Below are 72,089 nucleotides of genomic sequence, written 5' to 3'. Positions count from 1 at the left end.
GCTGGTTTTTTGTTTTGCTTTGCTTTTTAATTGCCAGTAGCTAGTTCACTGCCCTCAGTTCTGCTGACCTGTCTGCAATGCCTGGTTTGTTGTTTGTAAATTGCATTAGTTATTTGTTGTGTGTGCTATGTGTGGGTGTGCATATGGAGATCTGTGTGGATCTTAAGGACTGAACGCGGGCCACCAGGCTTGTCATCAAGTGCCTTTGCTTGATGAGTCACCTCACCAGCCCCAGATAGTGAGTTTTAGTAGCCATTGGCTACTCCACTGGCCTCCCACCCGCACCCAGATGAATCCCTAATGCTGTAGTTCTGCAGTACCCACCGCACTATTTCCCACAATCATTTAACAGCAACGTCTAATCATTGACCTCCCTAAATATACCAAACTGACTAGCCAGATTAGTCAGGCTACTGGTTCAGCTGGATCACCAGTCAGCCCTGCTTAACCAGCAAAGTAAATCCACCCACCAACCCATCTTCCAGAGATGGCTCACAGGGGGAACATCTAACCCAGGCTGGGAGCTCCTGAGGGCCGGCTCTACCAAGCGATCTGCAGGGTTAGTGGGGCCAGCATCACTCTCTAATCAGCGTCGGTTTTGATTTTCTTTTTTACTGCCTCATTTTATTTTCATGATAATTCTCCCAAGAAGTGGGCAGAGTAGACACTGAGTTCATTTTTTCTTTTCTTCCTTCCTTTCTTTCTTCCTTTCTTTCTTTCTTTCTTTCTTTCTTTCTTTCTTTCTTTCTTTCTTTCTTTCTTTTTTTTTTTTTTTTTTTTTGAGATAAGGTTCCTTGGTATTAACCCTGAATGTCCTGGAACTTATCTCGAACTCACAGAAACCCACCTGCCTCTACCTCCAATCCCTTGAGACAGAGTCTCTCCCTGAACCTGGAGCTGGGCTGGCAGCCAGCAAGCCCCAGGGATCCTCTTTTCCCAGCCCTACCCTAGAGACGGGGATTTGAGCTCAAGTCCTTATGCTTGCACAGCAGGTATTCTTATCGCTGAGTTCCCTGCCCCAAGGCCAGTTGCTCTTGCTCATGGTCCATTGTATTTCTCCCTGCACAGTCCCAGAGCATCTTCCTCAACTGAGAGGAGGTGTTCATATCAATGTGCTGGTTATTTAGTGATCAAAAGGATGGGTGGCTTTCCCAACTGTGCATCTCTTAAAAGGCAGTGTGTATCTGGAAGTTAGTGTGGTCTATCGTGTGTAAGCTCTGCCATTATGCTTCAGATGTCTGAAGAACAGAAGCTGTAGTCAAGAAAGAAACATGTAGGATGCCAATCTCATTGCAGTAGCAAAGCCCTGACCTTTGTCTGCAAGAATAGCACAATACTGTTGTGGAGGATTTATGACTTGTCTCTTACCAACCCTCTCTGACAGCAGAAAGACAGGTACCATTAGCCTGAGGTGTGACCGTGGCATTCACGGGGCTCACTTAGAAAGTGGACTCACCAAGCAGGGCCATGGTGGCGCACGCCTTCAATCCCAGCACTCAGGAGGAGGAGGCAGGCGGATCTCTGTGAGTTCGAGGCCAGCCTGGCCTACAGAGCGAGTTCCAGGACAGCCTCCAAAATAATACAGAGAAACCCTGTCTCAAAAAACAAAAAAAAAAAGACAAAAAAAAAAAGAAAGAAAGAAAGTGGTCTCACCGCCCCCAGTTTGTGGCAAGTAGACAGCTCCAGTGAGCCGGCACCCCCACTGCTTGCCTCACCGGGAAAGAGTCCCTTCAAGATTCCAGAGGGTTTATGTTCCTTCTGCCTCAAGTTGGAGTACAAATTTGTTTTTGAGGAAAAAAATGGATCTATATTCCAATCAAAGTTCTTTCCAAGGTCCTAGAATCCCATTTATTTGTAAATCCATAAATTACTGAACTGTTTTACCTTGCTTGTAAGGGATTTGTGTACAAATTAACAATAGATTCAATGGTTAATTTATTTCTGCTGCTGTTCTTGGATTGTAAAAGTGAGCATCCCTCAAGATCGTCCTACTCATAAATACTAGGGGATGTCTCAGCGCAGAACGCAGCTCCTTCCACTACCCTGAAATGACATATTCAGATATCCACGAGCAGATAAGAACTCGGGGAGCCCAGAAAGGCATCTGATTAAACCTGCCAATACAACCAAAGCACAGGCAGAGGATAGGTGCGTAGCTCTGCTGTAGGTGCACCCAGTGACAGGGCGTGGAGGGTCACCTGCCTCCTGCGTGGCATGTGTTAATATGTACTTTTCAACCTTCCTCGTGTGTTCATCGTCTGATAAGCACACTGCTGTTCTAGATTAGATCTTTAAAATCCATTGAGTGCGTGGGTTTTTCTTCCTTGAGAAAGATCAGCACAGTTAGCCGGTGGCCTCTTACAAAGACTGTTAGAGAACAGCAGAGCCCTGCATGGAAGACCCTTTCCTAAGAGAGTGACAGACAGATTGCTGAAGTTCCAGTGTCCAGATCACATTAACTGACTTGTGAAGCTTGTGTTTAAGAATCTCTGTTTGCATCTTCTAGTGTGTATCCTCCCTGCTTTTAGCAACAAGAAGTGTCCAAAGGAAAACTGACACAAACATAACTCCTCACTGATATTTCACCAAGTGGTGACAGACACAGAATGGTTACACAAGCTGTTTGAACTTCGTCTGGTTGATTTTTTTTTAAAGATAAATCTTCAATTACTGTGAAACTGTAGTATAAGAGCGTGTGACTTTACTGAAATGTTTTAGTAAAATCCAGTAGATAAATCAAGTATCATGAATTCCTTTAATAACTGTTATTATCTGTTTGACATCTTATTTTAAAGAAACTGCTAAAAAATTGGACAAAACAAGTGTGGATGGTTATAATTGAACTTGGCAATCTCTGTGTGGGGGAAGAGGTGACACCGCTGTATTGAGAATGAACGCTCTCGGCCTTATCCCTCCAGCCACGTGTTCAGAGTAAATGTGTGCACATCTCGGTGGCCGGAACATCTGTTTCTAACTCGCTGTTCCTCTTGGCTGCCTTTCAATTGGATTTCCTCGAGCAGGTCCCAGGCTTGTCACCGCAGCCAGGGTCTGTTAAGCATCACCACTGGTCCTACATTAAGTGGGAGGTTCAGGGCTAAGCTAATAACTCGCCTGCCTCTCTGACTGATCGCAGGGATGTTCTCTGGGGCCACTTATCATGCGGGCTCCTCGGGGAGGGTACTCTTTGTCTGCACCTCTGGGTGGAACCGGTTTTGTTTTTCTCCTACTCGTGGAAAAGTAGGGTTCACAGTCAATATTGTGACTGTGGTGCTTTACCTATGCCTCCCCTGACAGGGGTCAAAGGAACTGTCTATCAAACACAAAGTTTGCTGTGTCCTGTCTACATGAACTCTATGATATGCAATGATCCTCTCTCCCTCTTCTTCATTCACTCTGAAAAACAAACAAAAAGGAAGTATCTGTCTCATGCAGTTAACAGAAACTCAGTGACTTTTAGAATAAAAGTGTAACTTAATATTCTGAATCTTGGTTATAAATTCCTTTATGTAATCCAGTGACTCCTACTTTTCAAGTGTTCCGGCTATCTTTTTTTTTTTTTTTTTTTGATTTTTCGAGACAGGGTTTCTCTGTATTGTTTTGGAGGCTGTCCTGGCACTCGCTCTGTAGACCAGGCTGGCCTCGAACTCACAGAGATCCGCCTGCCTCTGCCTCCCGAGTGCTGGGATTAAAGGCGTGCGCCACCACCGCCCGGCTTGTTCCGGCTATCTTATAAAAGGAAGATGTCCAAGTCTGAATGAAGGTAGACAAAAAAAGGCATTTGGAAAGACTGACCACTGACAAGGGAGGAGATGGCTAATCCCCCCCCCCCCTTTTTTTTAATAGCTCCTAAGGTAGCAGAGAAAATTGGATTCAGTCCAGGCTCTTATAACCTGGGGTTGACTCTTCTGGGAGACTCAGAAACCTGACAAACTCTGAGGGAAGTGGGCTCATGTTGCAAAACTCGAAAGTATTCCTTTTCCTCCGGGCAGGTCAAAAATTGCCATAGTTCCTTGCAAGATACAAGATAGACATGGGATAACTAACTACGGGACACCGAGTAGCCAAGTTGGGGTATGAAACCAGGCAATAGTGCAGCATATGAGGGCTTTCTAATGCCTGTGGGGTTGTTTTGAAGGAGGCCGTAGTAGTGGGAGGGAAATAGATGCTATCAGGCCATTACTGGGTCTGACTAAGGTGACCAGGCAGACTTTTTGTTCTGTTTTTTAGCTCTGTCTTTTCCTCACCAAGTCTGCAAACACTTATGAAAAAGTGTTTGTCATTAACGTCTGCCATTGGTTTGGTTTTTAAATGGAAGGATGCCTTCGTTGAGGTGGTTCGGATGACAGAATCAAGGAGGAAGTCTAAGTTTGGGGTGAGCCTGACTTCTCTAGCCCGCAAGAAGGAAGAAAGGCAGGAGCTCTAGCCACCAGCGGTTATGGAGAGTGTGCTGGCCAGGGCTGGCAGAGATGGCATTTGCAGGTGTCACTCGAATACTTTGCTGAATACTCAGGAGAATGTCACCTGCCCCTGTCCTCTGCTGCCTCATGGTCACCAAGTCGAGAGGCCAAGGCTGTACAAGTTCATCAGTTCAGCAGACTTCCATGTCTGTGTAAGGGAAATTGGAGATACACCCGGGTCCTTCCCTCCCTCCCTCCCTTCTGTCGCTAGTTGGGGCATTCCCTTATAAACAGAGGGAAATGTATTTTCTATAATTGTAGGGCAGAGCTGAGAGGTAACTGAAAGAGGGGCTGGGGAGTACATAAGAGTGCTTGCTGTAGCTTGAGGGCTTGAGTTCAAATCCCTAGGACCCATTTTAAAAGCTGAACTTGGTTGGGTGCACCTATAAAACACCTTCCGAGGTGCTCTTGGGGTGAGGGGGCAGAAACAGGAGGATCGCTGGGTCTTGCCGGAGGACAGTATAGCTCTAGGTTCAGTGGGAGACCCAAAGAGAAAGAAAGGGCTACAGCAGGGCACTTTAGCCTTCTGTAACACCTGTGCATAAAATATTGTAACACTTGTACTTGCTGGCATTTGTGTGCACACGCACACACGTGCACACACACGTGCATACACCATTTTTTTAAAGTTAGAAAACAAAAAAGAAAAACTTTGAAGAAAGACAACACAGGATACGAGGCCGCCCAAAACTACAGTGTCAGCCCTCAGGTCTGCAGAAGTCGAGGAGCCTGGGGCTGAGGGACAAAGGCAAAGGGAGTGACCATGGTGGAAGGAATACCAAACCAAGCAACAAATGTGATCTGAATGGTTTCAAGATCAATATCGTCTGACATGGGCTGGACAGATGGCTCAGCGGTTAAGAGCCCTTACTGTTCTTGCAGAGGACCCGAGTTCAACTCCCAGCATCCACATGGTTGCTTACAACCAACTACCTGTAACTTGAGTTCCAGGGGATCTGACACCCTCTCCAACCCTCCAATGGTACCAAGCACACACATGGTGTCCTTACATAATGCTCAGGCAAAGCACCTATACACATAAAATTTAAAAAATAAAAAGTGACTCCAAGGTTTTAAAAAGAATGATTGCCCAACATCATGCTAACCTATCTGAGCCTCTGACCGGGTGACTTTTCCACTTCCACTTTGCAACAGTATGTGTGACTGTCACACAGAAATCCCATGAGCAAAGCAGGGTATTGCCAGACCTGGCAGGAGGAGGGGCTGATGGGGAAGGCGTTCATGCTAAAGTGGCAAGCTTCCCATCTCGTCTTTAAAGACATTTTGCTTTAAACGACTTAATATGATACACATGCAATTCCATTGACAGAATTCATGTTTTTATCATCGTTTTCTATTTTAGGACTTCCTTCCACACAAGTCTCCTTATTCATTAGATTCAGTTTCTACTCTGAATTTTCGTTCCCTTTCAGCATTATATCATATTATATATAGCATTTGCTGTAATCTTAAATAGAATTATATGTACATACAAGCATACATAGCGGCATATTGACCCTCAGGCCTTGTTTCTTTTTTAGTAAAGCACTTAATTATGCCACAATCCTAGATCCAAAAAAGATTGTTAAGAGCCATGTAATGTCCCATGAAAATGTTCTAGAATTGCCCTATAGTTGGATTTTTATCCATTTTTTATACGCACTTTTTAAACTAGGGATTGTTTCTGTTATGGCCTAGAGTCTGTAGGAGAAATCCAAGGTCTCCCTTCTGGACCACAGAAATAATCGGTCTCTTCTCTCTCTCTCTCTCTCTCTCTCTCTCTCTCTCTCTCTCTCTCTCTCTCTGTGTGTGTGTGTGTGTGTCTCTGCCTGTCTCTGTCACTGTCTCTGTTTTAAGATCTTGCTATGTAGCCCAGGTTGGTCTTGAACTGGTGCTGCTCCTGTTTTAACCTCCCCACAGCCAGCATCACCTCAGTCATCGCTAGGCAAAGATTGGAAAGCTTCCTTTTACAGTTCTGCTTTTGGAGAAGCTAAGCCTCTGGAAAGTTCTATGGACCTATGGAGGTGGGTGGAGGTGGCCCTGGTGTTATCTGAACTGTTAAAGTGATAACCATAAACAATGAACAAACAAACACTTTAAAACAGAAAAAAAAAAGGACACACACACACAAAAACATTGCTTCCTGTCTTGGATTAATGTAAACACAGTTTCCAAAATAAAACAAGCAAAACCTGTTTTACCACCTTCACTCATCTATAGAAAGACACTGCAGAGATGGCAGATAGAATTAGGATGATAGGGAAACAGAGAGGGCATATTAATAGGTCTGTAATGACATAAAATTTATTCTGGGGGTGAGGTAAAACTTAATGGTTCATAAATAGCAAATTCATTATATTTTTCATACTCTGGTTATATTAATGCCATATAACATCTTTATGGTACCATTAGTACCATTTAAATCCCAATTCAACACAGAGAACAAACATCTCCAAATCTTGGCCATGAACTGATTAGTCAGATAAAATGTTTTAATAAATATTATTGAATCAGAGCATGGCTGGTTGGGTCATAAACTGTCTTATAAATGCTGTATGTCATCTGTTGCACTGAACTTTAAAATGTTAGTAAATTAATTTGTTTTAAAGGCCACAGCAGAGTGAAAACAGTTTGTTCTCACTGGGGCGTCGTGCAGCAAGTGGGACAATATGTCCCCTGCCATTTCTCACCTATGTGCCAGCAACAGAAGAGACATTAAAGTACAAGAATGTGATGTTGTTTGTTAAATAGTCGCTTATAATTTGAATTAACTATCAAATTATGTGTTGGGCTGAAGTTTAGTCTGAAGAAAATACCAGGTCATTCAGCTCTCAGAATAGATAACACTTTTTTTCCCTTTTAATTATGATAACATTTAGTGGCACTTTTAACAACTGACCCAGAGTCATTTCTTTCTTTCTTTCCTTCTTTCCTTCTTCCTTCCTTCCTTCCTTCCTTCCTTCCTTCCTTTCTTTCTTTCAAGATTTAGTTATTTACTATGTATATAGTGTTCTGCCTGCACACCAGAAGAAGGCACCAGATCTCATTATAGGTGGTTCTGAGCAGCCACGTAGTTGCTGAGAGTTGAACTCAGGACCTCTGGAGGAACAGTTATTGCTTTTAACCTCTGAGCCATCTCTCCAGCCCCTAGATAACACTTCTATAACGTTGACTAGAATATGCACCAATGCTGAGGAGGCTTGGTCTGCATTGGTTTTGGGCTCAATAATTCTTTCAAACTTCAAGTCACTAAGGAAAATGTCAGTCTGGGGCACCCACTCTCCCATGGTTGATGGTCCCTCAGTTACTTGTTCCTCATGACAACACTGTTGCTTGATGCCTAAAGCCACTTCAACACCAAGAGATAACAGTGAAAGGCTTGTTTTTTAAGTGGTTTCTTAGTATTATGCAAAACATCATCTGGGGTTCAGAAGCTTGAGAGTCAAATCTCTCTGAGATTCAGACTTTTGAATGGGTTATCTCAGAACACAGCAGATTCCAGGAGAAGTTCGCATGCTCCGATAGTCAAGTACTTGATTAAGCTCCGTGGCTGTGATATTCAATTTGCATTGGTAAGCTGGAAAAGCACAGCCATCATGGGTGAGCTGGATGTGGCGGAGTGATTTGTATTATCGTAGCCTGGTAGCTGCCCAATGAACCATGTAAAAACAGTTCATTAAAATGTTTATGTGCTTGGCTGGTTAATGCAAAGAGCGCTTTATTGCGGCTTTATACAACCTTGGTAACTTCAGGCTGGTATTCGATCAATGCATTGTAATGCCTCAGACAAGCTTTCTCTCCTGCTCAGAAAGGAACCAAAACACATGCTTTTCCTCCTTGTTCCTAGGACACATATCTTCACCAATTCCAAGCTAATCTAGACTTTCTTCTTTTTGGCTCTTTTAAAAATGTCTCCAGTTCATTAGTAGCAGATTTATGATACTTTTTGCACAAAACCACAGGGTAGTTGTTGTAGAATTTAATCAGTGAATAAGTAATTACTACATTTTGTTTGGAAGTTAACTCAACTCATGTAATTTCAAGTTTATTGAACACACAAGCACACACACACACACACACACACACACACCCTTCATTGAGCTATAAAGCAAATTTCTTTGGCAACTTTTGTTTTTACCTTTTATTTTTCCAGACAGGGTTTCTCTACGGCTTTAGATGCTAGCCTGGAACTACCTCTTGTAGACCAGGCTGGTCTCGAACTCACAGAGATCCACCTGCCTCTGCCTCCCAAGTGCTGGGACTAAAGCCATGCACCACCATCGCCCGTCTGAAAGAATGATTTTAAAATCATCTTTAAAATAAGTTAAAATGCTTATTTTACTAGGAAAATTAATCTATGAAGACACCTTCACAGGATACATACAACTACAATTTCATTAAAAATGCTTTCCTTTAATATTAGTACTGTGTATGTGTGTAAGTGCAGGGGTGTGCCTGCCACAGTTCATGGGTGTTGATTCAATTTCTGGAGTTGGTTCTCTCCACTGTGGATTCTGGGAATCAAACTCATGTCATCAGGCTTGTGGGACAAGCATTTTTACCCACTGAGCCATCTCGCTGACCTGACAATTAAAATTTTACCTGGAAAGTACTATTTATTTTTGTTGTGAGCCTAGCCTTTGATGGCTGAGCTATCCCTCCATCCTGGAAAGTACTATTTATAATTCATCTATGTGGAGTCACTCAATAACAAGGTTTACTTGGGAAGATAAGATGGTTTAGTGGGTAGGGTGGCTTGCTTACAGCCAACACTGATGATGAGCTTGGTCCCCAGTAAAGAACTAATTCCTGCCTGTTATCCTTTGACCTCTGCATGCATACTGGGGCACACATGCCCACCCAAAAGCAAATGTTTAAAAAATGGTTTAGCTGGGTGTGGTGGCACAGGTCTTCAATCCTGGCACTTGGGAAGCAGAGGCAAGTGGATCTCTATGAGTTCCCAGCAGGCTAATCTACATAGTGAGCTCCTAGACAGTTTGAACCTACCTACAGAGACCCTCTCTCAAGAAGCAAAAAATAAATAAAAATAACAGCTTTCAGAGAGCTATAGGATCTGTAGGATCTGTCTCTCCTTGTTCTACATACCACTTTTTGTTTTGTTTTGTTTTGAGTCAGGGTTTCTCTGTATTGTTTTGGACTCTGTCCTGGAACTTGCTGGGTAGACCAGGCTGGTCTTGAACTCACAGAGATCCGCCTGCCTCTGCCTCCCCAGTACTGGGATTAAAGGCGTGCGCCACCAACGACAAGTCCTACATACCACTTTTTATAACCCCAAGCCAACACATGGAGGCCCCACAGTATAGCTTGTCTATTTTAGTTTTATTTTATGTGTTTGGGTGTCTTGCCTACATGTATGTCTCTGGGCCACTTGTGTGCCTGGTACCTGCAGAGGCCAAAGGAGGGTGTTGGATGCCCAGGAACTGGAGTTACAGATTGTTGTGAGCCACCATATGGGTGCTGGGAATCAAACCCATGTCCTCTGGAAGAACAGCCGTACTCTTAAGAAATAGGCCATCTCTCCAGCCCTGTGTGGTAGAAAGTTACTGGATGTGTATTGAGTAAATAAATGTTGTAGACACAGAACACAGTTTTAAATGGTGAGTAGGGGCTGTGTTGATGCCCAGTGGGTTAAGCACAGCATGAGGATGCATTATTATAGCATACATCTGTAACCCAGTTCTGGGTGTAAAGAAAAAGACTTCTCTCTCCTAAGCAGACTTGACTTCTCTTCTCCTAAGCTGACTTGGGAAGCATAAAGTTTTCTTAAAGCAACCGACTGGTCTCTGTGTCATCTATCCCGACTACCTCGCTACATTCTCGGATGCAGGCCGCACAGCAGGTGCGACACTGGGGAACAGAGATAGAGGATCCTAAGGGCTCCCTGGCCAGCCTGGCCAATCAGTGATCTTCAGATTCAGGGGAGACCTTGCTTTAAACAATAAGATAGAGTTCTCTCTTTCCTGCTGCTCCTCTGAAGAGGCAGGCAGGTCTTTGCCTATCTCTCTCTTTTTCTCTCCCCTCTTCCCCTTCTCTCCCCCTACTCCCTTCCCTTCTCCCAATAAAACTTCCCATGTAATTAAAAAAAGATGGAGAGGCAGAGAGATGGCTCAGGGTTAAGAGCATCTGTGTGTCTATATATCACAGTGTATGTGTAGAGTTCCTGGGGTTTGAACTCAGGTCATCAGACTGCAGGTACCCTTTCTTCCTGAGCCATGGTGCCTGCCCCAATTTTACTTTTTTTTTGTTTTTTTGTGACAGGGTTTCTCTGTTTAGCCCTGGCTGTCCTGGAACTTGTAGTGTAGACCAGCCTGGCCTCACACTCATAAAGGTCTGCCTGCCTCTGTCACCTGAATGCTGGGATTAAAAGCTTGCAACACTACTGCCTGGCTTCAAATTTACTTTTTTTTTTTTGATTGACATACAATAATCGTAATTTTTTTTTTCCGAGACAGGGTTTCCTCTGTATTGTTTTTGGAGGCTGTCCTGGAACTCACTCTGTAGACCAGGCTGGCCTCAAACTCACAGAGATCCACTTGCCTCTGCCTCCTGAGTGCTGGGATTAAAGGTGTGCGCCACTACTGCCCGGCTAATAATTGCAAATTCTTACGGGGTGCAGTATACTGTTCCTATGTACTACACTGTGTAAGATCAAATTGTAGTCTGCTCCTCTTATGGTATCTTCATGGCCTTCTGGAGAGTCTGAGATGCTAACTATGCCTCTCTGTAATGTCATATAGCTTCACACCCCTCCTGCCTCCCTGTGACATCATATAACCTCAGACAGGCCCCTCCTGCCTCTCTGTGACATCATAACCTCAGACACGCCCCTCCTGCCTCTCTGTGACATCATAACCTCAGACACGCCCCTCATGTCTAGCCATCTACAAAAGATCCATCTTTAGCAAACATGTGACTAAACTCTACATGTGCAGAGATGTAGTCTTCAGATTTTGGACAACAGTGGGAAAGTGTAAGTGTGTGGAGTGGGGGAAGATGCTGGTTTTGAACCTGGCTGTACCAATGACCATGCGCTCCCCTAGGATGAAAGGAGGGCTCTCCTAGTTCAATTGCGCTTCCATATCTCTTGACACTTCAAAAAAGGAGTGTGGAGAGGGGAAGCCTTGCTAACCATGTGTGTTTCCTCAAGCCCTCTCAGACTTAATTGCCAGCGTAAATGACCCCCCAGGCCTGCAGCATCTCAACTTGATGTGTATAATCGATAGACAAACATTTTTTACAGGTTGTTAAATGGTAAGACCACAATGAAATGTATATAATGTTGATTAAAGTGATTTTTGCACGAAAGGGTCAGAGACATTAACAAGTTAAAAGAAAGTGTGGGTCCCACCCCCATACCTCTAACCTTTGTTCCCTTTGTCCAGTAATTGACACCACATGTTTACTATGCCTATTCTGGTCCAATTTAAGGCTGCGGCATTCAACATATTTTGAAGTGTTTTTTAGATGAGAGTGTACCCACCAGGGTGCCCAGAAAGGTGGGCTTCAGATATGACTGTAGCACATGGTAAAAGAGAGAAATTAAAATGAACCCCTCTAGTGTGCCTCACTATAAATCGTCTGGCGCCTAAAGGTAGACTAAGAAACAGTTACTCTGAGAAGGATTAAAATGGACATCCAAATGATAATTACTGGGTAATTTTGTTTTGGTTATAATTTGGTGTTATTTTTATAACTGACATGAGACATAATATATTTTTCAGGGTTCTGCAATACCCGAGCAACAAATGGAATCTGTCAGAAGGCATTTGTAGGGACAGTTATATAGCAAAAGGCCATGTGCCTGCTTAAATGCTGTACACACTTTAAAAAAGAATTTAAGCTCATGTATCAGAATCGTATCCTAAAAGTGAAATGACTTTCAACATGTGGCATGTAGCAAGTCCTCTGCCTAGGCTCTTAAAAGTCTCTCATGAATGTGAATCCGGCAAGGGATTTTACCCCTCTCCGTGTGCCAACCCCTCATCGCTATGGTGCCTCGGGCTCTGAGCGATGGCTGTCTGAGTCCCTTCCTCCCAGGCTCTCGATTCTCATCAGCTCTTCCTTGGGTTCTGTCCATGTCTGTGATTTCAGTGGCATCACGAATAAGACAGGGCTTAGCTCTCGGTCCTTCGCTGGCAGGGCTCATATTTACCAAATGCTTTGACCTCTGCTGAGCCACGACCTGGGGACATGCAGACCACCCAAACTCCCCGCAAGCACCAGATGGCAGCTGCATTCGACCCTTCCCATGTGGCATAATTTTGTGGAATTTACCTCGCCTCATCTGGCTCTGATTACTTGCTGACTCGTAATTGTAGTTATTTGTCTGAAGGCCTTATCTTCTTTGCCAGACTGTAAGCCCGATTCTGCCTGCCCTGGCAGCACAATGTCCCGGGCGGTGCGGAAATCCTTGTGCCACCATGCCCCAGTGAGTGCGCTAGAGACCCAGAATTGCCCACCAAGAACCCAGTTACCAATATCTGGAGATGGGCTACATCCCTGGCTAAATATCCAACTATTCAAAACGAGATCCCAGTTTCTTATTTCCATAGATATGAAATCAAGAGAATATATGATTTTAAATTTCCACGCTATCTTGTGTCCAGAGATTTGAAATCACGATGCTCTGTCGTCCTCCGCGGTGCAAACATCTCCCAGGCTTGATTGTAGCTGACCAAGGCCGGAGGAGTTGGAATGAGCCTCGACTTCACCTTCCCGATAACACATTGTATTAGCTGATCAGAGACCAGCCTGAGAGCAGAATGTCCTGGAAACGGTTCTCCTCTCCAGGCGCATGTGCGCAGTGACCCTGGGGGAAAGTCTACCAATCATTTAATTTCTTTCCCCCTACATTACAGGAAAAGGGAATTTGAGGTTCAACCACGCAGACTTTTAACTCTATCAACAGTTGATGAGCTTGGGTTGCACCTGTTTACTGATATTCTTGGGAGATTATATAAATACCCACATTTCCTTTTATAGGTTTCTAACTTTTCCAGTTTTCTTCATATTTTCCTCGCTACTTAGGGATTTAAAATAATCAGCTACTGAAATAATTAAAATTGACGGTGGGGGGATCAGTACTTTTCCACTTTACTCTTTTTTAGAAAAATAACCCTTTTTCCTTTCAACTTACATTTTTCTTCAATTTCTATTCACTTCCAGTCCTTGACATCACACATAATTGAGATAAAATATTTTCCAATTCAGAAGCTCATCAATCCAGAGAAGAGTTTCTAATATAAGTTATAAGGGGAAAAAATAAAAAATACTGAAGTTAAAACATGTTTGTGTCTTTTTTTCCCATGACTAACCCATGTCTATTCTCTATGAAATTGATGTCAAAAAAGTATTATATATTTTCAGTACAAAATAGAAGGCTGCCCTCTCCTATCCTTGTCAGGACGTCGTATCCCTTTAATCATACTTTTCATTTCGGTACATTGAAATTTCCGTTACCAAGGACAACATCATAAATAAAAGTGTTTGTGAAATTTCACCTGCAGCTTCCTAACCCTGTGCATTAAGCATGAGACTAGCAGAGAGGTGGTCAAATGCGAAAATTTATAATCATTTATTACGTACGGCTGAAGCAAGAAGGGAATAAAAGCGTGAAGGCATACATCTATACACGGACGCTGCAAAGCTTAAATGAAAAGTAAAGTGAATTTCTGTGTCTTGTCATAAAGTAATGAGAAGCTAGAGCTTTTATTCATAGCATCCCAAGATGCATTTACTCTCAATCTAGCTTCAGCAGTAAACGCTTCCCTGATGTATTGCTTTGGACTCACAAAGAAATATTTGTGCTCTACATAATAGTATAGTTAGGAGAATTACTGCATGGTTGAGAAGATTCTATAAGGCTTTATAGCGGATGGTGTTGCTGTAATTTCATCACCATGTAGCTAATGTAGTACTTTAATATCACAGGTTACTGTTTTATTTACCATTTATTAGGAACTGACAGAGTCGATCATCTCTACATCATAAACAAATCATGGAAGGGTTCTTGTAGGAACCTTAAAATTCCAGATGGATGTACTGTGGCCATTTTACACGGCCGCGTCCCCTGTAATGAGCTCACCCTCAAATGATTATTTAGATCTGTGAAATGTAAATCAGGCTCCTTGTTCTCAGTCCATTGGCTAAAGAAAACGCGAGAATGTTTTGTTTCATGCATACAATTAGCACCGCATGTCATTTGTGCTCAGAAATAAGTCATCGATCTGATTTCACCAGTGACTGGAGGTGACAGCTGCAAAAAGGTGGATGAACTTAGCTGCAGATCCCTCTGGGGGTTCACTAATAAGTCTTACTATTATAATAATGTTGGATTGATATTCCCTCATAAGTTTCTGTGAAAGTGTGGTTTTTACACCTGAAGTTAACTAAATGCTGCCACCTTCACGCTTTCTGATTATGTAGGTTCTCCTAAATAAACAGAAAAATAGATGATGGACAGACAGCTTAGTTACCAGGTAGCTCAAGTCGTGTTAGCATGGCCAATGCAAGGGAGTTAGAAAAGATTAGGATGGGCAGGCCTTTGTGCCGAGGCTGTGACTGTGGCGGAGACCGATGGCAAACCTCGAGCTAGGTCCTCTGACCTTGGGCACCTCGCAGCCTCTCTAAATCTCAGTGTTTCCATCTGTAAAATAGGAGTGATGCTGTTTGTCCTGCTAATCCTTCAGGGTTGGTGTAAGGATGGCGCAACAAACAAATCAGGACTAGAGAGAAGGCTCAGGGTTAACAGCGTGTTTTCTTGGAGAAGCTTCCGGCTGACTCCAGTTCAGTTCCGGCATCCACTTCAGGCAGCTCACAAATTCTATGACTCTAGCTCCAGGGGACCCAATGCCCCTGGCCTCTGAGGACAACTGCATTTAAATGAACAAACTCACCCTCCCCCCCACATAGACACATTAAATAAATCTTTAAAAGTAATATACAGAAAATACATGTGCACAGAATACCAGGCTTTCAGAATGTAAAAGGCATTCAATAAATGTGGGGTTCAAGGTGCAAAGCAGGCATTTTTATATGGTAGTTTTTTATTACATTTTATGCTCTAGGCATGTGTTTTAGAAATGCAGGCTAGCCGGGCGTTGGTGGTGCGCGCCTTTAATCCCAGCACTCGGGAGGCAGAGGCAGGCGGATCTCTGTGAGTTTGAGGCCAGCCTGGTCTACAGAGCGAATTCCAGGACAGCCTCCAAAGCCACAGAGAAACCCTGTCTCGAACCCCCCCCCCCAAAAAAGAAAGAAATGCAGGCTAAAGTGATTTTAGATATTATAAAATAATGATGTATTTGGTTTTACTTTTTGTTTGTTTGAGACAGGGTTGTTCTGTGTAGCTTTGGAGCCTGCCCTGGAACTTGCTCTGTAGAACAGGCTGGCCTCAAACTCACAGAGATCCTCCTGCCTCTGCTTCCCAAGTGCTAGGATTAAAAGCACACACCACTATTTATTTATTTGTTTATTTATTTATTTATTTATTGCATTACAGGCTGGTCTACAGAGTGGGTTCCAGAACAGCCAGGGCTACATAGAGAAACCCTGTCCTAAAAAACAAGAACAAAAACAAAGATTTATTTTATTTATGTGTATGTGTCTGTGGATGCCCAAAAAGTCCAGAAGAGGCTATCAGAGTCATTGGAGTTACAGGTGGTTATAAGCAGCTTGTTGTGGGTGTTGGGAACTGAACTCTGGTCCTTTGCAAGGGAGCATTCGTGTCTAACTACTGAGCTATCTCTCCGACTCCAACATTCAATTGTTTTGTCTAGACACATCTTGCCTGTGAACCTGTAACAGTGGCCATGCACTTTGTGTGTTTGTTTTTATTTCTCTGAGCAGCCCTGGTTGTCCTGGAACTTACTCTATAGTCCAGGCTGTGAGTTCAAGGCCTGACTCTGCCTCCCAAGTGCTGAGATTAAAGATGTGTACCATCACTACCCAACTTTATTATGGAATATTATTTTAACTGGGCAAAGATATGTTACATTTGCTTATGTTGTGTAATATTACTTTAACTATGTGAAGGTATGTTACTTTTGTTTATGCTGCATGTGTTTAATCATGAGAAGATGTGTTACATGTTTCACCTGCCTGCTCAAGGCACCTGATTGGTCTAACGAAGAACTGAATGGCCTTTACCCACAACTGCTCCATTCCCTGCTGTCCTCCCTGGCTAGGAGTTTTTCCCTTCACCCCCCCTTAAAATCACCACATTTCATATCTCATACTCAATGAGGATTTACTTAGGTTTTTCCTTTGGAGGCCAGGGTGAATGTCTTAGTTTTCTGTTGCTGTAATAAAACATTATGACCAAGGCAACTTCTGAAAAGAAAGCATTTAATTTGGCTTCTGGTTTCAGAGGGCTAGAGTCCATGATGACAGAGCAAAGGATCAGCTGAAAGCTCACACTCTTTTGTGGGCTTCGTTTTTGTTTTCTGAAACAGGGTTTCTCTGTGTAGCAGCCCTGGCTGTCCTGGAACTCACTCTGTAGACCAGGCTGGCCTTGAACTTGCAGATCTACCTGCCTCTGCCTCCCGAGTGCTGGGGTTAAGGGTGTGCGCCACCAACGCCTGGCTAGAGCTCAAACATACTGATCTACAACCAAAAGCAAAAAGAGAGAACACTGGGAATCACACGAGAGTCTTTTGAAACCTCAAAGCCCACTGCCAGTGACATGACTCCTCCAAGGCCACACCTCCTCATCCTTCCCAAACAGGTCCACCAACTGGGGACCAAGTATAGAAATACATGAGCCTATGGGGGCCTTTCTCATTCAAATTGCTACAGTGAAGATTGGGTGTCTCCCTCTATCACTCTCTACCTTTTTTTTTTTTTTGAGACAATGCCTTTTACTAAACCTGGAAACCTGGGGATCACTAGCCATCTGAAATCCCCTATCATTGCCTCCCCAAACTGGGATTACAGGCACACCATTGCACTGGTTCTCTTCTCTGTCTGTCTGTCTGTCTATATAGTGTGTGATATGTATACAATGTGTGCGTGTGCCATACCACTCCTTGTTTGAGAGAGTCTTGTGTTTACCACCGAGTTTGCCAGACTAGCTGGCCCTCAAGCTTCTGGACAGTCTCCTGTCTCTGGCTTCTATCATGCTGTAGCAACCCTGGGGTTACTGAAGTTCACTGCTTGGGTTCTGGGAATCAAAATTCGAACTCGCGTGCTTGCATGGCAAGCATTTTACCCGCAGGAGCCATCTCCCAGTCTCTGTAGTTATGGCTTAAAAAAATATTTGCCCTCTTCTTCCACCCTTCCTTTTCCATGTTTGGGATGGAATTCCAGGCGTCCTCTCTGCTAAGCAACCACTATGCTGTTGAGCTCCACTCAGCCCCGTGGTTAATTTTAAGTGTTCTACTTGTCTTTCCCTCTGTACATTCACCAGACCCTCTTAGGTAAGACCAATGATGGCTGTGGCCTAGCCATCCGTAGCACTGGCTAGACAGGGTGATGGGAGATGGGAGAAGTAGCTTCCAGGAGCTTGGCTGTCTAGGACATCTGCCCTCTGTGGAGTAAGGGGTTGTGAGGACCCCAGCAGGCTGGATGGCGCATAGCATGACCTGATGGAAAAGTCAGTGAGGGGAGCATGGTAAGGGATGATTTGCAGGTAGATACCATGACTGACTGAGCAAGAGAGCCAGGCTAGTCCTACCATGTCAGTCTCCCTGCCAGCTCGTTCTTTCCATCATGAATGTGAGACATTTCATCTTAGAGACAGAAAAGACAGGACTGTAGCAAATGAGGATTGGTTAGATATGCCCAAAGCTTTCTTATTTGAGATCATTCCATTAATACATTTACATATTCATTATTACAAGGTGTAGAAATCCACTTAATTTGTGTAAGAATAGAGAATTACATTGAATGAAAAATAAAAATCACACCGGGCGGTGGTGGCGCATGCCTTTGATCCCAGCACTTGGGAGACAGAGGCAGGTGGATCTCTGTGAGTTTGAGAACAGCTTGGGCTACAAGAGCTAGTTCCAGGACAGCCTCCAAAGCCACAGAGAAACCCTGTCTCAAATCACCCCCCCCAAAAAAAAGGAGAAAGAAAAATCACAGCCAGTTGGGAAATTTTGTGTGTTTCATTGGCTCTAATTCCAAACGAGTGTGCGAGCTAATGCACATTCCTTTACCATCTGAATATGGGTCTGTTTTCTGTTACTGTCACTGACACCAGAGACTGGGTGTTTTATTAAGAAGAGAGGTTTATGCAGCTCACAGTTGTGGAGACCCAAGGGCTTTGCAGTGGTTTATCACCTTAGCTCTGGTGAAGGCTGCGTGGATTCAGTGTGGATTGGAGGGTGAGATCATCGCAAGACAGGAAGCCAGAGAGTGCCTGGGATCCCACGAGAGCCACAGATCACTTTGGAGGGCACACACCCCAAGACGAAGGACCTTTTTACTAGACACCACCTATTAAAGATACCACCGCTTCATTAGGGACTGAGTTCCATGCATGAAACTTTAGGGGTGGCGGTGGCACACTGTACTCAGACCTAGCCACTCTCCAGACAAAGTACGTTTCATTTGTTCATAATTAATTTCATGGGGAATAACTGCACCTTTTAAAATGAAAGATTCAAGTAATTTTGGTCAGCATAATGAATGTTTTGAAAATTATTGTATGCATGTATGAAATTCTCAAAGAAAAAATTAAAAGTGTATATTAGAAAAGATAGACTATTGTGATATAGAATATCATAGTATATATACATATGTGTGTGTGTGTGTGTATGTGCGTATTTAGAACAAAATTAAATCTTAGGAAGATAACAGAAGACACTAAAAATGATGCTAAAGGGAAGAAAATCAGGTTGATTTTTAGGAAGATCTAGTTTAGAAAGTTTTGCCCACTCTGAAGAGACACAACACAGAGAAGAAAAATAGCACAGGAGAAACAGTGAGCACTGGAGTCTTAGGAAAGAAGCTTCAAGCTCATAGGGTAAAGGAAGGGAACAATGAGGACGAGAAGGGCCTGTGGAAATCCATGGCGCAAAGCATCCTTTCTCTGGATGTAGCTCTAAGATGTATGGCTACTGCCTCAGTGTATCAGCTAATGCTATTACTGTTCATGTTTAACCACACTATTTAATGAAAATGCCATGACAACGCTAGCATTTAGTTGAGCATTTTGCTGTTCTGAGCATTCCCCATAGCCAAGTGGGAAACTATGCCAAGCTTTACTTGGTTAATTATATTTATTCACTCAATATTATTTACTGAATATCTTCTTTGTGCCAGGTACCATGGATACAGCCAATAGCTGCTAATGGAGCTTAGTTCTGGGAGAGACAGATATTAAACAACTAAATGCAAAATAAGTATTTAATTAAATAATATGGATGAGGACTTAAAAGGGCACATGTTCTAGATGGCCAAGGTGGGAGGCTGTCTTACACTTGTTTGTTTTGTTGTTGTTTTGATGGGGTATTGGGGTAATTTTACTTTGAGATCAGGTCATGCATCCCAGACTGGCTAGGTAGCTGTGGTGGTTAGAATAGGAATGGCCCCAATAGACTCATATGTTTGAATACTTGGTCCATAGGGAGTGCCGCTATTAGGAGGTATGGCTTTGTTGGAGCTGGGCTTGAGGTCTCAAAAGCTCAAGCCAGTTCATTTCCTGATGCCTGCTAATAGAAGTGGAACTCTCAGCCCCTTCTCCAGCACCGTGTCAGCCTGCACTCTGCCACGCTTCCCACCGTGATGACAATGGACTAAACCTCTGAACTGTAAGCCAATCTCAGTTAAATGCTTTCCTTTATACGAGTTGCCATGGTTGCTAGTATTTAGGCATTTGTACTGGCCTGCCTTTGGAGTTCTGACAAGATGCGCTCTCCGTTGCTGCCATGAAGAACACCACCTGTGCATATTCACTATGTTCCCTTTTAAAAGGGGCCTGCCGCTCTCTCTCTCTCTCTCTCTCTCTCTCTCTCTCTCTCTCTCTCTCTCTCTCTCTCTCTCTCTCTCTCTCTCTCTCTCTACCTGTATGTCTGTCCCCACCCACACCACTGCTGTCCTGCTGCTCCTGTCCCCAGAGACTAACCTCCCCTCTCCTCTTTTTACAATCATTTTTCTTTAGTTAAAAACCCCTGTGCTTGAACTCTGTTGCATGGCGTCTTTCTCTCTTGAGCTGCTTTTTAAAAATTACAACAGTGGTCATGGTGTCTCTTCACAGCAATAGAAACCATAACTAAGACAGTAGCCCAGGATAACTTTGAACTTCTGATCTTTTATCTCCAACTCTCACATGCTAGAATTACAGATGTGTGCCACAAACCACACATCTGGCTTACGTGGTCCTGGGAATAAGAGCTAGGGCATTTGGAGTGCTGGGCAAGGTCTCTGTCATCTAAACCACATCGATAGAGAATTTCCAACACTGAGATATGCTAGTGCAGCAGACCCAGGATCTCCCTAAGGAGTGAAACCATTCTGCAGAGAAGGAGCCCTCTATGTGGCAACCCTATGGAATTATTCCTGTTTCCATAGAGTTGTTTTATTTTTTGGATGGGGTCTCATGTAGCCCAGGCCCGCACTGAACATGCTATGTAGCCAGGGATGACCTTGAGCTTCTGATCCTCCGGTCTCTATCTTTTCTGAGTGTTGCGATTACAGTCATGTGCTACTATTCCTCTGTGTGTGGTGCTGGGGCTCAAACCCTGGGCTTCATTCATCCTTGGCTACTCTACCAACTGAGCTATATCCCTAGTACTTTCATAGACTTTACTGTCTGATAAATCATAAAATCAGACAAATCAGAAGGGGAAAAAATTGAAAAAGTAGGCTAAGGAACATTCCCAAAGGAAGAAATAGAGAGGCTGGAAGGATGGCTCAGCAGTTAAAATCACTGGGTGCTCTTTCAGAGGACATGAGTACAATTCCCAACATCCGCATGGTGGTTGACAACCATCTGTAACCCCAGGTCCAGAAGTTCTGTCCTCTTCCAGCTTTTGTAGGGACCAGGCACATGTGGTACATGTGTACACACATGCAGGCAAAACAGCCAAGCACATAAACTAAATAAAGAACTTTTAAACAGAAAGTGCACAAGTAGCTAGCTAATATATTTTTAAGAGTGTTCAACATTTCAACATCATTAACCATTATGGAAATGCAAAATAAAACTAGAAATTCCAAAACACCCCCATCAGAATGACTATCATTAAAAAAAAACCAAAAAAACAAAAAACAAGTGAAAGCTGGGCATTGTGGCACACTTTGGAGGCAGAGGCAGGCAGATCTCTATGAGTTTGAGGCCAGTTTGAGGTCTATGGAGCGAGTTCCAGGACAGCCAGAGAAACCCTGTCTCAAAAAACAAAGAAGAAGAAAAGGTGGAAAAAGAAGAGGATGATGAAGAAGAAGATGAAGACAAAACAACTGACAATAATGCTGGCAAGAACACAGGAAAATTCCAGCCCTTATTCACTGTTGACGGGAGGTTAAACTGATGACTGATGCAGCCATTATGGAAATCAGCTACAAGAAGATGTACCGTATGATACAAGTATACCACTCCAGGGCTATATACCCAAAGGACTCCATATCCTACTACAGACATACTTGCTCAGCCATGTCCATCGCCTCTCTATTCACAATAGCCAGGAAATGGAAATAGCTTATCTGCCCTTCAACTGGTGACTAGACAATGAAAATGTGGTACATATATACAATGAAACTTTATTCAGCTGTAGAAAATATGAAATTTGCAAAAAAAATGGGTGGAACTAGCCAATATTATATATAAAATAAATAAATGTAATTTTAAATATAATATGTAATATACTGAAGGCCCAATATGACAAATGCATCATGTTCTCTCTTATATGTGGATACTAGCTTCAGATTTTTGGATTTATGTGTTTGAAATGTGAGAAGAATCCAGAAAGCTAGAAAATTGGCCAAGGGGAGGGGGATAGAAGAGGCTGTGTGTTGGGGGCCCGGTAGAATGCATAGAAGAGTAGAAGTATGCTAGTTACTTTTTGTCAACTTGAGGCAAACCTAGACACACTTGGGAAGAGACTCTCAGTTGAGGAATTGCCTCCATCAGATTGGCCTGGGGACATGTGTCTTAGTTAGGCTTTCTACTGCTGTAATGAAACACCATGACCAAAAGCAACTTGAAATGAAAGGGTTTATTTCACTCACAGTTACATGTAACAGTTCATCATCAAAAGTAGTGAGGGTGTCTGGTGGTGATGGCACACGCCTTTAATCCCAGTATGCCAGAGACAGAGGCTGGTGACTCCCTGAGTTTGAGGCCAGCCTGGTCTACAGAGCTAGGACAGCCAGAGCAATACAGAGAAACCACCCCGTCTTGAAAAACAAAACAAAAAAGCAGAAAGGCAAGGAACATGGAGGCAGGAACTGATGCAGAGGCCATGGAGAAGTGCTGCTTACTATCTTGCTCCCCATGGTTTGTTAAACCTGCTTTCTTTCAGAACCCAGGTCCACCAGGCCAGGGGTGGCCCCGCCCACATTGGGCTGGGCCCTTCCCTTATGAGTCATGAATCAAGAAATGCCCTACTGGCTTGCTTACAGACTACTCTTATGGAGACATTTTCTCAATTGAGGCTCGTGCTCTATGATGACTCTAACTTGTATCAAGTTGATGTGAAACTAGTCAGCACAGCATGTCTTTGGGCATTTACTTGACTGCTAATTGATGTAAAAGGGCCCAGCCCATTGTGGGTGGTGCCAACCCTCAGCAGGTAAACCTGGGCTACATAAGAAATGTAGCTGAGCAAGCAGGAAGCAGTACTCCTGATTCAGTTCCTGCCTCCAGGTTCCTGTCTTGAGTTCCCTCCTACCTTAGGTCCCTTCAATGATGGACTGTAAGTCAAATAAACCCTTTCCTCCCCAAGTTGCTTTTGGTTAGCATTTTATCACAGCACCAGAAAAACAAGCTAGGATGGAAGTTGGACTGAGAGTGGGGGATTGCTGTGCCAACTGACTATGTTTGGGGGAGGACTGTGAACGTCCTGGACTTTGTTCACAGCTAAGGAATCAGAGTTGGTGCACAATGTGAGAAGATCCTGAAGGACTAGCAGGAGGAATTCTAGCCTTTGGAGTTGCTGGTGGGGGACAGAGAAGGTTACCTCCAGCTTTTCGAATTCTGGGATTCCTGTGCCAAGGCACTATTTCCTTTGGTGAGGGTGGTGGGAAGAGACCCAATCAAACTCAACAAGTTCCTGTAGCCCTGGAATTTTAAATACTAGTCATGTGTACCTCCAGGCAAATCTAGATGGTGACAGACAGGTCACTTCAAAGCTCTCAGGCAAACAATGGTGTGCTGATGTAAAAAACATTAGGTCCTCCGGGCTCCTGGATCACTCTTTTAATTCCTATTTCTTGAGGTCTGGTGGAGTTGAGCACTGTTGCCCTCCTGTGTAAGTAATGGAAGCACCAGGAATCGGGGAGGCTGCAGAGAAAAGAGGAAAGTGTCAGAACCTCTTCTGTCTTCCTGTCCCCTCCCCTCTCCTCCCCTCCTCTTCCTCTCGCTTCCGCCTTTTCCCCCTCTTCTTCTCTCTCCTCTTTCTCTCTCTTCACTGGGAGAGACTGTCAAACTTCCAGGACAGTCTAGACTCAAGGCTTTAGTATGGAAGCGAATTAGCAGGAGGAGTGTGGACCACGGCCACTCACTGTTGATGAGTGTTGACTGTTGGTGAGTCAACTCTTAGGTGGGGAGGAAAGGAAGCCAATGAAGATATTTCGAGGAGAAGGGCAAAATGGCTTTGGTCTCTGCCACGTATGTGCAGTTTGTAAGGTTTTAGTGATGGGTGAAGGAGTGGGGGCCGGCTGTGTCACACAGAGTTAAGAGTGGGAGGTGAGGAGACAGATAAGGAAGTGCAGATAAGTCTTTAGAAACTTGGCTGCAAAGAGGAAGAGAGATAAGGCTGAAGGTGAATGCAAGGTCTAAGGAAGGCTTTGAGTGTTTGGTTTTGTTTTTTAGATTTATTTATTTATTTTATGTACCTGAGTACTCTATCTGCATCACATATGACTTGATGTCAGAATCAGATCCTACTCTAGATGGTTTTGAGCCATGTGGTTACTGGGAATTGAACTCAGGACCTCTGGAAGAGCAGCCAGTTCTCTAAACAGCCCAAGGTTTCATTTTTATTGAGAGCAAAATCTTTTCTTAAAAACAAACAAACAAAAAACTCACCCACGATTTTTATTTATTTTATGTGTGTGGGTGTTTGGCCTGCATGTATGTCTGTGTACCACATGCCTGGTGCCTGCAGAGGCCAGAAGAGGGCACTGGCTCCATCCCCTGGGACTGGAGTTACAGACAGCTGTGAGCCATCATGTGGGTGCTGGGAACTGAACCCTGGTTCTCTGGAAGAACAGCCAGTGTTCCTAACTGCTGAGCCGTATTATGAGGAAAGAGTTGGAAGCCTGTTTAAATGTCTTTGGGAAGAGTCCAGTTGAGGGAGTGAGGCTGAGAACGGTGGTAAGAAGGAGTAGCAGGGACTGGGGTATGGACCAGTGATGGAGGGCTCGTTTTTCCCAGCCGAGAGGCCCCAGGCTTGAGCCCCAGGGGAGCAGGATTTGACCTTAAGTGTCAGAAGTCAGGAGGGCAGGAGGAGCAAGCTTCCAGAATAAAACTAGGCTTCCCAGTGAGGAGCCTAACTCACAAGTGACCAGTGGGTGGGATGTGGATCTAGCTCTCCTCAATTTCTGTTAGTTTGTTTGTTTGGTTTTTTTGTTTGTTTGTTTGTTGAGACAGGGCTTTTCTGTATTGCTTTGGAGGCTGTCCTGGAACTTGCTCTGTAGACCAGGCTGGCCTTGAACTCACAGAGATCTGCCTGCCCATGCCTCCAGAGTGCTGGGATCAAAGGCATGTGCCACCAACGCCCAGTGTCACCTCAGTCTCTCACACTGCCAACAGGCCACAGAAGCGTAGAGACCTTTGTTAAAGGAATGTGTGACATCATGGTTCTAACTAGTCCTGTTGACGTTTAGCCTTTCCCTAGTTTCTGTTCTTAGTTTTGGTTCTTTCTTTCTTGCCTTTCCCTATGCATTTTGGGCACAAGTTCTTTGATGTTTACCTCTTCAGCGGATGCTGGCATTGGTCCCTTTGAACTCTTTTGCCTGAAGAGAACAGATGGGGGAGCCAGTCTCTTCTGTTGTAAAGACCTATAGTACCAACAATATTAACAAATCTGTCAGCTGATGTGACGTCAGTGTGTGTGTGTGTTTTGTTTACAATTCTTCCCCATGGTAGACATTAGAAGCAGCAACAGCTGCAATTTTCCATTTTTGTATAGCTGCTGATCCCTCTTTCTCATGCATTATCAAAGATGCTGCTACCATTCATCAGTTCCCAGGCCATAGCTCTGTGATCCTCCAGTGTGAGAAACTTCAAGTGATATTTAACCACCCTCGAAAAGTCCTTCATTATATCCTTTTACTTCACTGTCAGCAACATTACTCCTTTAAGTGTATTTAGATTTAACGCACTAGATCATTTAATTTTGAAGAACAAAGTGATTTTTTTTTTTTAGCATGGGGAAACCAATACTCAGATTTTTATGTGAACATTTATTTAGGTGGCATTTTAAGGTGGGCTCAAGGAATAAATTAGACTTTAGTAATTTATTTTGTATCTTAATAAACTATATTGCTGAGGCTAGTAATAATCACTGTGGGACATGTACACATTAAGGTGAGGGGGAATTTTTCCCCCGAGACAGGGTTTCTCTTTGACTTTGGAGGCTGTCCTAGAACTAGCTAGCTCTTGTAGACCAGGCTAGCCTCTGACTCACAGAGATCCAACTGCACCTGCCTCCCAAGTGCTCGGATTAACAGGCGTGCACCACCACTGCCTGGTGGCAGCAGTGAGGGATTTTAATTTGTAATGAGAGCCAAAAGCCTGGAGATGATTGCTAAGGCAGAAAACTGGATGGAAGGATGTGGCAATGTGAAGTTCTTGACTTACGTTTAAAAATTTACTAGTGGCACTAAAAATAATAAATAAAAAAGAAGCAAAAAATGGTATTTTAAGAAAAAAAAGAAGGAAGGAATGAAAGAAAATAAACTTAGGAAAGTGCAAATAAGATGTTTTTTAGATACTCAGAAAATGGAAGCAGGAACATCACAAGTTCAAGGCCCATGTAGCCTACAGAGTGCCTTCAAGGCTAGCCTGGGCAGCTAATCAAGATCCTGTATTAAAATGAGAAAATGGAGAAAAAAAAAAAAGAATGAAAATCAGAGAAAACTAGGGAACCAGGGAAAGCCCCCATTGCTATTTTGGTGATTTCCTTCCTGTTTTTTGTAGCAGGCAAATAAATCCCAACTTATATGATTGAGGTCATGCTCTGTACTTGGTGGTCCTGAATTTTACCTACCATGAGCAACTTTTCAAGGTAAAAGTCTTTGGAAGCTGGGTGCGGTGGTGCTGGTGTATGCCAGTTATCCCTGTATCTCCCATGCCCAGAATACCATATAGAGCTTTATTTTATTGTTACTTAGTGTGTACTCATACTAAGTTAAACAGCCTTCTTCTTATGCTTCCTCATGGGAAATCCAGGCAAGTTTTACTGCAGAGGTTTTGAAAATGAGACATTGAAGGCCTTTCTTAGAGTTCTGCATTCTGAGATGCGTATTCATCTGGGCCCAAGGGAATGGATTTCTCCAGATATACAACAAGGTTTGGGGCAACAAGTTTGGCTTAGAAACCTGTTGGCAGAAAGTATTCATGAAAGAGTTATCTTAATAAAATGGCAACTGGGGGATTTTGCTGAAGCTGCTTTGAAAACATGAGTTCTTTGTACTGACGTAAGGAAGGAATAAATATTACAAGGTTTGGTTTCTGTATGAGTGTTCTGGGGGCTTTCCGGTTAAAAAGTGTTATTCATTCGTACTGTGCAGAGTATGCCAAAAATATGCTTGCAGAATCAGAAGGGACCATTATGCTTCACTGTCCCATGCAAGCCCTAAAACTTAGGCCACCTGTGTAGTATTTTTTCAGTTTCACACTTTGAAATGACTTCCAGGCAACTTGGTTCTGCATCAGTACCAAAGTTAAAAGCTGCTAGAACAGCCTTTCCCTCCCATTCCCAATGCAAACCAGGCATCTTAACTCCAGGTCTGTGGGGCTTGTGTCCTGTTCCTTACAGTTGTAACTGTGCCTTATCACAAACTTACAACTCATGGGACTTAAAATGGATGCCATCTCACCCGAGTCTCATGCTTTTAACATTTCAACCAGGTTGTGAATGTTTCTCCAAATCTCAAACCCGAGTCATGGTTTGGAAAGCAAAATGTGTCTTGAAATATTTTTGTATTACTATTTTGGGGGTCCTGACATATTTTCCCACATGCTAACCATTGGAAATGGGTCATAATTATAAGTCCCCGAAAACCATATAACACGTTCCTCCTTCCAAATGTTATCATTTCAAGGCAAAATTGCTCAAACTTTAGTATACTGAATGGACTGGGGCCCTTGAGAAAATACAATTCCTGGGCACAAGAGTTCAATCTGTCTTCGACTAGTCAAATGTGTTTTTCTAACTACTTCATCAACTCTATCATTTCATATATACATTTTTATAACTCTTGAGGGAATTCTCCTATTCTGGTTGGAACCCAAGAAGTAAGTTTGGGTAACTCTGCTTGATCTTATGCTGCAGGCAATGAAGAGCTGCTTGGATTTGGATCCTGTACTAGAGGAGCAAGCTCATTTGGGGGCATTAGATACACTACCCATGGGCAACAGTTGAATTCTTTTAGCAGTTTTTCATTCTTTGTTTTTCTTTTCCTTCTCTTTCTTTTCCTTCTTGTTGTTTTCTTGTTTTTTTCTTTTTTTAAGATTTATTTATTATGTATACAGTGTTCTGTATACATGTATACATATATTATGTATAGTGTATTCTGTCTGCGTGTATCCCTGCAGGCCAGAACAGGGCACCAGCTCTCATTATAGATGGTAGTGAGCCATCATGTGGTTGTTGGGAATTGAACTCAAGACCTCTGAAAGACCAGCTAGTGCTCTTAACCACTGAGTCATTTCTCCAACCTTTTTTTGTTTTTGAGGCAGGGTCTCATTATGTGGCCCTGACTGTCCTAGAACTCACTATGTAGACCAAGCTAGCCTCAAACACACAGAGATCCAACTGCCTCTGCCTCTTTAATGGTAGGATTAAAGATGCCATAACATCTGATTGGTTGAATTCTCAAATTAAATGTTGGGCTTTTGTTGCACCTAAAATGGAATCAAGGGAGGTGATGTTTTTGTCATAGGTGGTGGTTGAACCGAGGGTCTTATGCATCCTAGACAAGTGCTCTGCCACTGAGCTGTATCTACAGATGGGCTTCCTTCCTTCCTTCCTTCCTTCCTTCCTTCCTTCCTTCCTTCCTTCCTTCCTTCCTCTCTCTCTCTCTTTCTTTCATTCTTTCTTTCTTTCTTTGTCTATCTTACTTTGTAGCTTAGGCTGACTTTGAAATCATGATGATCTTGCCGTCTCAACCTCTCACTTGCTGAGATTACAGATATGAGCCACCATGACTGGCTGGCTACAAGAGTTCAATCTGCCTTCAACTAGCCAAATGTATCTTTCCTACTACTTGATCAACTCAGTCTATCATTTCGTAAATACATTTTTTTGTTTGTTTGTCTGTCTGTCTGTTTGTTTGTTTTGGTGAATACATCGTAAATACTCTTGAGGGAATTACACCTAGACAAGGGCTTCCTATTTGCTCACAAATCCCAGTATGGTATTTGATATGTTAAAGAACTACAGACAAATCTCAAGGAATGGTAGCTTTCACCTTTAATCCCAGAATTCAGGAGGCAGAGGCAGGCAGATCTCAGTGAGTTTGAGGTATCCTGGTCTACAGAGTGAGTTCAAGAATGACCAGTACTGTTACACGGAGAAACCCTGTCTCAAAAAACAAAACAAACAAAAAAGAAAAGCCAGAGATTCTGCTCATAGATTTATAACCAAGAGAAATAAAAGCATATGCTCACCTAAGAGCCCATCATGAATGTTCGTAGCCACAGCATAGATTATATATGTGTATATGTGCATATATGCACATATATACATACATATCTACATATATGTATGTATATCCGTAGTATATAGAGACACTTATATGCCCAACAAATGCATTCAAACAAAATGTGGTACAATGGAACCAGATAATGCAATGTTCTCTGACTACAGAAAGGAATAATTACTGATAGGTGCCACATGGATTTAAAAATAATATTTAATTGTATTAGTTACTTTTTCACTGCTGTGACAAATGAGCAGAAAAAAGCGACTAAAGGAAGGAAGGGTGCGTTTTGGTTCATGGAGTGAGAATACAGTCCATCAAGACAGGGAAGGCATGGCTGCAGGACATGAGGGACAGGCCACCTTGCATCTGCACTCAGGAGGCACAGAGAGCTGGTGGCTGGGTTTCATTTGCTTAGTGTTTTTCATTTAGCCTGGGATTTCTGCATATGGAATGATGGTGCCTATAAGCAGGGTGGATCATTTCACCCAGGTTAAAACCATCTCTAGAAACCTTTCATGGACATCACAGAGATGTGCCTCCTAGGTAATTCTAAATCCCTGCAAGGCAATAGTCAAGATAAATCATCACAAGAGTGAAAGATGCCAGTCACAGAAGGACATGCTTCTTCTTCTTCTTCTCCTTCTTCTTCTTCTTCTTCTTCTTCTTCTTCTTCTTCTTCTTCTTCTTCTTCTTCTTCTTCTTCTTCTTCTTCTTCTTCTTCTTTTTTGAGACAGGGTTTCTCTGTGGCTTTGGAGCCTGGCCTGGAACTCGCTCTTATAGACCAGGCTGGTCTCGAACTCACAGAGATCCGCCTGCCTCAGCCTTCCAAGTGCTGGGATTAAAGGCGTGCGACACCACTGCCCGGCTCTATGATTCCTTCTATTCATAAAGTGTCCAGAACAAGAAAACCCGAAGAGACAGAAGGTAGATTAGTTATTACTTAGGACTGGCATCCCAGTGTGGAGATGTGATAGTGAGAGGAGGGAGGCTATGGGGAGGTGACAGATGAAGGGTACAGAATAACATATTTCTGGGGCTGGAGAGATGGCTCAGTGGTTAAGAACCCTGGCTGTGCGTCCAGAGGTACTGAGTTCAATTCCCATCAACCACATGGTGACTCACAACCAACTATAATAAAGGTGGGCAGACATATATACTGGCAGAACAAACACCGTATACAAAAATTTTTCAAAAATCTTAATAAAAAAAAAAGAGTAACATATTTCGAGGCTGGAGAGATGATTCAGTGGTTAAGAGCACTGACTACTCTTCCAGAGGATCCAAGTTCAATTCCCAACACCCACATGGCAGCTCACACCTGTCTGTCATTCCAGTTCCAGGGGCACCTGACACCCATGGCAAAACACCAATACACATAAAAATAAATAAACAAATAAATAAGTGAAAATTAAGAACAAGAATAACATAATTCTAAATACAATGGAAGTGTTTGTAGATTAATAAATGTGCTACAAAAATAAATCTAAAGTAGTAAACAAACAAACAAACAAAACATTACAACTAAGCAAATGGGCCTGGCTTAGTCTCAAAATGGAGACTATCTGGAAACAGAGAGGATATGAATCTTTCTGGAAATCATCTATCAATATCAGGTTTCATAAGGAGACTTCCATAAGCAGGGAGTTCAAGGTTATATTTTTCCCAGCAAGATCCTGCAATGTAATATCTGATATTAAGGTTGAGTTTGTGTACTATGGCAGGAAGAAATGGTATTCATGAAACTGGCTCTATTTTGAAGGAAGGTGGGATGACTTAATGAGCAGTCTGAGTTTGATCCCAGGACCCAATGGTGGAAAGATAAAACCAATTTTTGCATGCTGTCTTCTTATTTCCATGTGTCCATGGCCCACACCCCTCCACCCCAACAAAACAATAAATAAATGAACAGATGAATAAGTAACTGTATTTTTAATTTTTTAAATGTGCATTGGTGTTCTAGGTGCATTTTTGTCAGTGTGAGGTTTTTGGAAACCCTTGATCTGGAGTTACAGACAATTGTGAGCTGCCATGTGGGTGCTGGGAATTGAACTTGGTTCTTCGGGAAAAGCAGCCAATGCTCTTAACTATTGAGCCATCTCTCCAGCCCCAATAACTGTTTGTTTTTGAGACAGGGCTTCTCTGAATAGTCCTGGCTGTCTTAGAACTCACTCTGTAGACCAGTCTGGCCTCTAACTCAGAGATCTGCCTGTCTCTGCCTCCCAAATGATAGCATTAAAGGTGTGCACTACCGTGACCCAAATTATAACTATTTTTCAAAAGCCAAGCAAATTTTAAAATTTCAATGTAAAGGCAAATATCTGATCAGAAAATTTTGACATAAAATTCTTAGTCAGTAAGCGCTGGGTAGAAGCTTCTTGTTCAATGCATGATTATCTGAGGAGTCTGCATGGACTTCCCTCCACTCATTAGAACTATTGTATCACAGAGGGACCAGCCAGAGCCCATCTTGATTGAAGTCCTACATCCAATAGTTAATTGCTCGGGAATCCTCCTTCTGGAAGGGGGTAAGGGAGATGGCAGCATCTAGTTGACAAGCTGTCACAGCCCTGTTCCTAAAGTTGGCGTTGGCAGACTGTGCATTCCAGTAATCCCAGCACCCGGAGGCAGAAGCTGGATCTCAGAGGTTGAGAGCGTGCCTAGCACGCAGGGGGCCCTGGGTTTGATCACATGTACACATGTATACATGCCGAGAGAGTTACAAAGCTAATGGGTTGTAATGAGTGGCAGTTCTATACAGAGTGGTGGCTTTTCTAATGTAGTGAAGTGTCCATCCACCCCCATTGTCCTCAGTGACCAGCCGCTGACTCTCCCCAGCCTGGTGTTCTTCCTCTGCCTGGCGAAAGGGTTGAGCTATTTTATAGTCACCAGGAGACTATTTCAGGCATTGCCACTTTAACTGTCTTAACTAATTCTATTTATCAGACGTAGGGAGAAACAGGAATTTTCCACTAACTTTATTTTGTTTCCATCTTTTTTTTTTTCTCTTCCCCAAGGAAATGTCCTTTTTACAGGGAAGGTGTTAAGTAGGATCTGATGCTTTTGAGGTGTTAAAGCCTCATAAGAAAATGTAATTTTAAACCCTGACTCAGACCTTGGAGATACACCTCTGAAATAGGAAGAGCCCACCCGTGATGCCTGCTGGGTGCCCGTAAGACTGACAGGCGTTCTCTCTGGAGTTCATCCACTCACTCCTTGTGCAAATTCTGTGATGCGTTGCTAATGGAACAGGAACAACCGGTTCCTCCCAGGGCCTCGGGCCCAGCTTATACCTCACCCCGGTTCTCCTTCCTGAAACAAATATTTACTGAGCATCTACTGTTTTGGATTCTGAACCTACAGCCACAGCAGAGGTGACCAGGTCCTTCATTCTTAGGGCTTAGAGAGAGGGACAAAAACAAAAAAAAAAAAACAACAGTAAAGAACAAAACACTTTTCTGGAGAGAGGGCTCAGCGTGTAAGAGGATGAGCTGCTCTTGCAGTGGACTTGGTTCGATTCCCAGCACCCACACAGTGGCTCACAGCTGCCTGTAACTGCTGTTGCAGCGGATCTGATACCCTCTTCTGACCTCCATAGGGACTAGGCAGACAATTGGTGAGCAGCCATATCTGCTGGCAAAACATTCAAACAATACAAATAAATAAGATACAAATTAAAACACAACCCACAAAAACCCAACCAACAAACACTATCAATTATGATAAGATGTAAAGGAAGGAAGGAGGCTCCACGCAATTCCTTTTAACTTCAGGACTCAGAGTCATGGTCCTCCCATCACCGAGCTCACTCATTCATCTAGAAGGACTGAGCATCCAATCCCAGGGACCCTCCTGTCTTTGCCTCCCCAGCACTGGGATTGTAGCTATTTGTCACATGCCTACGTGATGCTGGGGGTCTTCACGCTTGCATGTACGGAGTTTATTGAGGAAACCATCTCCCTAACCCTAAAGAAAATGTGTGTTGATGTGCATGCTCCTGGTGAGGCCAGGTGTCTACTTTTTTTTTTAATCTTGAGACAAGGTCTGTCTAGATAGCCTCGGCTCACTATGTAGACCAGTCTGGCCTTGGACTCAGAGATCAGCCTGCTTCTGCCTCCTGAATGCTGGGATTAAAGGCATGTCCCACCATGCCAGCAGCCCACCAATTTTTTTTTTTTTTTGAGAAAAGATTTGTCACTGAACCTGGAACTCACTGGTTTTGCTGGAAAGCTGCCACGCAACCCTTGGGATCTGCCTGTCATTCCCAACACAGGGGCTGCAGGACGTGGCTATATGGGTAGGATGTCTGAATTTAGGGCCTCAAGCCCATGCAGCAAGCATTTCACTCTCTGAGCCAGCTCCTCAGCCATGTGGGTGCTGAGAATTGAACCCTGGGTCCTCTCTAAGAGCAGTCATTGCTCCTAACTACTGAGTCATCTCTCCATCGCCCATAAATGAATATTTTTATTATTTGTTTGTTTGTTTGTTTGAGACAGGGTTTCTCTGTGTAACCCTGGCTATCCTGGAACTCACTCTGTAGACCAGGTTGGCCTGGAACTCGGAAATCCACCTGCCTCTGTCTCCTGAGTGCTGGGATTAAAGGTGTATGTCACCACCTCCTGAAAACAATTATTTTTAAAGAAACAAATTATGCTTTTAATAAGAATAATAAAAAGCATACAAAACTGAACAAGTTGAAAACGTAAGAGTGATAAATCGTGACCCTCTGACTTTACAGTCTGTTTGTTCCAAAGCACTAGGATACTGAAAACATGGCTAGGTAGTCTACGTGAACAGATATGTTGGTTTTGTTTGTTTTTGGAGAGTTTTTAAGACCATTCACAGAGCGTGATTTTGTTTATTCCATTATTTCTCTTTTGGACATTTCCGTTTTGTATTTATCTTTGTTTGCATGGTGACTTAGACATAAATTCCCAGATGGCAGCTCAAATGTGAGAGGGTTTTGTCTGATGCAAACTCTTAGGAAGGAATCTGACCCACCAGGTGCATATTCCCTGCCCCACCCCCACCCCTAGATGGTGTAAGTTTAGGATTAGAGTAAGGGTTGGTTTCTTATAGACACAAGTTCCTTAAGCCTGAGTGAGGGCTTATTGTCTGACTGCAAGAAAGTGCTCAGTGACAGTTTCTGGTACTGTCTCGCTCCTCTGCAGTACCATTAAACAATTTTTGAAAACCTGGCTAGCCAAGTTTTCTTTAAACTTTTTAAAGTAATAGTGAGGTCCTGGGATCTAATATTCTCATATCTTAGGCATATAATGAACTTTGTGTGTTCTTTTCTAGATTATAAAAAGATGAAGGGTACTGGGAATGCTGTCTTTCAGCAATGATGGGTCCACTGCAGCCCCCCCCCATTTTTTAAATTTTCTGTGTATGAGTGTTTTGCCTGAATGTGTGTATGTATACTGTGTTCTTGACTGGTGCCCTTTGGTTGTGAGTCACCATGTGAGTACTGGGAATCAAACCCAGGTCTTCTTTAAGAGCAAGTGGAGCTCCTAACCAGTGATCCATCCCTCCAGCCCTAGCTACTGTACACTTGATCGTCACGGTGGCTGTGGTTAGCTGCACAGTCCTGTAAATAACCCCTCCCCCATTCTCCTGTAAGCAACCGTCTGCAAACTCAACAGATCACAAAAAAACAGCATAGAAAAGAAGGGGAATCAGAAAGAGAAGAGGGAACCTCGGAGTGGGAGGGGGACAAGAGAAGGTACTGGAGGGTGGGGGACACAGATGATCCAAATCCACACGTGTATGCGGACGTCATAATGAAGCCCACTCTTACCCATTACACATAGCATGGGTGAGATGGCTCAGAAACTTGTCAAGCCTGGAGACTTGAGCTGGTTCCCCAGGACCCACATAGTAGATACAGACTCAATCCTGCAAGTTGTCCTTCGACCCCCACACAAGTACCATGGCTAATGAACACACACTCACTCAGTCACTCCGACAATCAATTTAATATTAAAAATAGAAATACATTACAAAAGAAATGAGATCTAGCTTTTTCTAACTATGCCAGGGTTTGAAGTTTCGCCTTTTGTGAAACATATTTAGGACTTTTGTAAATATTTTTAAAGGTTTCCTCATTTATTTGTTACTTTACAATAAATGTTTACATTTTTATAGAATGCATGTATTTTATTTGTTACTTTTTGGGGGAGTGGGTTGGTTTTTGAGACAGGGTTTCTCTGTGTAGCCTTGGAAGTCCTTTAACTCACTCGGTACACTGTGAGCATGGTATACTGTGAGCACTGTACACTGCCAACATGATGCATTGTGAACACTGTATACTGTGAGCACTGTACACTGTGAGCACTGTACGCTGTGAGCACTGTACGCTGTGAGCACTGTACGCTGTGAGCACTGTACGCTGTGAGCACTGTACACTGTGAGCACTGTACACAGGGAGCACTATACACTGTGAGCACTGTACACAGGGAGCATTGTACACAGGGAGCACTGTACGCTGTGAGCACTGTACGCTGTGAGCACTGTACGCTGGGAGCACTGTACACAGGGAGCATTGTACTCAGGGAGCACTGTACACAGGGAGCACTGTACACTGTGAGCACTGTACACTGTGAGGACTGTACACTGTGAGCACTGTATGCTGTGAGCACTGTACACAGGGAGCACTGTACGCTGTGAGCACTGTACACAGGGAGCACTGTACACAGGGAGCACTGTACGCTGTGAGCACTGTACACAGGGAGCACTATACACTGTGAGCACTGTACACAGGGAGCATTGTACACAGGGAGCACTGTACGCTGTGAGCACTGTACACTGTGAGCACTGTACGCTGTGAGCACTGTACACAGGGAGCACTGTACGCTGGGAGCACTGTACACAGGGAGCATTGTACTCAGGGAGCACTGTACACTGTGAGCACTGTACACTGTGAGGACTGTACACAGGGAGCATTGTACTCAGGGAGCACTGTACACAGGGAGCATTGTACACAGGGAGCACTGTACGCTGTGAGCACTGTACACAGGGAGCATTGTACTCAGGGAGCACTGTACACAGGGAGCATTGTACACAGGGAGCACTGTACGCTGTGAGCACTGTACACAGGGAGCATTGTACTCAGGGAGCACTGTACACAGGGAGCATTGTACACAGGGAGCACTGTACGCTGTGAGCACTGTACGCTGTGAGCACTGTACACAGGGAGCACTGTACGCTGTGAGCACTGTACGCTGTGAGCACTGTACACTGTGAGGACTGAACACTGTGAGCACTGTACACAGGGAGCACTGTATGCTGTGAGCACTGTACACAGGGAGCACTGTACGCTGTGAGCACTGTACACAGGGAGCACTGTACGCTGTGAGCACTGTACACTGAGCACTGTACACTGTGTGCAGTTCAGATGACCTTGGGAAAGCCAGGTGTTCATCAGCTGGATTGTACATTTTCTGTGATGGTCAAGTCTCTGTTTTGATTAAGAACGTTCAAATACCAAAAACATCTGCTCTCTTTATGTATTATTTGGTTACTGTTACATTTACATGTATTTATTTGTGTGTGTGCATGTGTGTGTTCTTGTGTTTGCACATGTATGTGTGCATGTGTTTTTGCATGTGTGTGTGGTTAGTGGACAACCTGTATAAGTAGATTCCTTCCATCACCTGAGTCCTGCCTCGGTTTGAACTCAGGTTGTCAGGCTTGGCAGCGAGCACCTCTAACTGCTAAACCATCTCTTGGGTCCTGCATCTGCTTTAAGAATCTATTTTGACAATGCCAGCAATGAAAGCATTTTATAAAACGTTCCTTCTTTTAACCTGAACCATGAGATTAAGCAGCTTCAAAGTGTTTGCCAGAGCAAAACTACTCATCTAGTATTTGGAGAAAGGGGTTGGGTCCTCGTATCTTCTTCAAGAGCATCCAGCCCCCAGTAAGTCAAGTCTTCCCATTCTACGACATTCTAGCTGTGCCACGTGTCTGGACCATGTGTGCTGTTAGGAGATACTTAGTCAACCTTTCTAGTCCTTTGTTCACACTTACATTTACACATATTTTTCTTAAAGGCAGGGGCTGGGATGGAGTTTATGTTATGCCTATTCTTTGTAGTTTATTTTAAAAAACAACAAAACAGTCGGGCGTTGGTGGCGCACACCTTTAATCCCAGCACTCAGGAGGCAGAGGCAGGCGGATGTCTGTGAGTTTGAGGCCAGCCTGGTCTACAGAGTGAGTTCCAGGACAGTCAGAGCTATTACACAGAGAAACCCTATCTTGAAAAACAAAACAAAACAAAAACCCCAATACATTAATGAATATATCTGCATTATCAATAAACTTGTTGTAATCTTTCTCCAGTATATTTGTCTATAATGTACAGAATGTATTGATTGACCTCATGGAGAATTTTAGGAAAGTCATCAAAAATAAACTTGAGTATTCTAAGCTGGGCGGTAGTGGCACACTCCTTTAATCCCAGCACTCGGGAGGCAGAGGCAGGCGGATCTCTGTGAGTTCGAGACCAGCCTGGTCTATAAGAGCTAGTTCCAGGACAGTCACAGAGAAACCCTGTTTCAAAAAAAAATATTTTTTTAAGGAAGTGATTTTTATTATTTATTTATTATATATGCAACATTCTGCCTCCATGTATGCCTGCATTCCACAAGACGACACCAGATATCATTATAGATGGTTGTGAGCCTCCATGTGGGTGCTGGGAATCGAACTCAGGATTTGTGGAAAAGCAGCCAGTGCTCTTAACCTCTTAGCCATCTCTCCAGCCCCAGAAAGCGATTTTTGGAATAATATCAGTCTCATTGGTTTTCTCAAGATTTATCTGTGTCAGAGTTTGTGACCCTTCTGGTTGAGAACATCCTAGACTCTAGTCTATCTTCCTGATGTAAGCTGACTTGTAACAGAATCCACAGAGGACTAGACAAGTCCACATTAGGATGGGAAACAATTACAATTCAGTTACTGTCATCTAAGGTTGTAGTAGAATTTTAGCAATTGCATCATGCCATGGGGTTATATATAGCGAATGTCCAGTTAGAAAAATTGAAACAGTGTATCTCCATGGGTGTGGTGTGATGATGAATGCCTTTAATCTCAGTACTCAGGAGGCAGAAGCAAATGGATCTCGGTGGATTCCAGGATCCATATAGTAAGTTCCAGCCCAGCTGGTCTGCTGGTGCCACATTTGAAAGTCAGAAGATAACCTCCAGAAGTTAGTCCTCACCTTCCATCTCGTTTGAATAGGGTCTCTTTCCTGTTTGCTGGTGCATCTGCCAGGCTAGCTGGACCCAAGAACTTCTGGAGATTCTCCTGTCTCTGCCTCATCTCATGAGATGAGCACTACTAGGTCTTACATGGCGCTACCAGGTCCTGCGGGTTTAGGGATTTGAACCTGGGTCCTCACATTTCACCCCCTGAGCCATCTCTCCTTCTGAAAAGCAGAGTTTTTGAAAACTAAAACAGTATGTGTGATAGTTTGGATGTGATTGGCCCTCATAATCTATAGGGAGTGGCACTCTTAGGAGGTGTGGCCTTGTTGGAGGAAGTGTGTCACTGTGGAGGTGGTCAAGATAACACCCAGTGTCACAGTCCACTTCCTGTTGCCCTCTGATGAAGATGTAGCCAGCACCATGTCTGCCTGCATGCCGTGATGATAATGGACTGAACCTCTGAACTGTAAGTGAGCCACCAAACTAAATGTTTTCTTTGTAAGATTTGCTGTAGTCATGTTGTCTCTTCTCAGCAACAGAAACCCTAACTAAGACAGTACGGCTTGATAAATTTAAAAAGTGAATAACTAGGTGTGGTGACTGAAAGACTATATACCCCAGCCTTCCCTGTGTCTACGGAGGTCACTTCTGACCCTTTAAGGGCTGAATCCTGTCTTCTCCTGTAGGCATTTTGTCAGTCTGCTCACTTGGGTGACAAAATGCTCTCTTGCTGTGAATAAACATAGTCCCACCTAAGGTCAAACTAAGCCTCTCTTTCTGCCTTCTGTCTGTCTCTCTGCAGGGCCTTAATAATCTAACATATGCTGAAGCCCACCCATAATCAAATCTTCTGGCTCTCCTATGCTCCCCCTGGCCTAGGCTCCGTGGGGCCAGGCAGGGCCAGTTCACCTCAGGAGCCTTTTCTGTTTCCTCTCTGGCTCCACCCTTTCTCACCTATTATCTTCCAGACACAGCCTGACCTTCAGTCTGACCTTCTAGGCAAAAGGCCAGACTGCATTCCTCCAGAACACACATGCAACACAGCAAAATGCCTGACCAAGGTATCTGTGGATCTAACTCAGAGGCGCCCTGGTTAGGTCTGGGAGCACCCTGGAGCTTCCTTCTGTCTATCTTAAGACCTGCTCAGTTGAAGACACTAGAGACTTACCATTGGCTGAGGAAGTTTGGCTGAAAAATTCTAATTCTGGGAATTCTCTACTGGCTGCCACCACTCACTCAGCCAAAAGCCCTGAGAACCTTGGTTTCTTTTCTTTTTTTGGTTTTTCAAGACGGGGTTTCTCTTTGTAGTTTAGGAGCCTGTCCTGGAACTTGCTCTCTAGACTAGGCTGACCTCAAACTCAGAGATCCACCTGCCTCTGCCTCCTGAGTGCTGGGATCAAAGACGTAAGTCACCACTACCGTGTCGAACCTTAGTTTCTTGACCTAGGAATTTGTGACTGTTGGGATCACCACATGCTCACATTTTGAAACTTAGAAGATGCTCTCAGCAATGGCCATTAGTCCTTATTTTTTTCCCTTAATTCTGGGCCCCAACATGAGTTCCAAATTCTCCATTCCAAAGTACTCATTGTCAGCCTGGCTCTATGCTGATCTAAAAAGCTCCATTTGGGAGACCTCATATTGCTCACCTCTTGGTCCAAATTGGGCCTCAATATACACTAGACGAATGGACACTGCTGGCCAAACTGGGAACTTTGAAATTTTTGTTTTGTTTTGTTTTTTGAGACAGGGTTTCTCTGCGTAGTCTTGGCTATCCTGGCATTCACTCTGTAAACCAGGCTGCTCCCAAACTCACAGCACTTGCCTCTATCTCCCAAGTGCTGGGATTAGAGGTATGCGCCACAACCATGCGGCTGGAACTTTCCAATTTCTAATACCTAGATTGAATTAGATAACTCCATAAAATGCAATGATAGTATGGGTTCAGGGTCCCTGCCCATGATCCTTTTCATGATTTGGTGGCTGCCATTTCTGGGTCTCCTAACAGAGATAGCACAGAGCTCTTTTGCTTTCTGCTTCTGAACTACTTGTGTTTCTGCCTCTCCAAACCTGGAAAATCCTGCTTGTATCTTTTTTTTTGGGGGGGGGGGGGCTCGAGACAGGGTTTCTCTGTGGCTTTGGAGGCTGTCCTGGAACTCGCTCTTGTAGACCAGGCTGGTCTCGAACTCACAGAGATCCGCCTGCTTCTGCCTCACGATTAAAGGCGTGCGCCGCCACCACCCGGCTCCCTGCTTGTTATCTTTAGTAGCTAAGATGTAAAAGCATTCTAGGTTGTCTGCTCCCATCTGCAGATGCTGGATTCAGTCTTACAGGGATTCAGATGTCTTTTTGGTATGGATAATATTTAAAAATTGTCTCATGCTGTTCTACTCTGCTGAAAAGGTTGACTCTGGAGTCCACCTGCTTCAGACACAAGCATGTTAGCTTTCTCCTAAGTCTCTGTCCTGGTCCGGCTCATCACCTACTCTGTGACAGGAAGGAGAGAGAGAGAAAAAAAAAACCAGAATAGGCAGGAGCAGACATTTTGCACTTGAGGCTAACGAAGAAGTGAATTACTACTTCCCATAGAGGTTCCAAATGGTGAGGTGTTTAACTCTGAATTCTTGCCCCATCCTTTGGGTCTGTTTATTATCTTTAAAGCTTTTGCTGGAACTATAGCATTCTGTATTTTAGGATTTATAAGTTCATTTAGTGTTCAGATGTATTAATTTGCTATAACATACCATGCATGAGACTTGAATTCAACTCTTGTCTTAGAGTGCATGCCAGATGGACTCATGTAGGAGTAATAACACTGTGTGGTTTGCCACCATCTTGGCTGGTGGCCTCATCAGAATGGAACCAGGCCATGTGGTTTTACCACCATCTTAGTTAAAGTGACCATGTGGTATAAGATGGTTTGTTTTATTTCATTTTCCCTACATTAAGGAGACAGTCACTGATTCAGGTTGTAACTTAGGGTGTCCTAGAGTATTCTAGAGAAAGTGTTCATGGAAGAGGAAGCAAGGTGATCACTGTCTCTGGGAGCATTTTTAAATTGAAAATTAAAAAATCATTTCTTTTTGTGACTAAAACTTAGAATTAAATTGTCTCTTTACATAGCCTGACAATATAAAATATATTCCCTGTATATAGCTATAACAATTTTATGCTAACAAAATATGTATTAAGCCACATTTTCAAATACTAGCTATGATCATTTAATGTAATAGGTTCAATTTTTTAAAAAAATACCTTAGAAAATTGCTTATAATAAAAATTGTGTCTTATTTGAAATACTGTTTTTGTTCATTAAATAATAGCTGGTATTGTTAATATTTGAAACAAATATACAAAGTTTATCATACGTGGAAACAAGAACTATCACTTTCTGTTCAGATTCATTCCTTGGATGCTGACTGTAACTGACCTCTTTTATAAAACTTCTGGGTGCTTGTTCCTTATACAGGAGTCTGATATGAACAAACATAATTACAGTTACCTTATCCTTCTATAGAACTCTGATTCAGCTGGGCCGTGGTGGCGCACACGTTTAATCCCAGCATTCAGGAGGCAGAGGCAGGCGGATCTCTGTGAGTTCAAGGCAAACCTGGTCTACAGGGCTAGTTCCAGGACAGCCAGGGCTACAAAGAGAAACCCTGTCTTAAAAAGCAAAAACAAAGCACACAAACAACAACAAAATAAGCCAAATTTATAAAAAGGAAGGAAGAAAAATCATCTAAAAGAGGAAATAGGAGCCATCAAGAAGGTTCCAAGCATAAAAGTGCCTGCTCCCCAAGCCTGCCAACACGAGTTTGAGTCCTGGGATTCACACAGTGGAAGGAGAGAACTGACATTCAGACAAGTTGTCCTCTGACCTCCACACAAGCACTGTGGCTCATGAAAACATATATACTCTGTGTGTGTGTGTGTGTGTGTGTGTGTGTGTGTGTGTAATTGAAAATTTTTTAAAGAATGAAAAACAATGGACACGCTACAATGGAAAAAATGAAAAACCATTTCCTTTGAGAAATGGGAAGTAGACAGAGATCAGTGTGTGATTTTTGTTGTTTTGTTTTTCCCTGGAGCAGGTGGCTTTGAACTTGCTGTGTAGCAGGGGTTGATCTTGTTCTTCTGATCCTCCTGTCTCCTACTTCAATGTTAGGGTGGCAGGCACGTCTCCAGCCCAATCCATGCTGTTTTTCCCCAATACTGATCTTGCAGAACTATCTAGCTCTGTAAAAATTGTGCTTTTGTAAATTTAATAATGAGTCAAAATAAAAGTCAATGTAAATAATGTCACCCCTCAGATGGATCTAGGCATGGCTGACAGGAATCCTAGAGATTGTCTCTTACAATAGATGTTGGATATCTTGAGCCTGTGGTGAATGCCAGCATACTTAAAATCCTGTCAAGTGCCTATTGTGGAAGAAGGGGTACACACAAGTGTATTTCTGAACATTTTAGAGCTAGCTAGAATCCCAATATCTCAGAACAATAACAGAAGAAAGTATTTCAGCCTGAAGGATCCTGACCTGAGGAATGTATTGTAGAGGAAAGCTAACAGTGTCAGTTACAAAGGCTTCCTCAAGTAGCTCATTATAGCTTGATGATGGAATCGTTATTTTATGGCCTTTTAAACGAGAAGTTCCACTGACAACTCTGTCCATGCATTTGATGCCTCTTTCTAAGCCAATGGGATCATCTGCTTCTGAACTGGGCACTCACTGGCAGAACCTACATCCACACCTAAAGGCTGATACTTAGTCATTCAGAGTAACTGTTACTTAATTTAACTACAAAGTAAAACAAAGAAGAATCCAACAAAAGCCTTTCTCATTCCTTGGGACTGAATGTTCTTTCCCCTGCTGTAAGCAGTAATATTATACTACAGCTTTTGGAAGGGAGTGACTAATAGCCTGGGATTTGAGACAATTTAGTTACTATTTATGGTGTAGAGGGGTGAAGATTACATTGAAAAAGTCTATATTATCCTCAGCTGCTCACAGTGAAAGAAAACAGATTGTGAGCTGGAGTGGGCCTACTGCTTTTGTAAACTGCCTCGATCTTCAGAGATTTTTGGTTGAGCATAAAATTTTGTTGTAGCCAGGCATGGTGGCCCGTGCCTTTAATCCCTCCTTAAGCAGGTAGAGTTCCAGGCCAGCCTGGTCTACGTAGTAAGTTCTAGGCTAGCTAGGACTACATAGTGGGACCATGCCTCCAAACAAACAAATAGACAAACAATTGAGTAAACAAGCAAATAAAGATGACTAGTAGACACAGCATATTTAGATATATTCAGTTAGCATCTCTATCCCCCTTTTAAAAAGAATCGTATTCTGTAGCCTAGACTAGGCAGGAACTTGGAATATGCCACTTTCTTGCCTCAACTTTCCTACTCCTAAGTATTAAGACTATAGGAAATGTCAGTTTTATCTTTAAGGATAGGTTAGGGGCTGGCAAGATAGCTCAGCAGTTAAGAATGCTTGCTGCTTTTCCAGAGGACCCAAGCTGAGATCCTGTTACCCACATAGGATGACTCACAACTGCCTCTAACTTCAGCTCGAGGGTTTCTGGCATCCACACACACCCTCACACAGATGGCATGCATGCATACGCATAAATCAAAATCTAAAATTCAGTTTTAAAAGGGAAAAGATCCGATAAGACTTTAAGTTCATCTCATGAATCTGTGTTCCTGTTCTGCATCTTAAAGGGTTTTGTGAATGTACGTAACAGCTAATACCGGCTATGGCAACAGTCTGAGGATCAGAATTCCAAGTCAAATAACCCAGGCTGCTTATGCTGGATGAGTGAGTGTAACGGGGAGGAGAGGATATTGGGCCGGTTTAGCACCTTAACAGGGTACTCTGTCCCTCCAAAGACCTCTGTATCACAAGTCATAATTGACTATGGCAAAGGATAAAATATGCTTTCTTTGGTTTTTGCATTTTTCGATAGGCCATAGCAATTACTTAGTGGATATTTGTTTACTACAATTTATGCGATTCCACAGCAGGGTCAGGCACTGAGTGTCTTTCCATTCCCATCAGCTACTTGTCTCCACTGTGTTCTGTTGCTAGTGCTGTGCTCCTGAACTTTTATATGTAATGCGAAGCTAACAGATCTGGTCACACAACAGCTTGCGAGCTTCTGCTGCAATGTTAATTTACTTTGCCAAGACCGGTAAATGTGTGCAGTGAAGGCCAGTGAAGGCCCGGGTTGTGGACATGCTTCATCAATAAGTAGCAGAGGCTGGGACTGCGGACAGGTGGCTCAGCACTTAGGAATGCTTGCTGCTTTTGCAGATGGATGAGTTTTGTTCTCAGAGCAGCTACTCCAGGTGACTCACCACCACCTGAGACTCCAGCTCCAGGGGATCCAGTGCCCTCATCTGGCTTCCTGCTCTGTCCAGAATCTGGCCCCACTGAACACTTGTGGCATTCACTCACACAGACACACACATGTAAGTTAAAAATAATTAAAACAAATCATAAAAATAAAATAGGTTTGGATGTTTATGGGGCATATGCATATGTGTAACATATATATACATATATTAATATATATAATCAAGAAAGAATAAAAATACAGAAAGGTGTTTCCTTGATTTTTGCTGTGTAGTAACAGTGATTAAGCATTCTATTCTGTCCAAAGTTTCTATGTATATTTTATTCAGTTTTGATGGCTGTGATAAATTATCTCCGTCATCCTACAATGTAAAGTCACTGCTCCTCCATGTCTCAAGTACAGGGAATGCACACGTGGACTACCAGACCTGGCCAACTGAATCTTCTTTTATGTAGCTGAAAGAAAACTTTGGGATCTCTTTTCTTCACTTGTGCATGTAAGTAGTTTCCCCCATGGTTGAAACTTTTCATGAAAATTATTTTTTAATGTCTGCATAATGTTACAGCATACTGATATGTTACTTTCCTTAGCTTTCTCCTTTACTCAGTATGATTCATTCTTTAACTAACCCAGGAGTCTGTAGATGAATTTCTAATGAATAATAAATGTCTTAAGATATTCACATCAGCGGGGTGCTGGTAGCACACACCTTTAACCCTAGCATTCAGGAGGCAGAGGCAGCTGGATCTCTGTGAGTTCAAGGCCAGCCTGATCTACAGATTGAGCTCCAGGACAGCCAAGGCCACACAGAGATGCCCTGTCTCAAAAAAGAAAGAAAGGGAGGAAGGAATGAAGGAAGGAAAGAAAAGAAAAATTCACATCTGTAAACTCTGAAAGAAACATGAGTTATTATACATATCAAGACAACTTAGTCATTCTTGGCCATGGGTACTGTGCTGGCCTGTAAGTATATCTTCTGTTTGTACAATGTATGTACTGTCATCTTTTTCAAAGAGGGTTTGAGGTAGTTTTAACAAATATTCAGAAATAAGGATAGAGCAGGGATGGAGAGATGGCTCAGTAGTTAAGAACACTGACTGTTTTTCTTGAGGACCTGGGTTCAATTCCCAGCACCCATATGGTAGCTCACAACCATGTGTAATTCCAATTCTAAGAGATTTGACAGTCACTTTTTACCTCACTGGCACCACACACATGTGGTCCACAGTCATGCATGTAAACAAAAACACCCAAACTCACACACACACACACACACACACACACACACACCAACCCCAAAACCCTAAATTCTCAAAAGGGTTAGAGAAACAACCATCATGGGAATGATAATGACAATGGCGTTCCATAGAAAACCGAGTTTTCAGCTCATGTGTCTGTAATTGAAGCACTCTGGAGGTAGAGGTAGGTAGATCAGGAGTTTGGGGCCAGACTGGGCTCCAGAAGACTCTGTCGCAATAATGATGATATCATCAACAACAACAATAAGTAAATGTGAATTATGGGAACTTGAACTGCCCCCTTTTAGTTGTCTGCCTGTCTGAAAGCCAGTGCTCAGGATCGTTCATTCCTACGTTCACCTGTCTTTTGCTGTACCCAGAATCTGGACCCCAAGGCCCCTACCTTCCACATTATTATCACAGATACCCTGTTCTGTTTCTCCCTGTGTTTAAATATTCACAGTTTAGTCCTTATTTGATTTTCTGTTTATAGTCAGTGCTATGACTTTTTGAGCAAGTTTTCTTTTTTTTTTTTTTTTTTTTTTTTTTTGCCCGCCCACCGATACTCTCACTGGCTATTTCTTGCTTCTCTGGACGCTCTGGGGCTGTCCAGTATCTTCTTCCCATGGTTCTCTGCCTTCATTTTCCAGCTCCCCTGTGATCGTTGTGTGCATCTTTCATGAGCAACTTTTACTGAGGTCGTAACTATTTCCAGAGTAATTGATTACCTGTGGACCCCCACAGAAAATACAAAGATCTTAGGAATGTTGTCCACACAACAAATTCATCTTATCAATCCTCATGTTATCATCTCTGGTATAAGAACTCAAATCAATCAGTGAGTTTTCTTTTTTGCTTTAAAAAAAAATCACTCTCATTTATTGATTGAGAGAGGTGCGAGTGTAGAGGTAAGGGGTCAACTTGCAGGAGCCAGAGGGTCCTGGGGATCGACCCAGATTGGCAGGGGAGGCAGGCAAGTCCGTTAGCACTGAGTCATCTCACTGGCCCTCCTTTCTCCTTTATTAAGATTCAGAATCCCAGGCTTCCAGGGATTCTTTAACATCCTACGTCCCGTTTCCTTGATGTTGGTGCTGCTTTCTTCAGTTCTTACAAACAAATGCACTTATTTCGAGGCTTGTCATCCGTGAGTCCTGGGGTTAGAACCTAGTGAGCCCAACCCTGGGGACCCTTTCTGTCCTCTCTCCTCCCTGCCCTGGCTGCGGATGGGCAGCCAGAAGAGAGGCAGCCATTTTAAGAGGCCCTGTTTTTCTAGCCACAAGACTGGCTAACTGATAGAGTTGTAAACAAGTCGGAGCCCCTCACAGAGGCTCACTCCCTGGACTGTAGAGATCTGGCTACTGATAGCCAGGTAGGCAGACTGGAGCCAGGCCGCCCCTCAAGAGCTCACTAGAGAAGCTATTTCATCTTAAGAATTGACGGAGAAAAGCTATTTCATCTCATAGGCGTCATCAGAGCCTGCTTCTCCCTGTCACATCTCACTCCAGAGAACAAGAGAGAAGCAACCAGAGCCCGTTTGTTCTGTGCCCTCGTGGCCATCCTGGGAATTTATCGTGCAGTTATTTATTCAATTCTGATAGCTAGTCCAGTACCCCTTTGGCAGGTCTCCTCCCTTTCTGTTTGTTTCACCTGGTTAAAGGTAAGGCTCTGCTATTTGCAAATGAGGGGGTGATGGTTTATATATTTAAACTGTATTTTGAAATCCCTGTAGCTTAGACCTATAAAGTGATAATACCCTAAATCATATCCAGCAAATCACTTTAACTTAAAAAACAAACACACACACACACACACACAAACAAAAAACCAGCTGGGCGGTGGTGGTGTCCGCTTTTAATTCCAGCAGTTAGGAGGTAGAGACAGGTGGATCTTGGTGAGTTCCAGGCCAGCTTGATCTACAGATCGAGTTCCAGGACAGCCACAGCTACACAAAGAAAACCTGTCTTAAAAAAGCAAACAAACAAGCAAACAAAAAAATCACTGCAGCTGAGCAAGTTCGCTCTGCACCCAGGAGTTGGGAGCCAAAACCAGAAGTATCTTAAATTGGAGGCTAGCCTCAGCTACTAGCATGCATAAAGACCCTCAGTTCTATCCTCAGTAAGAAAAGTAAAACCAGACAACAGACAAGATGCAGATCCCTGAGGCCGTCAAGGAAAGGCTACAAGGACACTTTAGTGTTGTTTTCTTCCATGTAGCAAAACACTGTGACCTCACTAAGTGATCTCTGATTGGTCTTCTGTAACTTCATTCTGGATTTTGTTTGCTTGCTTTTTGAGACATGGTTACTAAGTGTGGGGCCTGTCCTGGAACTCGCTCTGTAGATACCAGGTTGGCCTCGAACTCACAGAGATCTGCCTGCCTCTGCCTCCTGAGTTGCTGGGTTTAGAGTCATGTATCACCAACACCTGGGTAGATTTTTTATTTTTATTATTATCAGAGAATGAGGGTATGCTGTGTATATGTCTGACAATCCGTTTATATCTACCTCAGATAGTCAACTTATATTTACTTTGCTTCGATAAGTAATGTCAAATGTAAACTGTTTACTGGAGAGATTCATATTGAACTGACTGCCACACCACTTACTGCAAAGTCACCAGGGAAACAGGTATTGGAGAAGGACTTGACCAAAGACCACACTTGATTTAACTAAATCAACATTTCTCACTCTGTCACTGACAAGCCAAGGCCACTGACAATCTATAGCTTTGTTAGTTTGCTCCTCTGTGGAGAAGTTTTGATCTATAGAGCCCATTCAATACTTACCCCCATGCTTCTAACACTTGTGTTAGCGAGGTCACCAGCAGCAACCCGGAAATGGTAAGATGTGGAGGCTAGGGCACCAGTCAAACTCAGTCAAACCCTGGAGCTGTCACTTTGCAGCTTGGAGTTGGAAGTCCTCTGTGCTGTGCATTAGTTTCTGTGACATGTCCCTGCATCCTAGGTGTGAGGGGTGAGGCATAGGTGACTGGAGTTGTGCTATGTTAGCCACCGCTACTCACCAGAACATTAGATCTTTCAAGGGCAAGGTCAGTGTTGCGTTCATATCTCTATCTTTAGTTCCTTGACATATAGTAGCTACTCAAATATAAATAGAATGAATTGCTAAGTCCAGAATCCAGTTGCGTTTTCAGGTCCTTTAGTCTTTGATCTTACCATGACAGTCTATCAGTCACTCATACAGCAATTACCTTGTTCCAACGGCTAAAAAGTCCTATCCACCTCACAAATGCAATTTACTTAATTCTTACACCAACTCTGGGCAATAGGTTCAGTCGTTGTGTACTGAGACCGAGGGACAAAAAAATTCCACCAACGTTCTTAAGCTTGCGTGGCTAAATGCCAGAGTTAGTACTGGAACCTAGGCAGTCTGGTTTCAGATACTAAGGCCTGAGCCTCTCTTTGCTTCCAGGTGAACTTTCTCAGTTGTTTCCATGCAAAACCAAGCAACCTTTTTATTTTATTTTATTTGTTTGTCTGTTTATTTATTTTTGAGGCACAGTCTCAACACATAGCCCGGGCTGACCTGGAACTTACAGGCAAACCAAGCTGGTCTAGAAACTCAGAGATCCACCTGCTTCTGCTTCCTTAGTACTAGGATTAAAGGTGTGCACTATCTTCAGGCAAAAAACACTCTTTTTATCTAATATCTAATTGATTCGTTGCTAGTTCTTTTTTTTTTTCCCTGCTTGTCTCTGAAGGGTTGATACTTTCTAGAACTCTCCAAAACTATGGTCTTCTTTTATTCACTTGGTGATTGCCGGCTCTAACATCCTGTACTTTGGGATTTCCCAAATCCATATCCCTTCTAGAGAGTCTCTCAAAGGCCCACCACATCACATTCACACGCACAATGGGATTTTCTTACCTGCTCTGTCTAATGTTTCCATTGTTGTGATGAAACATCATGACCGAGAGAAACTCTGGGGAGTTTACACTTCCACATCACAGTTCATCACCAAAGGCAGACAAGCCAGGAGCCTGGAAGCAGCAGCTGATGCAGAGGCCACTAAGGAATGTTGCTTACTGTTTTCCTCCCCACGGTTTGCTCAGCCTGCTTTCTTATAGCAACTAGGACCACCAGCCCAGGGATGGAAGCACCCACAATGCACTGGGCCCTCCCACATCAATCATTACTCAAGAAAATATCCCACAGGCTTGCCTACAGCCTGGTCTTATGCAAGCATTTTCTCAGTTGAGCTTCCCTTCTCTTAGATGACTCTAGCTTGTGTCAAGTTGACATTCAAAACTAGTGAGCACACCCTCCAGGAAACATGCATGTTTTTTCTATTTAATTCTGTAGGAAAACAGTAACACTACCCAACCCATCACAGAAATCAGAAATCCCAGAGCTACCTGTACCTTGGCTCTGTCCTAACTGCTCCCCATGCTGTTGGCATGCATGCCCCGGGTGCACTTCCTAAACACTCAAACTCCCACAACAGTGTCCTCAGTTCTCATTCTCTGATAGCTGCACCGCCCTAAGGGATCCCCTCGTGTCTAACCTGGGCCACCTCCTCTGCCTCAGCGTCTGCTCTTTGTTCCCACAGAGCTTGTGAGGCGCACGCATAGCCCACAGCTGCATGCTTTATGCTTATCTTTATATTTATCACTTTCTCAGTTAAAATGCATTCATGACCCCCCTCTCTTCTTAAAGAAGCTGAACTTCTTACCTGACATGCAAGGCCTTCATAGCCTGATCCTTCCTTCCCCCTCTGCGGTTTTACCCCCTTCCTTCCCTTCTCTCTTCCAAACACGGCTCCTAGGCAGTTCTGCTCCCAGCAGGTGGAGGATGCCCTAGATGCCCTCCATGCTGAGCTCCCCATCGACTCTTTCTCTGTAATGTTCTTCCCCAGGTGCCTCTCTCATCACACCGCCTCTTTCAACAATCGAATCTTCAGAAACGGGTACGCCACGTGCTCAACAACGAGGAGGCAGAAACTCACTAGACTTGACTTCCTTCGCACAACCCACTCTTTCCCCTGGAAAAACTGATGTGTGGACCACTGTCTGACTGGCTCCTGTAAGCATTTTTTGTGTATGTGCATGCGTTGCGTGCACATGATCTTGTGGGCGTGCACGCAGACACATGGGGGTTGGAAGAGGATGTGAGGGACTTCTATCACTCTCTGTCTCCCTGCTTGATGTGGGGCTTCTCACTAACTGGAAGCTGGCTGTTTTGACTAGGCTGCCTAGCCATGGAACACTCAAGATTTGCAGATCTCCACTGTCCCCGAAGCCTTAATGCTGGGGGGGGGTTAATGCTGGGGGGCGGTTATGGGCACATGTAGTCATGCCCAGCTTTTATGTACTTGGAGGAACTCACTCTCTCTTCCTGGCTACAGAGCCAATGCTCTTATCTTCAGAGCTATCTCCCCAGCCCCATTACTTTTCATCTATCAGTTGGAAGAGTGATTCCTGTCATCCTTGAAACTCTGGGGATCACCCTTGATCCCAAAAGTGGTGATAAATGCCTGTGATCCCAGCACTCAGAAGGCTGAGGCAGGAACATGTGCTTAAGACCAGTCTGCTCTTTCTCTAACACACACACACACACACACACACACACACACACACACACACACGGGGGGGGGGGTGGACACGGGGACACTTTTTCTTGGTTACTATTATTTTGTGCAGTGACTATAATATATTATATGTATATTTTATAGATATACATATATAATGTTAAACTTCCTGATAGCTATTTTGTGTCTCTTCCAGACCTCTGATTTCTTTCAGATTTTACTTTTTAGTTGTCCTATTATATGTGTGGTGCCCGTTAGTTTCACGTCCTGGTTTCAATTATCTATGGTTGACTCTGATCCAAAATATTAATGAAAAATTCCAGAAATAAACAATTTATGAATTTCCAATTGTATGCTATTCTATGTAGTGTGGTGAGATTTAAAAAAAATTTTTTATCATGTGCATTGGTGTTTTTGCCTGCATGTATGTCTGTGTGAGGGTGTTGGATCCTCTGGAATTTAAGTTACAGACAGTTGTGAGCTTCCATGTGGGTGCTGGGGATTGAACCTGGGTCCTCTGGAAGAACAGCCAGTGTTCTTTTTTTGTTTTGCTTTATTTGTTTTTCAAGACAGGGTTTCTCTGTATTGTTTTGGAGCCTGTCCTGGAACTCACTCTGTAGACCAGGATGGCCTCGAACTCACAGAAATCTGCCTGCCTCTGCCTCTCAAGTGCTGGGATTAAAGGCGTGCGCCACCAACGCCCGGCTCAACAGCCAGTGTTCTTAACTGCTGAGCCATCCCCCTGATCCCTGAAATCCTTTTTTTTTTTTTTTTAATTTTTTTTTCATATGTATGGGTGTTTTGCCTGCATGTGTGTCTGTCTACCACATCCATGCCTGGTGCTCTCAGAGCCCAGAGAGAGTGTTGGATCCCCTGGAACTGGAGTTACAGATGGTTGTGAGCCTCCACGTGGGTGCTGGGAGCTGAACCATTATCCCCTCTGGAAGAGCAGCCTATGTTCTTAATTGCTGAGCCACCGCTCCAGTCCCAGTGTGATAAAATACCTTGAGCCACTCTGCCCTAGAGGTGAACCCTTCCTTGGTCCAGCATACCCACACTCTATACCCCACCCCGTTGTCACTTACCTCTCCCGTTGTCAGGTTCCCTGTCCTGTTTTGCATTCTGCAGGGGAACTCCTTAAGTAGGGCGGGTATCTTTGGACCAGTGTCCCATGGGATCTGGGAGGTGACAACATATTAGATCCCTATCCAGGTACAGAACCTGTCTTCTGAATTTATAGTAGCAAGATACAAAACATGAGATGCCCTTGGCCTTAGGTGGCTAACAGTGGTGTGTTTTTCCTGTGTTTCTGGCACGCTTGTTTCTGACTTGCCTGCTCCCTTCTCATACTTCCCACTAGGAAGCCAGTGGGCCCCCAGTGAGCATCCTGGTGTATCCTTCCCCTGTTTACCCCCTTAGATCGGGAGGGAGAAATGGGAGTAAAGATGAACACAGCATCCCAAAATGACTTAGCTTGACCTGAGTGATCTTAATCCCTAGAACCCCCACAGAAGGAGAGAAGAGACTCCCAGAAGTTGACCTCCGAATTCCACATATGTATCCTGATGCCCCCCAACATACAGTAACTAAATGAGAACATATAGCATTCATGTCTCTTCCTCTGATCTTTTTTTTCCATTTAATAATGTATAGCTAATAAACACAGCCTTAACCCGTTGTTCTACCTATTTAGTGTTCCCAGGGATGAAGGTAGCACAATTTAGTCATCCTTTCCCAGTTTTCTGTCTCTGTGCCCAGAGCTTCAAGGAACAACTTCAGATGTACAGACTTGTGCACTATTTTCGTTACTTACACAAAGTAGGTTGGAGCATGATGTATTTAAAAGAGAAAAAGAATAGAGAGACACAGCACAGTCAAAGAAATTCAGTAAATGATGCTGGGTGTGGTAGAGCATCCCCGTAGCTGAGAGACTGAGGCAGGAGGAAGGATCGTAAGACTAGCCTGGGCTCCAGAGTAAGACCTTGCCTCAAAAACACCACACACAAAAAAACAGCAACAAAGGAATGAAAAGAAATTCAGAAAATGATGATGATATGTGACTGTGTGGGTACCTAGCAGTCTTTGATGGGAAGTGTTTCCTAGCAACTGGATGGTACACATCACTGAATGAGAATTCATAAGCAAAGAACAGAAGACAGAACCTGGCCCATAGCTTGAGTCATTCTTACAAAGCATGCTTCCTGTTTGGCTTGCTAGATTGGAAGGAAAGCCAGGTGATTTGAAGCACTGACTCTCTGACCCTCTGAGCTACCCGTCTCTGAGGTGACCAATCGTGTGGGACAGGAGAAGAGCTGGGAGTTCAAAGCCAGCTAGCGTTAAGAAGGCTGAGCTGCGGTTGGGAGAGTGTGTCTCTAAAAACAGAAAACAGGCTGGTTGTGGTGGTGGTGTCATCCTAGTATTTGGCAAGCAGAGACAAGAGACAGTAAGACTGCAAATTGCAGGCTAGCCTGGGCTACATAGAGCCTATCTCAATAGGCCAAGAATTGGACTAGAGCAGTAGACAGAACTTGCCTAGCATGTTTGAGGGCCTGGCGTGATTCCCAGTGCTGCAAAACAAAACAGAAACAAGCACAATGGAAACAAAACAAAAACCTGCAATGTGCTTTTCTTTTCTCATTAAAAAAAGTTATTTTAGAAACAGGGTCTTGCTGGCCTATACTTTCTTATGTAGCCAAGGCTATACTCAATTTGGGAACCTCCTGCTTCCTCTGTGTGCTGGGATTACAGGCATAAGCTAATACATCCAACTATAATATACTTTTAGTAGCCTGATATGTATTTATTTATGTTTTAAAATTTTTATTTTGAGACAGAGTCTCATGTAGCCAAGGCTGTCTTCAAAGACGATATGTTGCCAAGGACAGCCTTAGCTCCTGGTCCTCTTGCCTCTGTCTCCTGAGTGCCGGAATTACAAGTACGTTCCATCACATCTGGTTTTATGAGGTGCTGGAGATCAAATCCAGGGCTTTGTCTGTGCTCATCTAATACTGCACTGACTCAGCTACACCCCTGACTCCACAAACCTGAATTGTAAGGGTCTCACCAATTGCATTACTTTGAAGCTGATGACTTAAAATCATGGATGGGACTATTTGAGGCACTGAAAGAGCATTATATAAGGAGGTAACGTCTCTGCCAACCTGTCAGTGTTGTGACACCTGGAGCAAGCCTCAAAGCCGCCTCCTTAAGTAAAATAAAGTTGGCAAGGCTCCTGCCGCCTACTTTGCAGTGTCAAAGTGAGGAACAAGTGGAATTATGTAAATCAAAGCGCCATGAGAACGCTATCCATACAGCAGCATTGTTTATGCTACTCTTTCCTGAGTACGCACTGCCTATGCAGTGCCACGCGTGCCCCCCCCTCCGTTTGTATCGCCAAGAAAGAATGTGTTATTGCTTCAGAGATACTGGCTTTGTAATAGTCATGAAATGGACCACAGAAGCACAGAGTAGTCAAGAGAAAAATAAAATGAAAACAGACTCACATCAGTCACTGACTGTCACAGCTGTGGCTTGGTGGACTTCTGCAATCCTGAAAACAGGTACAAAGCTGCCTCTCTTTTCAACGTGTTGTAGATAAGTGAGAAAGAGATCGTGTGTTTTTTCCCCTTTCCCTTACAACGCTATATTTAGCGCCTGTACAGTATCAGATGTGACACCGGTGTTCTTTTCCTAGTCCTGGCTCTTACCCACAAAGTACGCACCTGCTCGCAGGAATCTGGCTACACTTTGGGTGTTTCCTGTCAATCAATTTCTGTCATTAAAATGCTGAGGAAACTAGCCTATCTATAGGCTAATGTATTTCTATAAGTTATTTACGTCTTGGCACATCTAGACACTGGAAGGACATGCCTGTGGATTGCCTGGTGGGAAGCACTCATCAGGTGTGAGGGTTCTTTCATTCTGGGAATGTGGCACTGTGCAGTAAGACAGAAAGTTGGTGAGGGAGTTCCAGAAGTCTCAGTGCCACTTAAAGACTAGCAGTTGGTTCCCTCCAGCTGTTCTTAAAGAGATTTTTCTCTGCCAGATGTAAATGTAATTAATCGTTATGGCTCCAGATGCTAGTGTCCAATGTTTCTGTTTGATTCTATCCATGGAGAAGAGATGCATGTACGACACTGGGTGGGGGGTTATGGAATATGCAAAGTCGTCAATACAGTGATCAGGATTCCAATAGCTGGTAATGCTGTGGGGAATACTCCACCCTGTACGGGGCCTACATGAGTACTGCGTTTTTGCTTTATTTTGTTCTGTTTTTTGTTTTTCAAGGCCAGGTTTCTCTGTGTAGCCTTGGCTGACCTAGATAGAACTCATTCTGTAGACCAGGCTGACCTCAAACTCAAAGATCCACCTGCCTCTGCCTCCTGAGTGCCGGTATTACAAGTGTGTACCACCACCACTCAGCTATGAGGACTATGTTTAATGTTTTACTTTTCCACTGCTGTGGCACCATCAGGGAGATGTCTTAAGAGAGTCACAGAACCCCTGGGTGAGCTTCAGACTGGTGGTCTGTGAAAGTTGCAACTTCAGATTTTTGCTGGGGTCTGCTTGGCCTGTGTAAAATCTGGCAAGTAGAGAAACAAACAAAAAGAAAAAGGGAAAGTTGAGCCTATGTCCTCTCAAAAAGGAGAGGGTTAAATACATCATGATTTTAAATAGGTAACGGAAGCACAGTGAAGAACTCTGGGGTCACCCTCGAATTCTGCCCAGTTTACCAGAATGAGAGGGAAAACATGATTTCCTCCTAACCCTTCCTTTAGCAAAAACTGACCTTACAAAATTACATATAAATTACATGAATGGCCACAGAAGAGTTATTTGATTTTCAAACTATACATTTCACGAAAACAGTTGGGTTTCTAATATAGACGACATCACATGGATTACGTAACATCCAGGGAGTTTGATTTGATTGAGGAGTTCATTTATTGCACAAAGGAAAATATTCCTACTTCATTGAAAAAATTGGGGTGACCAGGGGCTAGTGGCGACCTGACTTAGTGTCTTCAGCCTGATGACCTAAGTGTGACTCATGAAACCCACGAGGTGCAAGGAGATAACTGACTACAGCTGCCACATGACGCTGTGGCATGCACATGCCGCTGTGGTACATACATACACACAGTAAAGGGGTGTGTGCGTGCGTGCGTGCGTGCGTGTGTGTGTGTGTGTGTGTGTGTGCGCGCGCGCAAGTGCGCGCGAGCATGAGAGAGAGACTCAAAAGGGAATTATTGGAAGAAGGGTTGCTAGCTCGAGCCTTTACCTGCTGAACCATCTTGCTGGCCCTGGCAGATCAGTTTTATTAACTTTCATATGTTAAGATGTTAGGATTTATTTGTTTTAACACACTAACTGCATGGTGCTGACAGGCTTTGGCCTCACTATGTAGCCTAGCTTTGAACTCACAGAGATTTGCTTGCCTCTGTATCTCCAGTGATGTGATTGTTGTGATTAAAGGCATACAGCACACCTCCTGACCTGAGAGTTTCAGGTTCAAGAGTGACATTTAGACCAGAGGTGGTGGTGCACGCTTTTAACCCCAGCATTCAGAAGGCAGAGGCAGGCAGGTCTCTGTGAGTTTGAAACCAGCCTGCTCTCTACAAGAGCGAGGTTTAATATGTATTTTAACAATTTTTCCTATTTTGACGGTGCTGGCGATTAAACCTAGGCCCTCACCCATGCTACAAAAGGGCTCTACCACCACTCTGTATCAACAGTCCTGTCTGTATTTTTTTTTAATTCTGAAGCAGGATTTCCTTACATTAGCCAATCAGACTTGAATTTTTTATTCTTCTGCCTCATCCTCCAAGGTAGCTGGGATTTCAGGCCTGCACCACCAGGTCCAGCTAATGTTTTAAACCCACTGACTGAGTTACAAACAAACAAAAGCTCCCCCCACCACTTTTTGGCAGAGCAGAGAATCAAATTCAGGGCCTTGTACCTGCTAAGTAAGTACTCTATCATGAGCAACGTCTCCAGCCCTTTTAAGTCTTAATTTTAGGAGCTGGAGAGATGGCTCAGCAGTTAAGAATACTAGCTACTCTTCCAGAGGATCTGGGTTCAATTCCCAGCACTTATTGGTTCACACATGTCTGTAACTCCACTTCCGGGGGATCTGATGCCCTCTTCTGACCTCCTTGGCACCAGGCATGCACATGGTATACATGCACACAAGCAAGCAAAACAATCATGCACATAAAATAAAGTTAAAAATAACTACCTACCTACCTACCTACCTATCGACTGATCTTTGCAGCCCATGCCTGTAATCCCAAACACTTGGAAGACATTTGAGAGGAAAGGCATATGGATCTGTGAGTTCTAGACAACCTTGTCAACACAGAGAGGTCTTGTCTCAAACAAAGGTGTTATTTTTTCAAAGTTATTCGTCCTTCCGGGTGTGGTGACTTAACCTGCGATTTCAGCACAGGGGAGGCAGATACAGGAAGACCAGGAGCTTAAAGCTAGCCTTGACTATATAGTGACACTCTGTTTCAGACAATTCATGTTGATTGTCTTCTTTTGAAGACTTCTTTATGTGTATGAATTTTTGCCTGTATCCATGTATGTGCATGCCTGCAGGATCCCCTGGGAATTGAACCAGGATCCTCTGCAAGAGCAAGAAGTGCTCTTGACTGCTGAGCAACCTCCTGCTATCTAAGTTAATCTCTTTATTTTTGAAGGTTCGAAGGAGGCTGGCTGTTTTTGCTGGTATTGGGTTCAAGCCCATACCTGTACCCAGAGCAGTCAACCACAGTACCACTGAACTATGTCCCTGACCCCTAGTTTTAATCTTTCAATTATTTTTCCAAGTTTATAGCATCAAAACTTTTAACAAATATACTGAAGTTGCTGTAGCCTAAAGCATTACTTAGAGATATTAATGTCTAGTGCTATTTCTAATATTACTTTGGTGATATCCTGAGTTTAATTTTTCTCATCGCCTTCCAGAAGCTGCTATATTAATTTTCCTAATTACAATTCTATGTAGTTGTGTGCTATTTTTATTTTCTATCACTAAAGAATTGAATAGCACAACCAGTGTAAGTGATGTGGTAGTGTGTTGTCATATAAATGCCCAAGATACAGCTTCTAATGGTGAAAAACGGGAAAATAAATCGACCTTGATGAAGTGTGTCTTCTTTTGTCTGTTCCCAGGAAAGTTTATTTCAGGTATTTCCACTTCTGAAATGATTAGCGCTAACAGCTTTCCCCCTCCATTTTATTTTACAGGCTCTCTTCATCTTTCTGATATATGGGGTGTACAACACAGAGGTAAGTCAGCTTGGAGTAGCTCAAGGCTGACAGAGTGAATGAGAGAAATGACAGGTTTCTTATCTTGATAACTGAGGGACAAAGTTGGCTTTTCATATGCGTGTCCTACCGCCCTTCATGCTTGGACTAGCTTATATGCATCCCAGCTTACCATTAAACACTGACATCCAGAATAAAGGGACAGCCTCATTTCTCAATGGCATTGGCTGATATTTTAGTACTGCCTGAAGTTTTTGAATTTTCAATGTTTAACGCTTAACTATACTTGACAGTTTCAGGAAATACTTAAAGGTAGTTGCATAGGCTTAGAAAGATACAATGCCTACTCATAAAACACAGTTTTTAACTTTTCCAGGCAGACTCAGAGAGGCCTGTATTAGTAAATAATAATCTTCATGGCTTTAATTGTGAAATTTCTCAGGGAAGTTATTTAATTACTAGAAGTCATTTAGAGAAACATTATGAGAAAACAGACATGCAATTTAAGAAAACACACTATGTAAACAACTACTGTCCAGGCCCTTTGATTAAAAATGTCACGCCTTTGATCCCAGCACACAGGAAGCAGAGGCAGGTGGATCTTTGTGAGCTTGAGGCCAGCCTGGTCTACAGAGTGAGTTCCAGGACAGCTAGGACTGTGACACAGAGGAACCCTGTCTCAAAAACTAAAATAAAATAATTGATGTAATAATACTCCTAGAAAAGTTGCTGCTGCTTTAGATTTTTGCATGCTTACTGTTAAAGTGAGTGCCTTTTATACTTATTAGGCACATTATTTATATATTAAATACTTGCTTAGTTTTGTTTGTAGTACTTTTTTGTTATTTTTGTTTTTGTTTTTGAAGACAGGGTTTCGCTATAGTCCTGACTGTCCCAGGCTGACCTCGAACTCACAGAGCTCTGCCTGACTCTTCCTCCCAAGTGCTGGCATTAAAGGTGTGCGCCACCAAAACCCGGCTTGTTGGCCGAACTTTAATTTCAAATATTCACCCCTTTTAAATGGACAATTTTGCATGAGTCTCTAGGCATTCTATGCTGAAGGGGTGAGGAGGGTGGGGTATGTATCCTAGCAGAGCTCATAGAAAATAACGATAGCAAATATTTTACAAAGGAGGCTAGAGGGTAGTCAACGTGACAAGCAAATTCAGACAACTGAGAAAGTATGTGGCATTTAAATACCACATCTGATGATGAAGTGTGTGTGTGGGCGTGTTTTACAGGACGGCTGCACCTGAGATTACACGTGGTTTCCCTTTGCTGTAGCCTTGAGGTAGGTTGGCAGTGAGACAATTTTTTTTCCAACGGTACCTCTAAGGCGGTCTCAAGGACTCCTCCAGTAAATGCAAAGGCACGCGATATTTCTGTCCCCCGCTGAAAGGAAGGAGTAACAGGTATCTGCAAAAATGCTATTACGAGTTTAATACTTTCAGACAGGATCACAAGTGCCTCAAGGAATCCATTTCTAGATCTGATCTTGATTCAATACCTAGATCGCAAGCCCTAAACAACAGAAAACGCCAAAGTTCAGTCCTCAGTTTCTCCACCTTCTTCAACCCCTTTCTCTGCGGCTCCCACGCCACGCCGCCACACGCTCTCCCGGCGTCCCCCGACTTCCCGCCCCTCGGGTTCCACCTCCTGAACGTCTTTTCCCCAGAAACCCTCAGCCACTTTCTGCCCTCGACGCACCCACCAATCGCGTCCCCTCGCTACGGAAGCCCCTCCGCCGTCGGGCTCTAAGTCCCCGCCCCTCCTGCCCAGCCCCCAAGCAGCTCCGCCCAACCGCCCCCTTGATTGACAGGCCGGCCAGGCGGAAACTGCGGCGCAGGCGCACTGAGCCCACAGCGCTCTCCTCTGGTCCGGTCGAGGAGTTCCCGGCAGACACCGCGCCGCGGCTGCGCAGAAGCGGGGAGGCTTTTAATTCCATTGTGGAGAGGACGGCGTTATTTTTATTAACTGGAGGCGACGGCGGCTGCGGCGGCGGCGGAACCCGTAAGTGTGGCCGGCGGGCCGGGGCGGGCGCGGGGGCGGCCAGGAAGGCCGCGGGGTCGAGCGCGCAGGGCCGGAGGCGGCGGGGCTGCGGACGGGCGCCGGGCGCGGTGCGGGCTGGGCGGCGGCGCGGCGGGTCCCAAACGCTGCGGTGGTCCCGGCCCGGGGCCCGGCCCTACCGCCGTTCCCCCTCTTCCCTCCTCTCCCTCCTCTCCGCAGCCAGGCCTCCTCCGGGGTATGAAAATCGGCAGCGGGTTCCTCAGCGGCGGCGGCGCTCCCGGCAGTAGCGGTGGTAGCGGCTCCGGCGGCAGCTCCGGCGGCGGCGGCGGCGGCGGCGGCAGGAGAGCCGAGATGGAGCACACCTTTCCCCAGGGTATGGTTATGTTCAACCACCGGCTCCCCCCGGTCACCAGCTTCACCCGGCCGGCGGGGACGGCCGCCCCTCCCCCGCAGTGCGTGTTATCCTCCTCTACCTCCGCAGCCCCGGCCGCAGAGCCCCCCCCTCCGCCAGCCCCGGACATGACTTTCAAGAAGGAGCCGGCGGCGTCAGCCGCGGCCTTCCCTTCGCAGAGGACCTCCTGGGGATTCTTGCAGTCCTTGGTGAGCATCAAACAGGAGAAACCTGCGGATCCCGAGGAGCCCCAGTCCCACCACCACCACCACCACCACCACTATGGGGGGCTGTTCGCTGGGGCCGAAGAGAGATCACCAGGCCTAGGAGGCGGGGAAGCGGGGAGCCACGGCGTCATCCAAGACCTCAGTATTCTCCACCAGCATGTCCAGCAGCAACCAGCCCAGCACCACCGTGATGTGTTATTGAGCAGCGGTAGCAGGACTGATGACCATGGCAGTGAGGAGCCAAAGCAGGACACTAACGTCAAAAAGGCAAAGAGGCCAAAGCCAGAATCTCAGGGAATCAAAGCCAAGAGGAAGCCAAGTGCATCTTCCAAACCTTTGGTTGGAGATGGAGAAGGTGCCGTCCTCTCCCCAAGTCAGAAACCTCATATCTGTGACCACTGTAGTGCTGCTTTCCGGAGCTCCTATCACCTGCGGAGACACGTCCTTATTCACACGGGAGAAAGACCTTTCCAGTGCAGCCAGTGTAGTATGGGTTTCATTCAGAAATACCTGCTGCAGAGACATGAGAAAATCCACAGTCGAGAGAAACCCTTTGGATGTGACCAGTGCAGCATGAAGTTCATTCAGAAGTACCATATGGAGAGACACAAGAGGACACATAGTGGAGAAAAGCCATATAAGTGTGACACTTGCCAACAGTATTTTTCAAGGACTGACAGATTGTTGAAGCACAGGCGCACGTGTGGTGAAGCCATAGCAAAAGGAGCCGCTAGTGCAGAACCTGGGTCATCAAACCATAATAACATGGGTAATCTGGCTGTGTTGTCTCAGGGAAATACAAGTTCTTCAAGGAGAAAATCGAAGTCAAAAAGCATAGCTGTTGAAAATAAGGAACACAAGACTGGCAAAACAAACGAATCACAAATGTCGAACAATATTAACCTGCAGAGTTACTCAGTGGAAATGCCTCCTGTGTCTCCCAGTGGAGGCATAATTGGCTCTGGGATAGACGAACTACAGAAAAGGGTGCCAAAACTGATCTTTAAGAAAGGAAGCAGAAAGAATACAGATAAAAGCTACCTTAATTTTGTGTCACCATTACCAGATGTCGTTGGGCAGAAATCCTTGTCTGGTAAACCAAGTGGCTCACTTGGCATAGTATCAAATAATAGTGTGGAGACCATTGGTCTTCTCCAGAGTACAAGTGGCAAACAAGGTCAGATAAGTAGTAATTATGACGATGCCATGCAGTTTTCAAAAAAGAGAAGATACTTACCAACCGCCAGCAGCAATAGTGCCTTTTCTATAAACGTAGGACACATGGTCTCCCAACAGTCAGTCATTCAGTCTGCAGGTGTCAGTGTTTTGGACAATGAAGCGCCATTGTCACTTATTGACTCCTCAACTCTAAATGCTGAAATTAAGTCTTGTCACGACAAGTCTGGAATTCCTGACGAGGTCTTACAAAGTATTTTGGATCAGTACTCCAGCAAATCAGAAACGCAGAAGGAGGATCCTTTCAATTTGACAGAACCACGAGTGGATTTACATGCCTCTGAACACTCAGAATTGGTTCAAGAAGAAAATTTGAGCCCAGGCACCCAAACACCTTCAAATGATAAAACAAGCATGTTACAAGAATACTCCAAATACCTCCAGCAGGCTTTTGAAAAATCCACTAACGCAGGTTTTACTCTTGGACACGGTTTCCAGTTTGTCAGTTTGTCTTCACCTCTCCACAACCATACTTTGTTTCCAGAGAAACAGATATACACTACATCTCCTTTGGAGTGTGGTTTTGGCCAATCTGTTACCTCAGTGTTGCCATCTTCATTGCCAAAGCCTCCTTTTGGGATGTTGTTTGGATCTCAACCAGGTCTTTATTTATCTGCTTTGGATGCTACACATCAGCAGTTGACACCTTCCCAGGAGCTGGATGACCTGATAGAGTCTCAGAAGAGCTTAGAGACATCGTCAGCCTTCCAGTCCACATCTCAGAAATTGACTAGCCAGAAGGAACAACCGAAAAGTTTAGAGTCCTCAACAAGCTTTCAGATTCCATCTCAGGAGTTAGCTAGCCAGATCGATCCTCAGAAAGACATAGAGCCTAGAACAACATACCAGATTGAGAACTTCGCACAAGCATTCGGTTCTCAGTTTAAGTCGGGCAGCAGGGTGCCAATGACCTTTATCACTAACTCTAATGGAGAAGTGGACCATAGAGTAAGGACTTCAGTGTCAGATTTCTCAGGGTATACAAATATGATGTCTGATGTAAGTGAGCCATGTAGTACAAGAGTAAAAACACCCACCAGCCAGAGTTACAGGTAAGGTCTCAAGAGTGACCAGGCTGGAAGTCTTCTAATGTAATTTCGTTTTATTTTGAGAACACTGCCATTGGAATGTTTCTACACGATCCTATTAAGAATAATGTAATGCCCTTTCAATGCAACTTTTCATATTTAGTTTATTTTGTTAGTGTGATTTTAGCTGTTTGTATTATGATTTTTAATCAAAATCAATAGATTAAAAATAGTTTGACATTCAAAGTGACAATGTTTAGCAATCAAATTTACATGTATAGATTGTCAGGGAATAGCCCAAAAGTTTTAAATGCAAAAAAAAAAAAACTACAGGAAAAAAAAAGAAAAGAAAAAAGGAAAAAAAAACCTTTGTTGCTAGGATTAAGGTTATTCTAATTGCTTTACTCTCAGGAAAGTGTAATAACGCATGGGAATTCTGTACGTTATCACCGTAATGGAATATCCAATTTACAAATAGTATGATACACATTTCATTGTTTAAGTTAAGGGATCTTTAACATTTCAGATTGCTCTTTCTGGGCTGATAGAATATACATTTCATCATTTAAGTAAGGGATCGAAAACATTTCAAATGCTATCTGTCTGGGCTGATCCAAAATTCTGAGATTGTTGGCTACCTATATTTTGTTGCAGCTTTTAAATGTACTCCAAACTTCCAAACCCACATTCATTCCAGCTTGGTAGGACAAATATTCTTGGATCTTTGATCAAAGCCTGGAATGATAGCTTTAATAAAAGAAAGAGGAGAAGAAAGCACCCTCTTTCTCCAACTCTTAACAAGGCTGTAATTCCATTAAGTGACTCTGTTCGTCTAGTACAGTGTTAAAACCCAAGTGGTTGGTTGGTTTCAGTATTAGAAAGTAAGTTGGATTCGCGTAATACATTGAAATTTGGGGTATGCATTATTCATTATACATGGCCTAAAAACATTCTCTCACTTATGCTATTACGTACCACCTTCACTTCTGGTTTTTGGTACTTGTTCTTAACTTCCTCTTCAAGTTCTAGGCCTTCTTGTTCCTTCTCCCTGTCGTGATGGTTTCAATTTTAGAGTGATTTATCATCTAGTAGATGATTGATTATGCATTTTATATGTCTTGTGGCATCTAAATACTAAACATTAGGGTAAGCATCCCTGACTTCATCTTTTTTTTTAACAAGCCCAATACAGATTTCCATGTACAAGCTATAGATATTAAAGGGTTGTAATTCCACCTGGTAGCATAGCTTGTGTAACCAATAAGAGTGTATATTTACTAATGACATCAGAACTCTTTGTGAAATTGCAGCCTTTAATGTACATTTTGAAGGGGTGTATGAGTCAGTATTGTACAGGGATCTTGTAAAGTCATCAAAACTTGCTATGAACGCTAATTGCCATTTGAAGCTACTGATAGGCAGTGGCTCAGCTCTAAACCACTTTTTAGCAATTGTATTTTTTTCCTGATTATATTTTTTAATGTACTTTGATGTTTATGCTGATGAGTTTTTTTATGTACTTTTGGTGATGTTTCAGTCTTATGAACTCTTCTGATGTCAGAAAAGTACCACTGGTTGTTTGCAGTCTTATTGTGTAATCAGCCTACCACAGGCTTCCATGTATAATAAAGTAATTAATATTGTGCAAGTGTAAAACACTTCTGTTATAAAAGCAGTGTTTTGAAAATAAGAAATTATTAAAAATGGTTACAAAATACTAGTTAATTCCCTTTTCCCACCTTCCTTTAGCTTAAGTTAGCTAAAGGGTACAAACTTGTCATTGAAAGATTCTTAGAAAAATGTGTTTAATTCTTTTAATACACTCAGTACTAAAATGTCTGTATGTCTTATTAAGTGCAGTAAGTTCTATTGGGTACAGAGACAAGTGTGATCAAAGGATGGAGAGGACCTTTACCCCTGTATCTCTTAAGCTGTATGATTTCTCTATCTCTATCTCTATCTCTCTCTTGTTTTATACAGGTTTTGAATTTCTTTAACTTTTATTGTGTGTACTGAATACTACATATGTATTATTCTGATTGTTTTGCTCTAGTTTACTACCAATAAAAGTCCTGTTAATCACAAAATTGAAGAAAGGAGATATCACTTAGTCATATTTTCAGTTTTCTGTGGATTACATTTCATAAACTATTCACATTGATGGTATAAATTGTAATTTAGAAGCTTGCATTTTTATTGTATTTTTAATGTATTTTGTCTTCTAGGTTTATATGGAAATGCATTGAATATTTTGTTTGAAGTGCACAATAATATAAAGAATAGAAATCTAATATGTAAATTACACTATTGAAACTAGGTCAGCCATCCTAAAGATTCTAGGGAGATTATTTATTTGAGGCTTTATTTAAAATCACATCCCAGTATTTTGGCTCAAGATGTTATATATCCTTTTGCCTCAAAGAGTTGTAATAAAATTACAGAATGATGGATTAAAATGGTCTTGAGCATTTTTAGTAAGAAAAAAGAAGCTAAATTGTAGTTAACAGGTTAAGAAATTGAGAGCATAGGTGTCAGAAGGAAAAGGTAAAATGTAATATAGAAGATGCAGAAAAGGTATTAGAAGTAAATGCTAACTTTAGATGATGAAAGAAGCTGAACATGGTGACCATACCCTTAATCCCAGCACTGGGGAGGCAGAGGCAGGTGAATCTCTTGAGTTCAAGGTCAACTGGTCCACAAACTGAGTTTTAGGCCAGCCAGGGCCACAGTGGTTCCTTGTGTAAAGAAAAAGTTGCACATATTTTGGGGTGTTAAGAAAAAACTGCTGTGAGGTTTAGTGGTATGGATATTGATGGACTAGGAATGAGCATACTGAAGGGTAGAATGCTGTGTGCATGTATGTGATGATACATAATTTATAGTAAAGATTAGCATGGGCCTGTGCGATTAGAAGGTAGGATGTTTTGTTTTGCCAGTTACTGCCACACTTGGTTGTCTCTTGGAAACAAGTGCTGACCAAGAAGCTTCACTCAATGCAAGATGACTCCAGTTACTTGAGTCCCTAAACATCTTGTTTTCCCCAGGTTAACTCAAACAGATAAGAATTTCAAAACCCACTTGCCTGCCTTTTTGTTTTCCTATTGTGGAATGTATATAAATTTGAATGTTTTAATTACTGACTTTTGTTTTTAAGACATTAGACTATGTATGGGCTGGGAATATAGGTATTTCTTACCCAGCATGCACAAGACCCCTGGGTTGTTTCTGTCTCTCAAATTAAGTAAGCCAGCCCTCCCTAATAAGCACTAGGGACATAGAGGCAGATTAGAAGGGTCATCTCTGGCTACTTAGGAGATTTGAAGCTAGCCTGGGCTACATGAGGCCCTGTCTCAAAAAGAAAGATGGCATTAGGTGAGAGGTAGTGAGCAGTGCTGCGGGTTTCCGTTGTGTTTCTGTTGAATGGGTACATTTTCAGCAATTACTGACCAGTATTTTGTGAGGTAATTTGATGAGGACAGAATAATGTGCTTAAATGTTTAAGTATTAAAAACAATACAAACGTCTACCTCAGATTTCATGTATTGCACTAATTAAGCAGAAGTTGTCCATTTTAGTATTTTTTCATCCCTGATAATCAGCATTTTATAATTAAGTATAGTGACCTTTAAGACTGGCTGGGTGACAGTTTGAGCAGCTAACCTCATGAATAAACCTTAGCCTCTAAATTCATAGGTTCTTGTTGAGCAGGACATCCTTGAAGAGAGAAGGGGAAAACATTTCAACTACAAACTATTTTTAGAGTAAAAACATTCTAAAGGCTGTCATTTTCTGAGTTTAGTGGTCTTCGTGTTCTCAGTACATACAGAATGATAGGATTTAGTTCTCATGGCACAGGGTAGGACTGCCAGTGCAGAGCTGGGTCCCCAGCTGCTTTGAGGTGGTGTCCGCAGTGTCATGGAGAGAGAGGGATCTGGGCAGTTGATTATCTGCGTGTACTCTCTGAGTTGCTAGAGTTCCTTATGGATTTTTAGGGGAATTATGTTATTTTTTTATGTCCTTAATTTATTACTTAGAATGAACAGCGTTAAAGATAGCACCTTGGGATTCTGTTGTCTTACCCTTGATTTAAAAAACAAAAAATTTGAGACCGTTTAGTTTTAATGAAGGCATTACCTTATGAGGACATAATACTTTTAAAATCCTCGTTTCCATTTTGTTTTGCTTAAAAATGCATTTGAATGTGATTGACTTATGTAGGTCCCAAATTTTGTTTTGTTTGGGGGTTTTTTGTTTTTTGAGACAGGGTTTCTCTGTGTTGCTTTGGCTGTCCTGGAACTCTGTAGACCATGCTAGCCTCAAAGGGTTCTAAATTTTTAGCTTTATAGCTTATGTAGTGGAATACTACCTGACAGTTTGGGGGTTCACAGCCTGGGCGCTTGGTAGAGTCAGTGCCTTCCTAAGTGCACATTAGTGAAGATACAACTGCACGTGATAATTTACAAGTCGGCCAACAAGCACATTGCTTATATATGTACACCTATTAAGAACCACTTCCTTAGAAAATACTGATATTCTGAAATTTTATTGTACAAATAAAAAATTAATGTCTGAAATGTATCCAGTACCTGCTTTCTTCATCTGCAGCTTATTTTCTCACCGTCTGTGGGAAACATTTAGGTTATGTAACCCTTGACGTTGGATGATGTGCCAGTCAAAAGTTGTGTAGGACTTGGAGTTCTTTGCACACTTTTTCATCTCACCTTGCAGGTGCTTGGGCACAGTGTTTCCATCAACAGAAATGTCGGCACTATAATCATTAGCCAGTTACAGAAGTGCTGTAGCTATACAGAAGCAGGTTATGGATATGTACTGGCAGATATACAAGCAAGCAGAACCAGCCCATACCTTTTTATGTAACAAGAATAAGACTACTCAACATAGCCCACGTGTGACTAGCTGGGCTGAAGTGTATTGTGGGAGAAAAGACATGAAAAGCGTGTAATACTTTGAAATGGGTCATTCTTGGGAAGTATAAATGAATAGCTAAAGGAAAGTTGATGATTTAGACTCCCAGGAGGAAGACTTGTGTTTTTCCTGTGTTTGTAGAGAATAAAGGAATGAATAGGGGGTGAATGTTAAGGAGCAGCTCCTAAAAGTCAGGAGGAAAAGGAAGGAGTTTTGAAGGAGCAAGGGAAATGAACTGTTGCCACAGTGTTAGCAGGGAGTTGGTTCACAGGGTAAAGGGGATCTTTGGAAATCCGCTCTTACTGTCATTCTTTCACTTGAGACTAATTGTGGTACTTCAGTTTGTTGTGAACTTTAGTACTATTGTGGAACAATTAATAAATAACTCTTCACAGACAACTGTGGTGAGCTTCTGTTTACATTCCCGATCTAGGAAAAAAATGGCTAACCTTTGTGTTTATCTATTAAATCTCTTTTTTAGTAACTCATGACAGCCTTCATTGGTTGGTAAGCATTTTAAGTAACGTTTTTTGCCAGGCTAGTCAAAAGTATTGTTATGTGTGACCACATAAATATGTTTAGAATTCAGGAATTAAGATTAAAAGCTCTTAATTCACATTTCCTATCCACTAGAAGAACAATTTACAAGTATAGTGTATAAAGGCATAATACATTATAATAATGGTTTTGAGTGATTATAAAAACTTGGAGTGCCTTATTTTAGAGTTATGCCTTGAAAAATGTTTTTAAATTTTAAGTTGTGACTAGTCCATTTGTGTATTCCACTGTTTATTTTGTGGTACTGGAGACTGAACCAGGGTCTTGCATTGAAGTAGGCAAATCATCTACCAATGACCTATATCCTCAGCTGTTTCTACTTTAAAAATAAAAAAGTGTCATACAAGAATTAACCATTGGAAAACCAAAGTTTAAAATGGGATCTAAAGAGCCAGTTGTAGTAGCCCAAGCCCTTTATCCCAGCACTCAGGAGGTAGAGGGCAATTGGATCTTTCTAAGTTTGAGGCCATCCTGGTCTACATGGTGAGTTCCAGGACAGCCAGAGCTACATAGTGATTCCCCCGCCTCAAAAAAAAAAAAAAACATAAAATCTAAAGTATTAAACAGTAAGTTTGGTATGAGTGCATTTTTAAAGTCTCAAAGTGTTATTTTCAGATTCCAATTTTAGAGGAGATTGCAAAATTAAGATCAGCATCACCATTTTTTGTTTGGTCACAGGAAAACTTGCCTCTTTCCTTCGCGAAAGCCATGAGCAAGCATTTGAGAGTTCCCTTTTCACAGTAAGAACTGCGCATAGGTGTCATTGTGGGTTCCCATGAACCGCCTGCCCATGACCTTGATTGATTTACGAATTGATCTGGAAAGCCTTTCTAAGGATTTTAGAGGCTGACTGAGACCCGTAACGACTGAATGCATGGCTGGGCTAGGAAGATGACTTGGCGTGTCTTAGGTGCATAACAACTTTAGTTGGTCTGAACGTTGTTTTCCACTTTTATTGTTATAAGTCTTCCCAGCACAGCATGGTAGCTTGGGCTTGAACTTCCAAAACTTAGAAGGGCGAGAGCAGGAGAATTGCTGTGAGCTTGAGGCCATCCTAGGCTATAGTGGTTACCTTGTCTCAAAACAACTAAAGGATAGCCTTTCATTTTGCATTTTAAAATTGAGGTAGGATCCGGTTGTAAGAAATTTTATATTGGTAGGTAAAATAAGATTGTTTTTAATTTAAATAAAAAATCAGAAATTTATTTAGATTTGGAGGGGCAACTGCATGAATTCTAAATTATATTAAATGAAGCCCGCTGAGTGCAGATGTCTGTGCTCCACCATGTTTGGGATAGTTGGGGATGTGTATCTTGATCATCCTTCCTGCTAAATTGGTCTTTAAAGGTTTGGTGTAGAAAATTGGCATAGGGTAATACAAAGTCATTGTAGTTTTTTCAGTGGCCTCTTTTTTTTTTTTTTTTTTTTTTGAGACAGGGTTTCTCTGTGGCTTTGGAGGCTGTCCTGGAACTAGCTCTTGTAGACCAGGCTGGCCTCGAACTCACAGAGATCCACCTGCCTCTGCTTCCCGAGTGCTGGGATTAAAGGCGTGCCCCACCAACACCCGGCCCAGTGGCCTCATTTTTAATTAAAAAAAAAATAGGTCATGGTTACACTTAATGTACATGAGTACTTTTCTGAAGTGCTAATGTATGAACTTTAGATATGGTCATAAAACAAATTTTAAAGCTGTGGAGACAGATTTGTCTCTACATGGCCAGTTACAGAGGATCCCAGGGCGATGAATATTAATAGACTTGTTTACTATGTATTCCTTTTAAAACTGAAGTCTTGAATTAAATTTATTTGGAAGACTAGTAATAATGACAAAAGTGGACAGTGGGTTACTGCTCATGAATTACAGGGGCAATATTTAAAGATTAAAATGTGCTTGCAGCTCCTAAAGTGGCCTAGCATGTTTAATAATACATTACAATTATTTTTCCATTTTGTTTCCTCTTTTATCTCATTAAACTTCTAAATCAACTTGGTGTAGTGTACACCTGTAGTCCCAGCACTTGAGAGGCTGAGACAGGAAGAGTTCAAGGCCAATCTGAGCTACATAGACCATATACCCCCCCCAAAAAAATGATGAAAATACTTTAAAGTCTGTCAACTCCATTTATAAATGTAGCAAGTTTTCTACAATGTGCAAGTAAAATTTATAGAAATTGGTTATATGATGAGATAATTTCAAGACTTCCCACTACATTCAATTAAGAAGATAACTTCAGATTTCCATGTAAGAAATAGACATACATTTTGTAATTTAGTAAGAAAGAATTGCTTTTGGATTATGTTGTCACCCATCTGAGCCAATCGCTCCATCTGAACTAAAGAGCAGAAGCCGCTTTGAGCAGCCTGGAATCACTGATGTTAAAGTTGTCCAGTACTGGAATAGCTTTGGGGATTTAGACAGCCGAATGTGAGAGCAGAAATTCAAAGTGTATAGAGTTGCCTTGATATGTGATAGCTTATCTGCCATAAGTAAACAGTAATCTATATGATCATATTTATCTCATTTCCTGCACTCATGCCCGTGCTCTGTAATAATGTAATAAGGTAGTTAGAACACAAATTACTGGGGACTGAATAC

The 72,089-nt window shown here is 43.1% G+C and overlaps 1 protein-coding gene and 1 long non-coding RNA gene across 3 annotated transcripts; both read left to right on the top strand.

Annotated features, from left to right (window-relative positions):
• The first annotated feature begins 44,591 nt into the window (after positions 1-44,591).
• On the top strand, positions 44,592-60,658 carry LOC121136761. Its single transcript, XR_005873877.1, has 5 exons — positions 44,592-45,179; positions 45,462-45,560; positions 51,177-51,343; positions 59,100-59,141; positions 60,362-60,658. It is a non-coding gene; the product is annotated as an uncharacterized LOC121136761 (long non-coding RNA).
• Positions 60,659-60,955: 297 nt separating this feature from the next.
• Znf281 (zinc finger protein 281) lies at positions 60,956-69,334 on the top strand. 2 transcript variants are annotated; one of them, XM_005073435.4, is made up of 2 exons: positions 60,956-61,130; positions 61,351-69,334. In XM_005073435.4, the coding sequence occupies exon 2, from the start codon at positions 61,365-61,367 to the stop codon at positions 64,035-64,037; it is 2,673 nt and encodes an 890-aa protein (XP_005073492.1). In that variant the 5' UTR covers positions 60,956-61,130; positions 61,351-61,364; the 3' UTR covers positions 64,038-69,334. The 2 variants fall into 2 exon arrangements, with proteins under 2 accessions (XP_005073492.1, XP_005073493.1); XM_005073436.4 differs by having other exon boundaries at positions 61,347-69,334.
• Positions 69,335-72,089: the final 2,755 nt, after the last annotated feature.

Source organism: Mesocricetus auratus, unplaced genomic scaffold (genome assembly GCF_017639785.1).
Source record: "Mesocricetus auratus isolate SY011 unplaced genomic scaffold, BCM_Maur_2.0 Super-Scaffold_100676, whole genome shotgun sequence".
In the NCBI taxonomy this organism is placed as follows: domain Eukaryota; kingdom Metazoa; phylum Chordata; class Mammalia; order Rodentia; family Cricetidae; genus Mesocricetus; species Mesocricetus auratus.
Note: the sequence above shows the minus strand (reverse complement) of the source record. Positions and strands in the feature narration are given on the sequence as shown.

Coding starts and splice junctions, on each gene's coding strand:
- Znf281 (XM_005073435.4), top strand. CDS start 61,365: ATGAAAATCGGCAGCGGGTTCCTCAGCGGCGGCGGCGCTCCCGGCAGT.